Consider the following 60,948-nt stretch of genomic DNA (forward strand, 5'->3'; position numbering starts at 1 on the left):
GATCTCGGTAGCAGAACTGAGATCAATTCAATGTACTCAGCAGTACCGCGAATATTAGGATATTTTATGATTTTAATAGCGTTATCATACCATGGTTTCAGACGCATTGCTTTCGTATTGAACTCTGGTATAAAACAAAGGCTTTACGTTGGGTTTATTTGGGGGGATTTGATCGCATGTTTATAATCTCATTGTCTTTATATTCAATCAGAAAGCCTTCCACTACTCATGCCGGGTGGGATTAGAGTGCCATACTTTAGTCGATGCACTCTGCACACACTGCATGCTTTTAACAGGGATTTGGGCAGACTTTTTTGTTGTTGTTTGAAACAGAAAGACATTAAGTAAAATGTAAAATGTAATCCAATTGGTTACTGGGACCATGATACCGACGGGCTTACCCTGGCTACCTGTACGCACCTCCGCTCTGAGGCCTGTACTCAGAGGTGACAGCTGGCTCGTTGGCTGGTTGGTTGGCTGGCTGGTTGGCTGGCTGGCTGGACGGTTGGCTGGTTTGCTGGCTGGCTAGGTGGGTTCTGACGGCGTGTGGTGGTTTCAGGGCCGGCCATCCCGGTGGGCGTGGACGTCCAGGTGGAGAGTCTGGACACCATCTCAGAGGTGGACATGGTGAGGCTGCTGGAGCTCCATCCCCTGGAAGGAACACCTCTCTAGGAATAAAGTCATAGAACGACTTATTCACTGTCTAACCCCTACCTGCTCCTTAATGACCTGTCTCTGTACCGTCTAACCCCTACCTGCTCCTTAATGACCCGTCTCTGTACCGTCTAACCCCTACCTGCTCCTTAATGCCCTGTCTCTGTACTGTCTAACCCCTACCTGCTCCTTAATGACCTGTCTCTGTACTGTCTAACCCCTACCTGCTCCTTAATGACCTGTCTCTGTACTGTCTAACCCCTACCTGCTCCTTAATGACCTGTCTCTGTACTGTCTAACCCCTACCTGCTCCTTAATGACTTGTCTCTGTATGCACTGTCTAGCACACCTACTGCTCCTTAACAAACTGTCTAACTACCTGCTCTGTATTCACAGTCTAACCTCACTTGCTTGAATTTGAATTCCTTCAGGAGGCACCAAAGAGCCATCTTGAAGTGAGGTTAGACAGTGAAATTCCTCCCAGGCTGTGGGTGCATTTCTCACTGTGTGTGTGTGTGTGTGTGTGTGTGTGTGTGTGTGTCACAGGACTTCACCATGACTCTGTACCTGAGGCACTACTGGAAGGACAGACGTCTGTCCTTCCACAGCTCCACCAATCAGAGCATGACGTTTGACGGCCGGCTGGTGAAGAAGATCTGGGTGCCCGACCTGTTCTTCGTCCACTCCAAGCGCTCCTTCACCCACGACACCACCACCGACAACGTCATGCTGAGGGTGTTCCCCGACGGCAAGGTCCTCTACAGCCTCAGGTAGGAGTTAGCATGGTTAGCACGCTAGGAAGAGTCACCTGTTGGCACGCTAGGAAGAGTCACCTGTTGGCACGCTAGGAAGAGTCACCTGTTGGCACGCTAGGAAGAGTCACCTGTTGGCACGCTAGGAAGAGTCACCTGTTGGCACGCTAGGAAGAGTCACCTGTTGGCACGCTAGGAAGAGTCACCTGTTGGGGGTCATCCCTATGTTCCCCGGGTCCTATGTTCCCCGTTTTTTCCCAAAAAGGGTCCTATGTTCCCCGCAATTCCTTAACGGATCCTAATAATATTTAGAAAGGGCTTATTTTTTCCACCATAATTTCCATAATAGCCGAGTTGCTTGACATAAGCCTACGCCTTCGCTGATTTAATTCAGCATTTTGTTACGGTAGATGACAGTTCACGTGACGCGCATATCCAAATATGATGAGGAGAGATTAGGCTGTTAATTGTTGTATCTTGTACCTACCAATCATTACAGTAGGCTCTCAGCATGGCCAGCAGGCCTGCCGTCGCATGTTTGTTTTGCACTAAGCTACAGGCTAGGCCTATTTCCACCTTAGCTCAAGCAGCCCAAAAGTTAAATTTGCACAGCACTGCACACTTCAGCAGCTTTCTGGTTACTTTGCAGTTTATTTTTTGCTTTTTAAATCTAGGATTACACTCATGTTTGTATATTCCTACTCCCTAATCATATTGTTTTGCATCCAGGCTTAGCTTTTTCATTCTATTACCTCATCTGTTCTCCATTGTATTGTGCACCCTAGTGGAGTTTCAAACCAAATCTTGTTATACATGCACGCTGTATGAAATATATAAATATTGACATCTGTTTCAGATACAAATATAAATATATATAATAGGCTACATCTGTTAGCACGCTAGGAAGAGTCACCTGTTAGCACGCTAGGAAGGGTCACCTGTTAGCACGCTAGGAAGGGTCACCTGTTAGCACGCTAGGAAGGGTCACCTGTTAGCACGCTAGGAAGGGTCACCTGTTAGCACGCTAGGAAGGGTCACCTGTTAGCACGCTAGGAAGGGTCACCTGTTAGCACGCTAGGAAGGGTCACCTGTTAGCACGCTAGGAAGGGTCACCTGTTAGCACGCTAGGAAGGGTCACCTGTTAGCACGCTAGGAAGGGTCACCTGTGAGCCATTAGGAGTCACCTGTTAGCACGCTAGGAGTCACCTGTCACCAGGTGTGAAGCTGAACTGAACTTCGATGTTTGTGGGGGGAAAGCGACCTGGAGGGTTTTTGGGTGCGGGGGCGACAGCAGCAGTGATCCCCGACCCAAATGGAAAAGGCTCAGGCTGTGAAACATCCGGTCAGACGCTGTCTGCCTTCACAAGCTGTGATCCACAGGGTCAGGACTTTGGGACGTGGGGCAGCGACCCACTGCCTGCCAGGCTAATCCCTGATGGAGAGGGGGCCCACAGTAGGGGGCCCACAGCAGGGGGCCCACAGCAGGGGGCCCACCGGGGGCTGGTCAGCATCACCTCAATAACAGCAGAATGACAGCAGAGTTAAACACGGGAAGCACATTTCAAGTTCTTAAAGATGAACTGAACTGAAATTTTAAGTTTAGTTGATATAACAGATGTATTGTCTGCCTTCTCATTGGTACAATGACTAAAATGGCTGAACTTGTTAAAAGGGATAAAATTGTATGGTGAAAGTGTAGTTTTTGTAACATGGGCGCCGCCATGTTGGATTTCAATAATCAGCTACGTCACTGGCATGGTAAGCTACTCTGTGGCTAACTAGCAGCCATAGCAGGTAATGAGTCTGAGGCGAACTGAAATGGCTACGGAAACGCAAACAATGAGAATTCATCAAATTCATCATCTGTATTTCTTTCTCTCTTCCCCCTGCCTTGCCAACAAAATGATTCGTGATTTACTAGTGTTTAAACCAAGGCATGTAAAGTAAGCCTATAACAGATTGTCGCAGCATGTTGACTTTAGGCTACGATAGCCAGTGTTGAAATGAACACGTCAATGAGTAAAGTAATGAGTAGATGACGTCTGACATATTGTACCAAATACATTTTATTTAGCAGCTAGCGCTATAAATCCAAAGCATACTCAAATCCTTGGTATTCGGTTGAGGGGAAAAGATCCCTAATATAGGCGACAGCACAGGATGGGATCGGAATTCTGTTCCTCTTTCCCAAATACCCTCTCGCCCAAAGCGTGAACTGCCGGTATGCAGTCAACCTAAACAGTCTGAGAAAAGCATAAATATATAAGCCCAGTCGCCAGTGTTACATACCTGCTATTTATGGGGCGCTCCAGCGTCTCAGCTCGGACGTCCCTTAAGCCCAGTTCAGACCAAAGATTTGCGACGAGACGGGCCGAGACGTTCTAAGAACGGGGCAGTTCACACCGCTGCACCGGGCGGCGACGGTGGATGGTTTATAGCAACTGAGAACGCTCTGGCACAGCTGAGAGCCGCATCAGCATCACTTCCATCCTGCTAAAAAGTAATCTAACTTAGGTTTGCGATTAGTTTTATTTTGGTTGAGGAGTAGGCTAGAGTTGCTGTGTTTCGCCATTCTATACTACTTCAGCATTGTAGTAATTCGCTGGAGCTTAGTTTGTTTAGATCCCGCTAGTTGGATACATTGCATTCTTTCGTAGTGGCGACTTCTCTACTGCAAGGGAAGCTCGGCTTCACCTAAAATTTCGAAAATTAAATGGTCAGATATATAGGCCTACTGTTGTGTTAACATTTCATTGATTAAAAATGTCTCGAAGACGAGTCCGTTCAGAATCAGCTGCTTATCGCAGGTCGACTGACTCGATTTCCTTCTCATACACTTACGTGTTTAGTTTGCGCCCTTTTATAGTGCACCTGGGTGCAGGGGGAGGAGCTAAGATGGGGTTGCATTCGCAACCCCTACTGAGGTTCACTACATAGGCATGTCCCTCACAGGCTCAAACGCATAACCTGTTATGTGAAAATCACTATTTTCCGCCATTGGTAGTAGAAGACGTTCGCCTGTCTGCAGCTTCTGCCTACAGAACTTCTAATGACCCTGCTCCTACCATGCCAGTGACGTCACCGAAAATGGCGGCGTTCTAATACTAATAAACACATTTTTTGTGTTGCTTAAAAAAGCTATGTATCGATTTTTTTAAATATTTTTTTTTGTGTCATTTTTTTATAATGGTCATAACTAACAAGTTATCAATGTTGATTATTTCAGTTCAGTTCATCTTTAAAGAGTAATAAACAATCAAAGTTAAAGTGATCAAACAGAACAGAGTGATGGGAGCATCTGTGAAGACATAATGAATACTAAGTGGGGGGACTCTTACTCCTCTGCTGACGCGTAGCATAGCACAACATAGCGTAGCGCTGCTCACACACCAGCACTACTCAAATTAACCCTGAGGCAGCTCTCTGGGTCAGGGGCCAGCATCGTGCGGTTCGGCGCCCCAGACACGCCGGGGATTAGCGTTCAATTGAGCTGAGTCGGTGAAATAAACATGTTTCATACATGTAGCGTGTGAGGCCAGATCTCTGCTTAGCAACATGGAGTGGGGCTCCTGTCCCGTGATTGGAGGAGAGTGGTGGTGTGGGGGGGGGGGGGGGGGGGGGGGGGGTTAATCCGGAGAGGGGGGGGGGGGGGGGATGACGAGTGATGCTATGGCGGTTTGGAGACTTTTCTAGAAAAAACTGTGGTCTCCATCCCCCGCTGGCCTGGGGGAGGAGGGGGGAGGAGGAGGGGTGAGGAGGGGGTGGTTGTGTGGCGGTGATCACACGACTCATCCTGGAGCTGCTGAAGCACGCCTCAGCGGGGTCAGGAGTTAGTCTCCCCGATGCCCTTGAGTCGTGGAGAGGTGTGGGGACATACCGGGGGGATTAGTGATCAGAGGTCGCGGATTTCCACTGATTTGTTTGTGCAAAGCACCTGAGATCAGATTAACGGTATCATACTGTAGCAGCCGAACACAGGACCCTCAGATACCAGGAGTATACGTCAAGGAATACATAATCAAACCTACATTCAGACTGTGTGGAATAAATCCCACTGTGACAGCGGCAGCAGAAGACAGAACAGCTTAATATTAATAATAATAATATAATAATAATAATAATATGATAGTCCTGTCCAGATGGCACTGAGCTCCATTAACCTCTCATGCTAATCTGCACATGTGCAGGGCTGCAGCGGCCGTCAACTCGGTCTAATCCCACCAACAGTCCTAGAGGGGCGCCCGCAGGCCGTCAGAGGGCAGGGCTGTTGCCCTGGCAACCACCAACCGTAAAGTCATGTGACGTGAAGGCTTGTTCTGATGTGACCCCACCTCCACCTTCTTGTCTCTCTGCTCCTCCTCCTTCTTCTTCTTCTCCTCATATCCCTCTTCCTCCTCCTCCTCATCTCCCTCTTCCTCCTCATCCTGCTCCTCCTCCCCCTCATCTCCCTCCTCCCCTCCTCCCCCCCCCCCCCCCTCCTCCTCCTCCAGGGTTACAGTGACCTCCATGTGCAGTATGGACCTGAGCTGCTTCCCCCTCGACACCCAGACCTGCTCCCTGGAGATAGAGAGCTGTGAGTTCCTCCACCCAACACACCTCCACCTGCTCCTCCACCCAAAACACGTCCACCTCCACCTGCTCCTCCACCCAAAACACATCCAGCCAACACCCACCTCCATCTGCTCCTCCACCCAAAACACATCCACCTCCATCTGCTCCTCCACCCAAAACACCTCCACCTCCGTCTGCTCCTCCACCCAAAACACCTCCACCTCCATCTGCTCCTCCACCCAAAACACATCCACCTCCATCTGCTCCTCCACCCAAAACACCTCCACCTCCGTCTGCTCCTCCACCCAAAACACCTCCACCTCCATCTGCTCCTCCACCCAAAACACCTCCACCTCCGTCTGTTCCTCCACCCAACACACCTCCATCTACTCCTCCACCCAACACACCTCTAGTGCCCTAGTGTCTATGCCCCTCCCCCAGACGCCTACACGGACGATGACCTCATGCTGTACTGGAAGGAGGGCAACGAGTCTCTGAACACCGACGAGCGCATCTCCCTCTCCCAGTTCCTCATCCAGGAGTTCAGGACCTCCTCCAAGCTGGCCTTCTACAGCAGCACCGGTAAACAACAACAACACTAAACAACAACAACAACAACAACACTAAAGAACAACAAGCTGGCCTTCTACAGCAGCACCGGTAAACAACAACAACACTAAACAACAACAACAACAACAACACTAAAGAACAACAAGCTGGCCTTCTACAGCAGCACCGGTAAACAACAACAACAACACTAAACAACAACAACAACAACAACAACACTAAACAACAACAACACTAAACAACAACAAGCTGGCCTTCTATAGGTCAACAACAACACTACACAACACAACCCACTAAACAACAAAACTAAGCACCACCTTAACATGTTTCCAACTTGCGCGTGACGTTCCATTGTGAGAGTTGTTGACCTTGTGACCTTTGCCCACCTTCCTCCAGGCTGTTAACCTTTGCCCTCTAGGCTGTTGACCTTTGCCCATTGCCCCCAGGGTGTTGACCTTTGCCCTTTGCCCTCTGCCCCCAGGCTGGTACAACCGCCTCTACATCAACTTCACCCTGCGGCGCCACATCTTCTTCTTCCTGCTGCAGACCTACTTCCCCGCCACCCTGATGGTGATGCTCTCCTGGGTGTCCTTCTGGATCGACCGCCGCGCCGTGCCCGCCCGCGTGCCGCTAGGTTAGCACCGCTAGGCTAGCCCCGCTAGGCTATCACCGCTAGGTCAGCACCGCTAGGCTAGCACCGCTAGGTTAGCCTCGCTAGGTTAGCCCCACTAGTCTAGCACCATAGTTACCTCCTGTCTCCAGGTGTCACCATGGTAACCTCCTGTCTCCCAGGTGTCACCATGGTTACCTCCTGTCCCCCCAGGTGTCACCACGGTTACCTCCTGTCTCCAGGTGTCACCATGGTTACCTCCTGTCTCCAGGCGTCACCATGGTTACCTCCTGTCCCCCCCCCCCCCAGGTATCACCACGGTGCTCACCATGTCCACCATCATCACGGGGGTCAACGCCTCCATGCCGCGGGTCTCCTACATCAAGGCGGTGGACATCTACCTGTGGGTCAGCTTCGTCTTCGTCTTCCTCTCCGTCCTGGAGTACGCCGCCGTCAACTACCTGTCGACGCGGCAGGAGAGGCGGGAGCGGAGGGTCCGGGAGCAGGACGCCAGAGAGCGGGAGCTCAGGGAGCAGGTAGGGGGGGGGTGGGGTGGGGTGGGGTGGGGTGGCGTGGGGGCGGGGGTGGGGGGCGCTGTTCAGTCAGAGCGCTGCAGGCGTGGAGGTCCTCTCTGCGGTCAGTGGTTTAGACGTGAGGCGTGTGTTGGCGCTGCGCACGTTTGGGTTCCACGCACACGCCTCTGGCCGCGCACGTCTGGCCGTCGGACCTCCGTGCTCAGCCGCGAGACATTCTCGTCACAAAGTGAGGAAGTGCAAAAAAAAACGACAAAAAAATATGAAACAAAAATGTCCAGAATGTCAATTCAGTGTACAATATCTTGGACCAATAACGGTACTTTTATATTAGAAGCATACTAATGCAAAGCATACTAATGCATTCTATTGATTGTATTTCACATACTGACGTATGTTTCAGATTCTGTATAAAAATAGTTAAACCTCATCTTTGGTTTCCCACTTCCTGTTTCCCACTTCCTGTCCCCAGCTGCCCTGTACCTGCGAGGCGCCGCGGCCCGGCGGCCCGGCGGCGGACTACGGCGAGGCGGGCGGCCGCTTCGGGCTGATGGCGTCGCTGGGGAACGGCGTGAAGCCGCGGGAGACGGTTCTGCTGCAGCTCGCCATGGAGCGCGACCAGCTGACCGGTCAGGTGACCGACCAGGTGACCGGTCACGTGACCTCGGGCCTCGGCTACGAGAGCACCTGGGTCGACACGCACGCCATCGACTCGTACGCCCGGGTGCTGTTCCCCGGCTCCTACGTGCTCTTCAACATCGTCTACTGGTCCATCTACTCCTAACCCCGCCTACTGCGCCCCAGGACCGCTGAGACCTTCATCCACAGGGGCTCGCAGTGAACAGAGACATTAAGGAGCAGGTAGGGGTTAGACAGTACAGAGACAGGTCATTAAGGAGCAGGTAGGGGTTAGACAGTACAGAGACAGGTCATTAAGGAGCAGGTAGGGGTTAGACAGTACAGAGACAGGTCATTAAGGAGCAGGTAGGGGTTAGACAGTACAGAGACAGGTCATTAAGGAGCAGGTAGGGGTTAGACAGTACAGAGACAGGTCATTAAGGAGCAGGTAGGGGTTAGACAGTACAGAGACGGGTCATTAAGGAGCAGGTAGGGGTTAGACAGTACAGAGACAGGTCATTAAGGAGCAGGTAGGGGTTAGACAGTACAGAGACGGGTCATTAAGGAGCAGGTAGGGGTTAGACAGTACAGAGACAGGTCATTAAGGAGCAGGTAGGGGTTAGACAGTACAGAGACAGGTCATTAAGGAGCAGGTAGGGGTTAGACAGTACAGAGACGGGTCATTGAGGAGCAGGTAGGGGTTAGACAGTACAGAGACAGGTCATTAAGGAGCAGGTAGGGGTTAGACAGTACAGAGACAGGTAGGGGTTAGACAGTACAGAGACAGGTCATTGAGGAGCAGGTAGGGGTTAGACAGTACAGAGACAGGTCATTGAGGAGCAGGTAGGGGTTAGACAGTACAGAGACGGGTCATTAAGGAGCAGGTAGGGGTCAGGGGTCATCTTGCTCTAGGATGCCTACAGGAAGGCTGTGGAGATTGAGGGATCGAACCCAGGACCTTCAGGCCGGGACCAGCCCTGTTGCTGCTGCTTCAGTAAAACGTGTTCTGAACTGAAATACACCAGGAGACGAAGACGAGGTCAGGAGACGAAGACGAGGCCAGGAGACGAAGACGAGGTCAGGAGACGAAGACGAGGCCAGGAGACGAAGACGAGGTCAGGAGACGAAGACCACGTCAGCACGGAGGCGTGTCCTAGAACGAGGCCGTCAGGCTGGACCGATTCTGCAGGATCACAAACATTCACCTGAGGATGAAAAGTTCTAAAAGGGGAGAAAGTGGGACCATGCAAAATGGCTAGGCTGTTGAAAGACCTGTCGTTTGGGAGGTGGTGAAGGCAGAGCGGTGGAGGGGAGGTGGGTGAGAACATTTGATAATTATTTAAATATTAACATTGGTCTGGACTTTTTCCTTTCATCTTTCAAATCGAATAAAACATTTAGTTAATGTCAGACATCTTTTAATTCAATGAAATAAAAAGCATCCTACTGCCGTGTCGGAGCCAGGTTATGTCCATCTTCCATTTCCTTCTGGGTCGTTGTGAAGACGTTTCCTCTTCTTGTGTTTTGTGCCGGATTTAGAAATCAGAGCTCCATGACAATCACATCAAGGGGCACCTGGGAGACGTTTATGTTGAGTCATGTGTTTAGTCATCTAAATAATTATAATTCATCTGTGAGAAGAACGCTCCATGCAGCATACTGACCTTTCATCCTCCAGAAATAAAGGACCTCTGAAATAACTGTTGAATTATGAAATAAAAGTCCTCTGAAATAAATATAGGTAGAAAAACATCCTGTTTTAAATAAAAATCTATTAACTATTTACTGCTACTATAGTGACTTATTTATACATTTGTCTTATTTATTTCATAGGCATATTTCTTTATTTAGGTGAGTGCTGCATGCTGCAGTGCCAATTTTGTGTAGCCCACCTTCGTGAAATGTGTGATAAACAGGAAAAGGTCCTGCCACACTTACCTGACAACTGGAATGGGGTAATTTTTGGGATTACTGTTGAACTATGTGTTCACCCGGCTATGAACTGAGACTTGATAAATCATATTATCAATATATAACATATCTTGCCTTTTCTCTCTATAGTGTAACACTATATAGTACCATTGATACCCACTCTATATATATCTCTCTCTCTTCCCCCTTACCTCACTTGTGAGGTAAACCATTACCAGTCATCAGCCATCCTTGTATTTGGCCCTCATCGCACCTGAAGTCCCATCCCTATGACTGCCCTACCATCGCCTGTTGCTGTCCCCTTGACCGGATTCCTGGCCTGCGCTGCCTAGCGATCCACTACTGCCCTATGACAATTCCTAATCCCTATGACAATTCATCCCTACACTAGACTATTTTAACTTTCTGACACTAAATGGGATTCATGCATTATCATACTGGTTAGGTAACCATCCCACCTCTTTGTAACATACACCCCAGGTGGCTCTAAACACCATGTTCTATTCTCTACACCTAACTAACCTATTCATTTATCATGTATACAAACCTCACTGCCCTGTAACTGACCCTAGGCAGATGGGTCAGGCCCTCGAGTCGTGGATCTGCTTGAGGTTTCTTCCTATATGTATCTCCAATTCTAGGGAGTTTTTCCTCGCCCCTGTTACTCATGGGATCTCTCTGAATGTTCAATACTCTGTAAAGCGCCGTGAGACGTGTAATGTTTTGGCGCTCTATAAATAAAATTGAATTGAATGTTAACTTGTGTATAATTCCCAATTTTTATTGATATATTTGCACTTTTAATCTTGCTGAATTCTACAAGGCAAATATTAAGTTAAAACTTAGTTCCCCGGCCCCATTCGTCTTTGTAAGGAAATGTTCTATTTTGTCTAATTTTAGGCAAAGTATAAGACAATACTTTCTTAACAGTATAATTGGACAATCAGGTGACCGTATACCACAGCCTGTCGTGATCTATTGCTTAAATATATATATATATATATATATATGTGTATATGTATCGTGCGGATCCGGGCGCCATCTGGACCTGATGAGGCAGACTACGTAAATCGGAAATCCTTCCATAGCCTTAATATACAGGTACAGTATGTATAGGACCAGCTGGGAATATGCAGGATAGTTATTAGTATAAGACAAACACTCCACTTATAGATCAAACACATTGTTACATTACTTATGAGCACAGCCACTGCCAATTCACATCAATCCTATCATTTCTTTCAGATGGTGTGTGCAGAAAATTGCCTCATCACGAATATTGAGGCAAAGTGGCCTGGCTCTGTCCATGATGCCAGGATTTTCCGGGAATCAGACCTGTCAAGGAGGTTTACACAAGGTAGGAGTACATTTTTTATTTCGGCTTTAACTTTAAACCTTAAACTACCTTAAACAAGCTTTTAATGATCACTTCATGTTTTCTAGGACAGTTCAATGGGATTTTGTTGGGCGACAGGGACTATCCCTGTTTACCCCACCTTTTAACGCCCTACACCGACCCCACAATGCAGGCACAGAGGAGGTACAACTTTGCCCACTGCAAAACAAGGGTACAAATCGAGATGACCTTTGGCCTCCTGAAATCACGCTTTCAGTGCCTAAAGGGCCTCAGAGTGGCGCCGGACAGGGCATGTGACATTTGTGTGGCTTGTGCAGTTCTGCACAATATTGCGATCATTCGCCGTGAGAGGATGCCAGCCATTGCCCCGGACGACAACTGGGAGCAAATTGACCCTGCAGCCATTGAGACTGCGGCTGGGAGGGCAGTGAGATCTCTCCATCTCTTTTGCCCTCTGAAGAAGCAGTAAAGCTGCGAAACGTCAGGGCACCTTCTCTTTCACCAGACCTCCCAGGTGATCATTTTCATTGTTTTAATGGCACATTTGCCCATTTTTTTCTAAATTTATTAAACAACAACGTTTTTAAAAGCTGTGGGTAGGACTCTTACCAAGCTAGAGGCCCAGACCTTCACTGGGCCTCCCACCAAGTCCTCACCCCAACCCTCTGGAACAGAATGGGCACAGACCCACACAACCATTAAAGACTTTTAACCCACGCCAGAGCCCCTTCAACTCTCAAGCCAGACCTCAGGGACCGGCCTACCATCGCCGGATCCCACCACGGGACCTTCAACCCCACCAGCAGGGACCGGCCTACCATCGCCGGATCCCACCACGGGACCTCCACCCCTACCACCAACAACCATCACCCTGGGACTGGCCTACCATCGCCTCAACCCACCACGGGACCATCACCACCACTGACAACAGGTAAGAGCCTCCTCACAGCTTCACCTAACCACACAATCCTTTTTGAAATGTATTCACCCTGGAGGCCTATCTATTCCCATCACACCAATACCACACAGCCACACCACTACACACACAACAGACGCACACTACTTCCCAGGATTGGTCATACCTAGGATTGGAGGATTGGTCATACCTAGGACAGAAACCCACACTCATCATTGGCGACTCCAACCTTAATAGAATTCCCCCACATACACACGCACACATACAAATAGACAGTTACCCCGGGGCCACCATAGGACACATCCTACATATCCTTCAGAAAACACCAATACATACTCACGCACAAACAGTCATCCTCTCTATCGGCATCAACAACATGAACCATAACCCCAAACTCACATCCAACAAACAAATATCTGCACTTCACAAACAGGCACTCATCACATTCCCGAACGCCACCATCCACTTCCCCGTCATCAACCACTCACCGTCACTCACACTGAAACAACAACAGAACCCCCGCTCACTCAACAGTTACATAGTCACTTATCTCAACCCCCTGTTAGAAATCCCCCACGACACCTTCATCACTCAGCCTGACAACATACACTGGACACCAAACACAGCACAGCACATCCTCACCCATTGGTGCACACAGTTGAATTTCCACTAACACATAACCTCACACAGGACACTTCCACTACACCACCTTCCACCACCACACACAGACACGACATATCCACTCCCCCTTCCCCGCAACCTCCCATGGCAGATAGAATCAGACACATACAATACATACACACAGCCCCCTCCAACATCCTCAATCTATCCACATCCCTCAGCCTCACAACGGCACAGACCACACTTTTAGAAAAAGGCCTCACATTCATTCCCCGCCCCACCACACTAGACCGGGAGGAGCTTCGGAGGGACCTGTCCAAGTATCACAGACGACTCACATTACTCGACCACTTCCAATACACGCCATATACCAACTTCACCCCATTTACACAACCCTCTCACTGGCAACCACCATCTGCACACCGTCACCCACACATCACCCAACTTATCAAGTCAGACCTGGACTCATTCTATCACCTACAACCCACCCAAGACACCCCAGACAACATCACTGCACAACAGAGACAAGCAATTCACCAACTCAAATCACACCCACACATAGTCATAAAACCGGCCGACAAAGGATCCAAGATTGTAATATTCGACACCCATCAATACCTATTTGAAGCAAACCGACAACTCACCAACACATAACACTATCAACCCATTCCCTCCAACATCCAACCCACAACACAAATTAAACTCACACACATAATCAATTCACTTTACACCCAGAAATTCATCTCCGCGAAACAACGCAATTTTCTCTTCGGACCGGACAACCCCAGACCACGCAAATTCTACCTACTACCCAAAATACGCAAGGATCCAGATACTTGGACGGTTCCCTTCGAGGTCCCTCCCGGCAGACCAATAGTCTCAGACTGCAATAGCACCACCTACCACATCGCACACTACCTTGAACACCACCTCAACCCACTCTCCACCATCCACCCCAGTTACCTTAGGGACACCACTCACTTCCTCGACAAAATCAGGTCCATGGCGGTTCCCCCTCACACACACCTTTTCACCATAGATATAGACAGCCTATACACAAATATAGACCTCACTTTAGGTATAGATTCAATAAAGAAAACCCTCAACAATAACCCGGACCCACTCAGACCTGACACTCATCTCCTACAACTCCTACACATCTGCCTCACAACCAACAACTTCACCTTCGATGGGAAAGAATATTTACAAATCCAGGGAACCACCATGGGCCAAAGATTTGCACCTTCATACACCAATATCTACATGAGCGAGTGGGAGCGGGGAGCACTTCACAAATGCACACACAAACCACTCTTTTTTTTTTTACAGATTTCTTGATGACATTATAGGGGCATGGGCACACGACATCACACTCTTCCCACAATTTATCCACACACTCAACACCCACCACGACACAATTAAAGTAAAATACACAATAGACACAACACAAGTACATTTTCTGGACACCACAGTCACACTAGAACCCCACCCAGACCTCACACACAAAACACTCACCACCAGGGTCTACTTCAAACCCACGGACACACACTCACTCCTTCACAAACACAGTTATCACCCAAAACATACATTTAGAGGCATTATTAAATCACAAATCACCCGTTACCACAGAATCTGCACCCACCACACGAACCTCCACCACGCCATCAGCACACTCTTCACAGCACTCAGGGCACGTGGTTATTTAAAATTAAAACAGACACACTAGCACAACTCGCTCCTACTCGCTCCTCACCCTCCCCACACACAACTTCAAACACTACCCCCGACTCTACACCAGCTACCTCACCACTATCCTCCACCCTACATACCATACAAAACACACACACCACCAACCTACCTCTTGGCTGCCATCCTAACCCCAACCCCCTCCCTTTCCCCTTTCCCACATCCCACCCTTACCCCAACCCCTACTCTAACTCTAACCCCCTCCCTTTTTCCACATCCCACCCTAACCCAAACCCTAACCCCAACCTCTACCCCTTCCCCACACCTAACCTCCCCCCTTCCCCCACCCTAACCTCTCCCCTTCCCCTAACCCTAATCCCAACCCTAACCCTAACCCCCACCCTAACCTCTCCCCTTCCCCTAACCCTAATCTCAACCCTAACCCTAACCCCCACCCTAACCTCTCCCCTTCCCCTAACCCTAATCTCAACCCTAACCCTAACCCCCACCCTAACCTCTCCCCTTCCCCTAACCCCAACCTCCCCCCTTCCCCTAACCCCAACCCTAATCCCAACCCTAACCCCCACCCTAACCCTTCCCCTAACCCTAATCCCAACCCTAACCCCAACCCTAACCTCTCCCCTTCCCCTAACCCCCACCCTAACCCTAACCTCTCCCCTTCCCCTAACCCCAACCCTAACCCCCACCCTAACCCCAACCCTAACCTCTCCCCTTCCCCTAACCCCAACCCTAACCCCCACCCTAACCTCTCCCCTTCCCCTAACCCCCACCCTAACCCCAACCCTAACCCCTCCCCTTCCCCTAACCCCCACCCTAACCCTAACCTCTCCCCTTCCCCTAACCCCCACCCTAACCTCTCCCCTTCCCCTAACCCCAACCCTAACCCCCACCCTAACCCTAACCTCTCCCCTTCCCCTAACCCCCACCCTAACCCTAACCTCTCCCCTTCCCCTAACCCCCACCCTAACCCTAACCTCTCCCCTTCCCCTAACCCCAACCCTAACCCCCACCCTAACCCCAACCCTAACCTCTCCCCTTCCCCTAACCCCAACCCTAACCCCCACCCTAACCCCAACCCTAACCTCTCCCCTTCCCCTAACCCCCACCCTAACCCCAACCCTAACCCCTCCCCTTCCCCTAACCCCCACCCTAACCCTAACCTCTCCCCTTCCCCTAACCCCCACCCTAACCCCCACCCTAACCCTAACCTCTCCCCTTCCCCTAACCCCAACCCTAACCTCACCCCTTCCCCTAACCCCAACCCTAACCTCTCCCCTTCCCCTAACCCCAACCCTAACCCTAACCCCAACCCTAACCTCACCCCTAACCCTAACCTCAGGGGTGCCCAGAGATAGGCTCGTTCGGAGCCTAGCTCTGGGGAGACCGCAGGGGTGCACTGTAATGTTACAGTGGTGTAAGAATATTGACCAAGTTGACTTTTAACTGTTTAAGAATCATTAATGTTCTGCATGTCTTAACAGACTCAAAGAAAACAATATTACATATTAATTACAGGTTTATGTAAGCCAATGTTTAAATCACTGATGCATGACAACACTGATACAGGTTGGGACAGCTAACGTTAACTTACAGTTATGAAAGGCAGTATTGCCTTTCATTAGTGAAAGCAAATGAAAGCAAATAAAGAGTCTGTATCGGTACGGAGTTGTTGCGGTCTTGTCACAGCAGGTATAATAAACAGGTTCTGAAGTTCCTACTTACTTTAGATTCCTGCTTAAAATGGCACAGACTTGCCAATGATGCAAGCTTTGGCTGCTGTCAACATGCTTGAAATCTATAAATCTATAAATCTTGATGTTTCCTGTAGTAGATGTGCATTGGCAAAGAATAAAGAGGGCAGAGTTAGGGTCAAAACTTCCTTACACCCTTGGAAACACATTTTAGCTTGATACTAAACCCTCGTAGCAGCATGCCCAGGAATGTGGGGTGGGAGTGGATTCATTACTTAATGGGCATAGGTAGTTGTGGCAGGACACTCTAGTCATGTACGGGGGCACATGACAGTGGCTATTGGGACGGCTAACGCTGTCCAATCAAACGCACGTGAACTAATAAGACGGTCAATTTAAGACCTTCCATCTCTAACACTGAGCAGAATTTCTCCCACCACCACCAAGGCCCCCACCTGCTATGGTTCTGCTCTGTCTTGTATGTAACCTACACCAGAGCTGCCAACTCTCACGGTTTCACCATGTGACAGACGCTTTTGCCTGTTTCCACACGCTCAGACGCCACACATCCAATTTCTCACAGCAATAAAAGCCAAGACGCATTTGTTCCTTTCAATAACTCTGTCAGCCTGTAATCCCGTAGGCCTAAGCCCCCCCCCACCCGCAGACCCTGCTATAAGGTATGCATTACAAGATTTTACAGAATCTCACTCCGGCCAAAACCTGCCTACACGATGGGTTGAGATATCTGATGTACCCCATGGGGGATTGTATAGTGCTCCCTGTTGTCATGCTGGTGTGCTGTTGGTATTCTGTATCTGACGTCTGTAGGTCATGCTTTAAATCCTACAGCAGGGAGCACCAGAAAAGAGGGGAACCATACCGCCAAACTAATTTGTATTACTGAATCATGAAAGAAATGGTTAGAAGGTTCGATTATTCAAATAGGTTCATTCATTTGTCTAAACACATGAGTTTTCAGCCTGTGGCAGAAGATGGGCCAGGTTGGATTATTAGGCCTATGTTCATTTTTTTTGGTATAGTTATTTTTTTCTTTACTTCCCTTCTTTATATGTGTGAGATATTTGTTAGAGACGCTTGTTGGTTTTTGTCTTTACGAATGGCAATTTCCGTATTTTACCTCGGATAAGACGCTATGGGATAAGGATAAGCTCCTATTTTTAAGTGCCAGGACATACAACATACATGACTCAGGCTATTCAGGCTATCACGAATTACAAGGGGAACAAGCACACAGCTCAGACACCACCTTGCCGGATAAACTAAGTTTCTTCTACGCCCGGATTGATACCCACCAGCAGAACACCATGCCAGCATTACCATCAGGTGGCCTGGGGGAAAGCAGCCTCCAGGTAACACGGGCACAGGTCTTAAGATCTCTGCAGCAGGCCAACCCCCGCAAGGCAGCAGGGCCGGACGGTGTATCGCCGCAAGTTCTGAAAACCTGTGTAGCAGAGCTGGCTGAGGTGTACACCGACAACTTCAACCAGAAGGCCATGGACTCCATTATTCCCATAACAACTGACCCTCTCCAATTCGCCTACAGGAAAACAGATCAGTGGATGACACTGTAGCACTAGCCCTGCACTCGGCCGTAGAGCATCTGGACACCCCCAACACATATGTCCTTTAATACTGTACTTTAATATACTTTAATACTGTACTGCCCACTAAACTAGTGGCTAAACTGGCAGGCCTTGGGCTGCCCTCTTCCACCTACAGCTGGATACTCAACTTCCTGACAGAAAGACCACAGGTGGTTCGAGTTGGGAAGAGGGTATCCACAGCCCTAATAATCAGCATTGGGACCCCCCAGGGCTGCTGCCTCAGCCCAAGACTGTTCACACTATACACCAATGACTGTTTATCCTCTCACAAACTTTGCCATATTTACAAATTTGCAGATGACACATCAATCCTGGGACTCATCAAGGGCAGTGATGAGACGCACTACAGGCAGCTGGTGGACAGCACGCTCGCCTATGGAGAGGAAAACTGCCTTGTCCTGAACACTGACAAGACTAAGGAGCTAATTCTGGCCTTCCGGAAGAAAGCTCCCCCCCTACAAGCCCTGCATATCAATGGTGCTGTGTAGATATCAATGGTGCAGCGTGTTGACAGCTTCAAGTTCCTGGGCCTGCACATCACGAACTCCCTCAGCTGGTCCGAGGACAACACGGCCACTGGGAAAAAAGCTCAGCAGAGGCTTCACTTCATTAGCTCCCTGAAAAAAGCCGGCCTCAGCTGTGAACCGCTCACCCAGGCCTACAGAGGTCTGGTGGAGAGTGTCCTCACAGGGGGCGTTACTGTGTGGTACAGCAACACTACAGTAAAGGAGAAGAAGGCCCTTCAGAGGATTGTCAAAACTGCACAGAAAATTATAGGCACACAGCTCCACTCCATGGAGACCCTGTACACAAATCGCTGTAGGAACAAAATAAAATGTGGACCTTTTTACTCCATGGACTGTTGTATTATGTGAGTCAATGATTTTTAAAAAGAAGGACATATTATGTCCTTTTTAAAAATCATTGACTGAGTGAACCGTACAAGAATTCCAATGCCCCAATGCACCTGTACTTGGACAAATGGCAAAATAAACACTTGAACTTGATACAATAAGCGCAGTGGTGTAGTCTACGTGATACGCAGGTATACGCCGTATACCCATTAAGAAAGCTCCAGCATTTCCGTATGCCCACTTAGAAATGCGCAATGACACGCATCAATTTCGATAGTGGCGGAAATTCTGTTAATTTTATGAATGAAAGTATGACAGTTCTGTCACAGAACGTACATACTTTCATTCGTAAATTCAACCTGTGCGCTGTACCTCAGCTCTACTAATATATCATGAATCAACTCTCCTTACTACTGGCGTGCAGGTTTGAGTGACAAGTCTGATGGCCCTCCTTCGCCCCTAATTACTATTGGACAGGCTATTGTTTTTACTATATAGGCTACTATTGTTTTTAGCATTTATCTTCTACTGGGAGTACACCTGGATATGTAGCATTAGCAAGCACCTAGCGGTGGTCCCCACAGACAAACGCCCAATATATAGAACAATCATGTTTCCAATCAATCATTTTAGCGCACGTGGAACAAGAAATAAACGTTTACGCTTGACATTGTGTTTCTAGTTTAAATATTGACGTTGTGCTCTGCGACGTCCGCAATGGTTAGCTTTGTGATAGCCACGCTTGTGGCGGATTCCAAGTGTCATAGAGTGTCATTGATAATAACAATAACAATAATACGTCTTAGAACAGTTGCTGATATGTTTTATTTATCTTAATTTATTATTTAAGTATTTTTGTATGGGAAACATAGCCTACGTTTTTTTATTTAGTATTTTCGCATTTATTGTTTCTTATATAGGGTATTTTATTTTATTGAGTTGTAATTGTTTGACAAATTACCAACTCTTTTTCTTGTCTCTAAAACTTTATTGCACAGGACAGACTCAAGTATCCCGTCGTCGTCTCCTTCGCACATTAGTATCGCGCCAGGCTGGTGACATATACAGTAATACCGTGTTTATATAGCCAACAAGTATTTATTTATTGATTCTTTATAGTTTATTTGATGCTAGTGCCTAATGGTGATTTTAATTGGACTGTTTAATGTCCTAGAAACTGATGACAATATCGAGTGTTGAATAATCTCAATGACTTATGGTGGTTGTAGGCTACTGTATGCGACAGTGAGTGTGGTGGTGGTAGGACGGGTGTGGAAGAGGCTAGGAGGGAATCACAGTATACCCACTACAAAAAACTAGACTACACCACTGAATAAGCGCATTCATTAAGTACAACATACAATAAGTGAGTAAGAGGGGTGTTTTTAGGAGAGTAAGGGAGGAGAAGAGGCGGTGGTGAACTCTGTGTTCACTTTCTGTGAACTCTAAACAAGTGAGTCTTGAGTCTCTTGCGTAAGCTGGTGAGCGACTCTGCAGTCCTGACATTGGCAAGGAGCTTGTTCCACCTTTGCGGTGCCAAAACAAAGGGCAAACTGTTCCACCTTTGCGGTGCCAAAACAAAGGGCAAACTGTTAACTGGGAAAACAACTTGCTTTATCATGCCTCAACGTATCTCCACATCTCTCTATCTCTCTGCTGTCATCACTGCAGTGGGGCGTGGTTAGGGTCGGCTATAAGAGAAGACTTACAAGGGGATCTCTACAGTGGGGTCAGATCCATACTGACAATTCCATCAGCTCCTGGAAAACCGAGAAAGACCAGAGCGGAGCCACCAGGACAGGTAAGGATCCGGGGAGGTCTAACCGGGATTTTGATCTCTAGGTAATCGTGACGGCATTTCTCACTAGTTTCTGAATTTCAACAAACCAAACAATCAATCAATTCAAGGTCCCATGACATGCCACCAGGTGTGGTGTGATTAGCCGTTACAAGCCGTTTTGTAAATCTGTCTGTAATGACATCACAGTTCAGCAGAATATTCCGTAATGAAAATAATCATTAGTTGCAGAATGAAACAAAATAGTTCATAATGAACTCCACCTCAAGCAACTACAATAGTAAAATCCTGCATTTAATTTACTGTCATTTTTGCCTGTGTTTTTTGGCAGTGATACAGAGGCAGGGGCAGTCAACTCCAAACAGATTTTCAGAGTGCATCTCACTCATTAATAGATAATAGATGGCTGTCGCATTGGCTCTGAGGGGGTCTCGCCCGGGGTGTAATTCCATGTAGAACCCCCACTGCTTCAGTCTGTGAAATGTTCTCATTATACGTATAATGAGAACATTCCACAGCCTGTGCGTGCTGTGATGGACAACACCCCTTATCTGTGGTATAATGAGCACATTCCACAGCCTGTCGTGATCTATTGCTTAAATATACACCACCAGCGTTGGTTGGCCGTAAGTTTTCTCCCTTGGATTTTGTTCTTTGATTTCCTTTCACAGCTCGAAATGTCTGCATCTTTTGTCGCGTATTTGGAGGATGCATGAATATATTGATGAACATTTCTGTTTCAGGTTATTAGACATGGCGACTTCACTCTATCTCATCGGTGGACATGGAGGCAGTTCATTTGATTTCACAGGCCGTGACAATGGTGCCACCCTCAAGAAGATTGGAGTGGCCGTGGCCGGCTGGCAGATCAAAGCTGTGCGGGCAGAACTGACCGACGGGCGTGTGGAGACCTTTGGAGTTTCTAACACTTTCAATGAGTTTACGTTCAAACTAGGCGAGCGCATCACCAAGCTGTCCCTGTGGGGGAACGGTGCCGGGTCACGTCTGGGTGGCATCAGGTTCTGGACGAGTTCTGGACGCGAGTTCTTCGCGCACATGAATGACTGGCCGCTGAAGATCGAGTACTCTATCGATGTGGGGTCTGGAGTCTGCCTGGGGTTGGTGGGGAACGCTGGCTCAGACATCGACTGTATGGGATTCCTCTTCATCAGTCCCATCAAGTCGTCTGTGCTAACCGACATGACCTACCCCAGCCTGGCCATGTACACACCCCAGGTGAGTGCTGCTATGTGTGGAAGACCTGAGTCAGAATATGGTAGGATAAGTGGGCCAATACATTTCAATTAACAAGTGTTTCTTTATTAACTCCGAAAAGCAACTGAAATGGGATCATTTTCATGCATGAAAGCACCTGTTTTTGTAGTAGGTTGTGTCCAGGACAGAAATTGGCACGTATTTTTCCTCTTTCCTATCACTAACAAAAGCATGTGTTATCCCAATATTTCATAGGGCAGATTACTCTTATATATTAATCTATCAAATGTATTTTATAAAGCCCTTTATATCAGCAGTTGTCACAAGGTGCCTATTTTAAGAAGAATGAAGAAAGATTTGTTTTGATCAAATGCTTGTTGGCCCACTTTGCGTTCCATAAAGGACAACTTGATGAGTCTTGTCCACTGTATTAACATTATAATTTGATATGGGGTTGACAGTAATGTCTTTTGTTTAATAACATTAGGTCAATAAAATGGTGGCACCACTTAAATCTTTCAAATTTCTCCCCCGGGGGATTATTAAAGTATTAAAGTGTTAAAGTCTAAATGTTAGACTAAATAAATAAGTTTGATATTTTCTGTACTGGTTACAAAGTTGCCTAAACAATATGTATCTTTTGTTTTCTGTGTCTGTGTGTGGGGTACGTAGGTTAACAAAGAATATATCAAATCGGTGTCTTATCACAACAACACTACTGCGGATCAACAGCAGAAGTGTACGTACAGCAGATCTGTGAAAAAGTCCAACACCTGGAGCACCACCACTAAGATTGAGTCCACCGTCAGCATGTCTGTTACAGCCGGGATCCCGGATCTGGCGGAGGTGTCTGGTGGGTTTAGCTTGACCGTGGGAGCGGAGCAGTCCTCCTCAATGACCAATGAAGTGACCATAACAGAATCAGATGAGGTCAATGTGAAGGTCCCGGCAGGAAAGACCGTGAGCGTTGAGTTGTCAGTGGGACGAGCAGTCATCGACCTCGCCTACTCGGCCACAGTGAAAATCACATGCCTGAATGGCAGCGAGCTGGTCTTCCCATCCACCGGCAACTACAACGGTGTGGCTTACACTGCAGTGAGTGTAAAAACCACTGAGTCTGATAAAGTTATGAATGTTGAATAAGATGCATCAACATCTTACTGTGCACAGTTTTAATATTGATTGCATAACATTGGTTCATCACATTGAGTCATGTGAACTTGCAAAGTGAATGACTGTCACAGATAAATAAAATCATAAACCTGCTTGTGTTTCCATGTCCATCCTTAGAGCTTGTAAAACAAAATATGAAAATTAGTCTGTCTAGCTGATACCCATTATTTAATGTTTTAGTTTAGTAAATGATAATTTCAGTTCAAATATTCTATATGCTGATAATAATTTAGTTTTCCAGTCCAACAGCATGGAAAGATTTTATTGTATAGTTGGGCTGGAAATTGAATTTGTCTGTCTAGCTGATACTCATTATTTAACGTTTTAGTTTAGTAAATTATCATTTCAGTTCAAATATTCTATATGCTGTTAATAATTTAGTTTTCCAGTCCAACAGCATGGAAAGATTTTAGTGTATAGTTGGGCTGGAAATTGCCAACAGAACAGCTCAGCTATTCTATATTTTATCTCAAATATATTCAAACTTCATCACATTAGCTATTTGTTTAACTCTTCACTTTATTTTTTTCCAACCATTTTCCATTTTTTAAATGGTGTGCATATTTATGTGCATGTCGATGGGACAGAGGTCCTTTCACTCAAAATCGTTTTATTTTTAAGCAATCTTCAAGTGGGTGGGTTTCTTACATATGTCAGACGTGTGTTTTGATAGTAAAAAAAAAATATATATGTTAAGAAAATGAAAAAAAAGAAAAATATAATATATATATATATAATATATATATATATATATAATATATATATATATATATATATATATATATATATATCTTTTGACCATCATTACCACTAACACCAGAAACCAGTGATTTTGAGTGTGAAAGGACATCTGTCCCATCGACGTTCATTCATTCAGGTGTGTTTCCCGTGGAAAGATGGAGGCGGCATTGGCGCATACGTTCCACTTAACAGCCACCCTGGAAATCCAGAATTCTCGCTAGAGCACAATTTCAATTTGCTCAGCGAGTCACTCTGGGAATGAGTAATATGCTCATTCCCACATTACCCTGGATCTCACATTAACCAATCACATCAGTGTATCTGATATAGGCGGGCCAGAAGCGACCTAAACAGATGATGACAGCCATGAAGGAATCAGTCCAGAATCAGTCAGTAAACATTACAAGATGGCTACGGATGAACACTAGTTGTTTGAAACAGCTTTGGCCGCTAAAATAAAAGAGTTAGACTTGGCTTTTCCTCAACAGACAGAGGACGGCGTTCAAAGCTTTCCTATTTGCTCTTTTACCTACCTGATACGACAAGAGTCTAATCTATCGGTTAGCTCCGTAGGTAGCTTAGCGTATGGGGCTCTGGATACGTATTCTTCTGATTGGTCATAGTGTTATCCAATTGTGTGCAGTGATATGTTCAAATGCACGCTTGGTGCCGCCCCTTGAGTTGGGCCATTTTCATTACTCATTGCCAGACCCTACAGCTTTCTAGATGTGGGTCTGGATTTCCAGGCTACTAAACAGCCCAGCTCAGGCGATATCTAGTCTGTATTTATATCTAGGACTTTGCACTACAGCACTCACCACTAATTTTCTACAGGAAATGCATTTTCTAGTATTGGAAATAATATTGAAGTTTATAAATAATTTCTAATTTATATAATATCTAAAATGATTGTCTTAAGGCGCTTGTGTTAGAATTATTTTGTATTAAAACAATTCTGTATACATAAAATATCAAAGTAATATGCTGTATAGTACCAACCATGGCTAGAGGGAGTACTATAAAGAGTACAGCACAAACCATGAGCATAGGGAGTGCTAAATAGGGTGCAGTACCAGCCACGGTCACTGGGAGCACTATATAGGGTGCAGTACCAGCAACAGTCACAGGGAGCACTATATAGGGTGCAGTACCAGCCACGGTCACAGGGAGCACTATATAGGGTGCAGTACCAGCAACGGTCACAGGGAGCACTATATAGGGTGCAGTACCAGCAACAGTCACAGGGAGCACTATATAGGGTGCAGTACCAGCAACAGTCACAGGGAGCACTATATAGGGTGCAGTACCAGCAACGATCACAGGGAGCGCTGTAGGGAACATATAATGACCGCTGTCAAGGAAAGTGGATTTTTTTCACGACGTCAACGTCTTTGGCGGACTATTTCTCTGCTGCGAACACTACGAATGCTGGGAACAAATAAATTGTAAAAAGTTATTTTTTCGTTTTGGCAAGTAGCCGTGTAATAAGTGTGATAATGTATAGTTATCCCAGGGCGAAGCAAGACACCTCCGCTTCGCGTCGGGGTCCGGTTCGCCCTGTCGGGGCCTTATTTCCCGATAATGACCAGCGTTCTATACATTATCCCTTACTTAGCCTCCATATACATGTGTTCCACTCCAGTTCAGCCCAGACTCTGAACTTCAGAGCTCTCTGCCCACACATTCCAGAAGGAACACAGAGGAGAGCAGTACACGTCTTAAACTTTATGACATCAACAAAATTCCCTTAAGGTTAAAGTTTGTGCATAGGTGTACAAATCATGTTTTCCTAACTTGTAAAACTGCTTAGGCGATCTTCAGATGGGGCTTTCCATTCAAGAAATCAATTTGTTTTGTGAGGATTTATTTCCATTACCTTCTCTAAGTTACACTGTCTCGCCTGATCAGACAAGTCCCGGGGTTTCACACTTCAGGACCCCGCCCTTCTTACAGTCTCTTCCTCCTCCTACTCATTTCCTCCTCCTCCTCCAGTGGAAAGAGGAGCAGTGGGGGGGTGGCAGGGAGGCTGAACCGCAGCCCCCCCGCTCAGACCTATGTCCACCGGGACTCGAACCCCCCTCCGGGCAGCCACCGGATGAGGCAGTCTGTCTCCTTCCTTGAAGGGGACATATTATACCACCAGGTGTGAGTGTGATTAGCCGTTACTCTTCTGACATCACAGGTGGGCGTGTCCACCTAGACGTGTGACGGATGGATAAGCAACGTTTGCCACAGTCCACTGGGTAGGCTGGTAGACTGATCTATCCAGCACACATCCAAGTGGTGAAGAGTTTGCTTGGATGGGTCCCAGTGTAGTTTGAAAAATGCACCCCCTGCCGGCGACTTTCATTGGTTTATGCTGCAATTTTGTCCCGCCCACGGACGCTCTGCGTCATACGGATACGAATCACTTTTGCTACACTTGTACCACCTAGACGTGTTGCAAAAGTATCCCTAGAAAAACAACAGCTGAGACTCGTAGCAGCAGATTCGAGCAGTTGTATCGATGGACTTGTGCTCGCTCATTAAAATGCTCATTGAACATACTGATCTATATAATTTAATTTGTGAGGAAATATTTTACAGATTTGCAACTTCTGATGCATTAGTTCACATTTGGGTTTACGAATGCACAAATTGTGTGCATGTTCTCAGATTATGAAACATGGGTGTGTGAATGTGTTTTGCACCAACTGCACTGCAATGATTGTAGCAAAAGTGTCAATGACTTTGAAGTTGTGATAGGATTTGTGCACCTGTAACAAAGGATTTGTGAACTCGTAGCCCCTATTTTGTGTTAATCGTAGAACAAATATTTACGACTTCAAATTTACTGATACACATTTGTGACTTTAGTGTACACATGCTAAAGACTTAAAGACATGCTACAATAATACCTTCGTACACAAAAGCTCACCCCTTCGGGGAGCCTAACAACGTCAATATTTAACCTGGAAACACAATATAAAGGTTTAACGGTTACGGTATATTTTATCAAAAATAAATTAAAACTTGATAACTTTAGCTATTTGTTCAACTCTTTGTTTCCAACCATTTGATATTTTTAAAATTGTGTGCATGTTTACTCCATTTACTTTTGAACTCTGTTTCAATCTTTTCACTTGAATTAAGCTATTCAACATTACTTTACGTCTTAACCTGTTTGTCTACATGCTGCCATCAGGGGTGAGGGAGATCTACCCATCATGCATCAGGGTGCTCACGCCCACTTGTGATGTCCCAAGTGGGTAGGACAAGTTGCTGGTTCCATTCTCCTCCTGGCCTCCGTGTTTTAATCATTAAGCAAGACGCCCCCGCAGGAGTCCTGAGCACCAGTGTTTTTTACAGTACGGTCACCAGTCACCTACTACAGAGGCCCACTAGCGCTGGAAGGAAGACAACATGGAGAAGCCCACACATCCATTTATTTATCTTCTCACCGGACAGCGTCTACCCGGAGATGTTGCGCCACTGAGCTCAGAGTTCACTCAGGTCAAGTTGAACAAACTCAGGAATATTTTTATATTACATTCATATTTATATATATACACACACACACACACACGTAAAGATTTAAATTGTCATGAAAGCATTGGCACCTGAGCTCTGCAATCAAAACTGTAAATCATCCATCGGGGGTCAATTGTGCGATGTAGTCATTACTGGGTGTTGAGGTACAATCTTAGTTTTTAGCAGAGCTGGGTTGGTGTCGGTCCGGACTAACTCATTTCTCCAGGTTACCTGGAGGTCTGGAGGTCTACCTCATTTGTCCAGGTTCACACTGAAGGTCTGGAACCAGCGGAGGACCGGTGAGGGCGGTGGATGTGGTGAGGAAAGGAAGATGTAGAAACAGGATGGCTTTGAGGATCAGTTTAATCAGGACAGGAGTTCCACATCAACACAGAGAGGGGTACACTCTGTAGGAATGATGACCAGAAGACTCAACGGATGACAGCATAATAAATACCACTGGATTTATTATCACTGGAAATTACTAAGTGCAATGCTCCCCTTGTCTTATACTCCCTGAAGGGTTTTCTAGATAATTACTCTAGATATAGAATCTCTATGTTACGGGTACAGTATAGGGAAACCTTTCTGGAGAGTAAGAAAACGTCCAATTGAAAGGTGTCTCTAGACAGTTCGATACTTTAGGGGAAATCTTTCTCTAGAAAATAAGACACTATTAATCTCGATAGTTAAATTATTTGTATGAAAAGGTTTCTCTGAAGAGTGAAATACTTTGTTGGAAAAAGTATCTGGAGAAGGCAACGGATCAATGTTAACAGGACCGATCATTTCATAGCTCCTGACCATAAATAATTATTAAATAATTAAAACAGAGGCTTAAGAGCACTCTGGTAGGGCTATCACAGTGAAGAAATAACAGTATGACATATCTTAGCACTTATCTGAGCACTTGGGAAAAGGGCCGGCCTACCGCCCAGTCCAGAGGAGAAGGCCTACCTCCCAGACTAGAGGAGAAGGCCTACCGCCAAATCTAGAGGTCTAGAGGAGAAGGCCTACCGCCCAGTCTAGAGGAGAAGGCCTACCTCCCAGACTAGAGGAGAAGGCCTACCGCCAAATCTAGAGGTCTAGAGGAGAAGGCCTACCTCCCAGTCTAGAGGAGAAGGCCTACCTCCCAGACTAGAGGAGAAGGCCTACCTCCCAGTCTAGAGGAGAAGGCCTACCGCTCAGTCTAGAGGAGAAGGCCTACCGCCCAGTCTAGAGGAGAAGGCCTACCTCCCAGTCTAGAGGAGAAGGCCTACCGCCCAGTCTAGAGGAGAAGGCCTACCGCCCAGTCTAGCGGTCTAGAGGAGAAGGCCTACCGCCCAGTCTAGCGGTCTAGAGGAGAAGGCCTACCGCCCAGTCTAGAGGTCTACCGCCCAGTCTAGGCCGGTTGTTTGGGGACAGAAGGCCTACCGGTTGTTTGGGGACAGAAGGCCTACCGGTTGTTTGGGGAGTAGCATCACAGACGTACACTTCAAGTAATTTCAGGTATGTCAAATAAACAATCAATATAAATCATCAAAAATATTATAGATCTGTTTTCATACCAAATGAGGAACATCTTTAAAGGACGTCATAAAAAATATAAAAAAACTTCCAGGAACCATGGAAATGTTTTGATTGGCTGTGATTGCCGCTGCTAAATTATGGGATGTAGCAAGTCTGCATCACAAAAAAAAAAGGAACATCACAAACGAGCGACGGCAAATAAACAAAAGACAAAATCAAAGATGTCTTCTATCTACAGTACAGACTGTGCTACAGCCCACATCCGGCCAGCGTTTCACTAAAAGACATTTCATGGTCCTTGCATATAGAATTGTACAGCTACATTTCAACCCAGGAAATGTAGGCAGGCTTCATGTGAGGTTACGAAACATATACAAATATAATTAACAATATAATTTGTATAAGAGAAAATAATTATCAAAACTATGGGGGTGACATCACATTCTATATGCTTTGTATAAAGGGGGGGGGGGGGGGGGTATCAGAGCTCGAGTAGGGAGAGGGGGAGGAGAGAGGTGAGGTAGGCGGGGAGGGGAGAGAGATGAGAACGATGACATCACAAAGGCCCATGTCACATGACCTGACCAGCGGCCTCGTGATTGGCCATCAGTATAACACATAACGTATAAACACACTGACACATGGGAACGGCTGTGGTAACGGATTGGGCTGAAAATCTGGCCCAATCTGGCAACCCTGGTTGCAGCGCGCTGCCAGATTTGGCGGGAGATCTGTCTCCCAATCTGGCTCACCCTGAGCCAGTTCACAGGAGTTCACAGGACCTCAAATATAAAAACACTCAGGTCAAACAGCACAGGGGGTCCACCACGACATCCTCACTGCCCAGAGGACACTTACCAAGAACAACTAAAAACACATTCATAATGACATGTAATAACATCTGATTTAAAAAAAAACATGTTAACATGTTACCCTGCAAACACAAACACTGCCAACGACGACGTTTCCTAATAAAAGGCGGCGGACTAGTGGTTCCTCCCCGGAGTACGGCCCGGTGGGACCAGGATGAACCCGGCTCACCTCACCAGGTCCGGACCCTAACCCCTACCGTCTCTCTGTGGTCTGACCGGAGACCCACCAGACTATGAAGACACACTACACTACTGCACAGACGCTATTCAGAACCACAAGGGGGGGGGGGTCCTCCCCTCCACTCGGGACTAGGACCACTGAGTTGGTGCCACGAAGAAAATCCAGATGGTAGATTCAGAATCCTTGGGGGGGGGGGGACTTTTACATTGAAGCCGAGCAACAGGATGTGAGGCGCTGCTGTTCACCTGCGGGACTGTGCGTTTATTCACCATCTTCGCTGATCGGTTAAACACGTACTGCAAAGAGCAGATCTAGAGCCAGGACTTAAAGAGCAGCTCTAGAGCTAGGACTTAAAGAGCAGCTCTAGAGCTAGGACTTAAAGAGCAGCTCTAGAGCTAGGACTTAAAGAGCAGCTCTAGAGCTAGGACTTAAAGAGCAGATCGTTTGCCCCCTAAAGTCTAGATCGTTTTGGCTAGTGTGAGCACGCCATCCGTACTCAAGTACAGTTCAATCCCGTGGCCTCAGTACACTTCGGAGAGGTGTGCTCGGGCCACGGTACAGATGCTAATGAGCCGACACTCGCACGGATACGCAACCTGTATGTACAAGAGGTAACTGTACTCAGGTTCAGTTGGGATTGCCTAGTGTGAGCACAGGCCAGCGGCACAGTGGTGGGGGGGCAATCGTACTTGAGTACGGTACAGGGCAACTTTGCCTAGTGTGAGTGCGCCCCTAAAGAGCCTTGAGCCAAGGCTTAAAAGAGAAGATCTAGGAGTTAGAGCAGATCATAATGTAGAGCAGGTCATTGAGGTGTAGAGAGCTTACAGGTAACAGGTATGTGAAAGTAAGCTAGCTAAACTGTCTAATGTGAAAGACTGTGGATGTGTTTGGCTGGACAGGCTGCTGTGGCGCTGTGTTCATCCTCAACTACATCCTCTATTATCACTACGGCAAAGGTTAGCCCAGCTGTAGCTCCACCGCTAGCCTACACTACAGGAAGGATAGCCCATCTGTAGCTCCACTGCTAGCCTACACTACAGGGAAGGATAGCCCAGCTGTAGCTCCACCGCTAGCCTACACTACAGGAAGGATAGCCCAGCTGTAGCTCCACCGCTAGCCTACACTACAGGGAAGGATAGCCCAGCTGTAGCTCCACTGCTAGCCTACACTACAGGAAGGATAGCCCATCTGTAGCTCCACCGCTAGCCTACACTACAGGGAAGGATAGCCCAGCTGTAGCTCCACCGCTAGCCTACACTACAGGAAGGATAGCCCAGCTGTAGCTCCACCGCTAGCCTACACTACAGGAAGGATAGCCCAGCTGTAGCTCCACCGCTAGCCTACACTACAGGGAAGGATAGCCCATCTGTAGCTCCACCACTAGCCTACACTACAGGGAAGGATAGCCCAGCTGTAGCTCCAACACTACAGGTAATCTCCTTGACAAGCACATGAGCAGAAACACCAGCAGGAAGTGACATCACATCCTCAGGTTTCTTCCTGTGCTCCTATAGGCCGGAAGAGGTTCCAGGTACTCCTGCTGCAGACCCCACAGCGAATCTAAATTGGCGTGTTCACATAGGCTCTGTGGCGCAGCTGGACAGGGGACCCCATGGGCTCTGTGGCGCAGCTGGACAGGGGACCCCATGGGCTCTGTGGCGCAGCTGGACAGGGGACCCCATGGGCTCTGTGGCGCAGCTGGACAGGGGACCATGGAGGAACATGGACTTTGTGTCAGAGCTTCAGTCAAGTCTCACCCCCGTTCATCATCTTCTTCTTCTTCTTCTATCTTTTATAATATTATGTTCTCTTGGAGATAAAATGTGCTCTTCATCTTCTGTACAAAAATAACATGGACAAAACGCGCAGTCGAGAGTCGACCTGTTCAGTGGACGACATCCTGGCTTTGACCCCCGACCTCCGGGGCGGGGCCGGCGCCCTGCGGTCAGGTGACGCCGTCGTTTCCCCGACGACTTAGCATCTCGTGTGTGTTGTGTTGTTTTTTGGGTGTGTGTGTGTGTGTGTGTGTGTGTGTGTGTGTGTGTGTGTGTGTGTGTTAGAGGGCCGTCTCCTGGGCGGTGTGTGTGTGTGTGTGTGTGTGTGTGTGTGTTAGAGGGCCGTCTCCTGGGCGGTGTGTGTGTGTGTGTGTGTGTGTGTGTGTGTGTGTGTGTGTGTGTGTGTGTGTGTGTGTGTGTGTGTGTTAGAGGGCCGTCTCCTGGGCGGGGTGGGGGCCCAGGGTGGTGGAGGCCTGAGGAGGCGACCGGCCGGCCTCCACCAGCTTCGCCCCCGCCCCCCCGCGCCCCGCCCCCCCCTCCTCCTCCTCCTCCTCCCGGTTCTCCTTCTGGGCCGTCAGGTAGGGCTGGGCGTCCTTATGCTGAGGACACACCGCACGTTAGCCCTTAACCTTTACCTCAACCCTCAACCTAGGGACCCTTACCTTAACCCCTAAAACTAGGGACCCTTAACTTAACCCTCAACATGGGGACCCTTCCCCCCTTTACCTTTACCCTCACCCTAGAGCCCCTTACCGTAACCCTAACCCTAGAGCCCCTTACCGTAACCCTAGAGCCCCTTACCGTAACCCTAACCCTAGAGCCCCTTACCTTAACCCTCACCCCCTTACCGTAACCCTAACCCTAGAGCCCCTTACCTTAACCCTCACCCTTCCCCCCTTACCGTAACCCTAACCCTTCCCCCCCTTACCTTAACCCTAACCCTAGAGCCCCTTACCTTAACCCTCACCCTTCCCCCCCTTACCTTAACCCTCACCCTAGAGCCCCTTACCTTACCCCTCACCCTAGAGCCCCTTACCTTAACCCTCACCCTAGAGCCCCTTACCTTACCCCTCACCCTAGAGCCCCTTACCTTAACCCTCACCCTAGAGCCCCTTACCTTACCCCTCACCCTAGAGCCCCTTACCTTACCCCTCACCCTAGAGCCCCTTACCTTAACCCTCACCCTAGAGCCCCTTGCCTTACCCCTCACCCTAGAGCCCCTTACCTTAACCCTCACCCTAGAGCCCCTTACCTTAACCCTCACCCTAGAGCCCCTTACCTTAACCCTCACCCTAGAGCCCCTTACCTTAACCCTCACCCTAGAGCCCCTTACCTTACCCCTCACCCTAGAGCCCCTTACCTTAACCCTCACCCTTCCCCCCCTTACCTTAACCCTCACCCTAGAGCCCCTTACCTTACCCCTCACCCTAGAGCCCCTTACCTTAACCCTCACCCTAGAGCCCCTTACCTTACCCCTCACCCTAGAGCCCCTTACCTTAACCCTCACCCTAGAGCCCCTTACCTTACCCCTCACCCTAGAGCCCCTTACCTTACCCCTCACCCTAGAGCCCCTTACCTTAACCCTCACCCTAGAGCCCCTTGCCTTACCCCTCACCCTAGAGCCCCTTACCTTAACCCTCACCCTAGAGCCCCTTACCTTAACCCTCACCCTAGAGCCCCTTACCTTAACCCTCACCCTAGAGCCCCTTACCTTAACCCTCACCCTAGAGCCCCTTACCTTACCCCTCACCCTAGAGCCCCTTACCTTAACCCTCACCCTTCCCCCCCTTACCTTAACCCTCACCCTTCCCCCCCTTACCTTAACCCTCACCCTAGAGCCCCTTACCTTAACCCTCACCCTAGAGCCCCTTACCTTAACCCTCACCCTAGAGCCCCTTACCTTAACCCTCACCCTGTTACGATGGTGTTGACCTTCAGCCCCGTAGACTAAAGAAGGTGCAGAGGCTGCTCAGACCGGTCCCCTATCTATATGTGATGTAGACGGGGGTTGTGGGGTACCAGACCCGGGTTGTGGGGTACCTTCTGGCCCAGGGGGGTGACGCAGCACAGCTTCTCTCTGTAGCGCTCGGGCAGGAAGAACAGCAGGGTGCCCATCACCGGGAACACCGTGCCGGGGGTCAGGTCCTTCTCCTTCATGGGCCCTGACACACACACACACACACACACACACACACACACACACACACACACACACACACACACACACACACACACACACACACACACACACACACACACACACACACACACACACACACACACACACACACACACACATGTGTGTATCTCTATTATTCCAGGTAGAGAGGTGTGTGTGTGTGTGTGTGGATCTATATCATTCCCGACAGGTGTGTACCTGTGAGCAGGCTGACCAGCAGCCCCACCAGCACCACCGTAGCGGAGTTGTGGGCGCTGTACCACATGTAGGACAGATTGTAGATGGCCTCCACCCCGCTGGGCCTGAACGAACACACACACACACACACACACACACACATTAGTCCGGCCCACTCCTACATACACACCTTGATATACATATACACCTTTCGACATATATACACCTTTATTATCTAAGTGTTGCGTACATGCGCACGTTTCGTACTAAAGGAGGCGTCGTCACCTAGTCTTGTTCGTCATGACGCCGACCAGCGACGTCAAGGCAACCGTCGTCATGTTGCCCAGGGGGGGCGTGGCCGTCGTGTTGGGGGCGGTGTCTGGCAGACGCATCACAAAGCTGCCTATCCCGATCCAGAAGGCCATGGCCAGACCTGAGAACAGGCCCACGAGAGCCCCCTAGAGAGAGAGAGAGAGAGAGAGAGAGAGAGAGCGAGAGCGAGAGCGAGAGAGAGAGAGAGACTATGAAACACTGAGGAACTCTAGTAAATTTAAAATAGCCTTAAAGTCTGCCACAAGCCATGTGTCAAAATAGCTTCCTGAGTAGAACCAGCAGGTCTCCCAGTTACCTAGACCTACTGATGGTCCACTGAGGTCCACCATCAGTAGGTCTGTGGAGCAGGTCTGGGGGGGGCAGAGCCTCCAGACAGGAGGACCTCCAGAGAGGAGGACCTCCGGACAGGGCTTACCGTGGAGTTGGCCCAGGGGAAGAACATGCCGAGGCAGAAGAGGCCGAGCAGGGGTCCTCCCACCATGCCGAAGATGCTGAAGGCCGCCTGCAGACAGGGGAACATTCACTCACTCATCCTGTAGTCCAGTGGTGCTTAAAGACAGGTCCCTCTCAGGCCCCAAAATCTCAGAGCCCAAAATAAACACCAGAACATCTGAGCACACTGGGATGGCAGCGGGCTCAATGGTTTCAAGGGGTTCTAAACTGTATTTTAACAGAACCTTTTAACACGTCAAAAGATCCTTCCACTCACCTGGAGAACCGAACCCATGAGGGAGGCGACGTAGGCCATGGCCAGACACACCAGACCGTAGGCCAGTGCTGGAGACATAGAGCACCGTCAGTACCAGACACCAGGGGGCAGTGCCCTGCTATACACTACATAGACACCAGGGGGCGGTACCCTGCTATACACTACATAGACACCAGGGGGCAGTGCCATGCTATACACTACATAGACACTGGGGGGCAGAGCAACATAAACACTGACCTAGAGCCTTAGAGAGCAGCGTAGCTTTGGCTTCAGTCATAGTGGGGAAATAGGGCTTGATAAGGTCCTCCATGGTTACTGTTGCTAGGGAGTTGAAGGCCGAAGAGATTGTGCTGGGGGGGGGGGAAGAGAGAGAGCGAAGCGAGAAGAAACAAAGAAAGATATAATATACTGTGTATACAAACAAAAACATATAATACACATATACAATGAAACGCCTACGTGTTAACTAACTACTACTCCTATAATACCAGCTGTACAATCTATAGTGTAGCATAATAAACTGTTACCTGAGCGCTCCACTGAAGAGGCAGGCCACGAAGAGACCGGGCAGACCGGGCAGGTCTCTGAAGACGTCCATCACGAAGTAGAGCACCATCTACAGGCAGGAGGGGCACAGCGCATCTCAATCACCCGGCGGCTCTTCACATTAAGAGCGCAGCCCCCAGTGTCTCTTCGCATTAAGAGCGCAGACCCCAGGCTGTTTCCCAATGTGAAGGAAGCACGCTCAACGGCCGCCCTTCTAAGGATACTACGTCATAGAACGCCGACAAGCCCTGTTCCAATGTTGAGAACACTTGGAAATTCGCGCCCTTTTCGCGTCCGTTGTTTTTGAGGATTCTGAGATTTTTCAAGGATGCATCGGCCGGATCCTCAACGAGCCAAAATCCCCACAATCCCTTGCGTTCACACGCTGCGTGGGGTATTTAAAACATTGCTTTACACCAGTGAAGTTATTTGAACGTTTTCAGAAATATTTTGTGCCGTATTGCTTTTTATAGATTAATCATGTAAATGAAAATGTAATGAATAAATGTAATGAAGAGGCTGTATTTTGCATGGATTGGTTTGTACATAGCTGGTGTTTAAACAAGGCAGCACTCTAGCCAGCACTCTTACCTCATCTCCATAGGAAGCGACTCGCAAGGAAGTGTTCTAGCAAGGCTGCAGTCTTCACATTGGGAAACAGCCACAGTGTCTCTCTATACATTGAGAGCTGACGCTGACCTGGTCTTCACATTAAGAGCGTGCTGAGGCACTGACCTGGTCTTCACATTAACAGCGTGCTGAGGCACTGACCTGATCCTTGGCCTTGACGTAGCCCTTGTCCAGAGGGCTGTCCTCTCCATAGCGGGCGAACATCACCAGCCCCATGAGACAGCCCAGACACAGAACGATCTGCTGGCACGGGAACACCACGTAGCAGGACCTGGAGAACACACAGAACACGGAGAACCTTATTCAACCACCTCCAGGAGAACCTTATTCAACCACCAGAAGAACCTAGGCAAGGCAACTTTATTTATATAGCACTTTTCATACACAAGGCTGACTCAAAGTGCTTCACATATAAACATTGTCATACAATGAAATAAAATAATAGATAAGTAAAAAGTAAAATAGATAGAAAATAAAGGCAAAGTAAAAAAAAAACATTTTAGAAAGGCAAAGTAAAAAAAAAAGCATTTTAGAAAGTGAGAAAATAAAGGCAAAGTTAGTAATAAAATAAAAAATAGATAGAAGCATTGTAGATTTAAGATTTAGCAGAAAGCTAAAGCAAACAAAAGTCTTCAGTCTTGTTTTAAAAGCTGTCAGAGTTGGGGCAAGTCTTAAATCCTCAGGGAGTTTATTCCAGCTATTTGTTGCATAGTAACTAAATCCTGCTTCCCCATGTTTCGTGTTGACTCTGGGGATAATTAACAGATTGGTCTCAGAGGATCTTAGTGGTCTAGAAGGCTTATGTAGTGGAAGCATATCAGTTAAATGGCCCTAAACCATGTAGGGATTTATAGGTTAGCAACATGATTTTAAAATCAATTCTCTGACATACAGGGAGCCAATGTAACGATTTAAGAATTGGTGTAATATGTTCACATTTTTTGGTCTTTGTTAGAACTCTAGCAGCAGCATTCTGAACAAGCTGTAGTTGCCTTAGAGTTTTTTTTGGGAGACCTGTAAGGAGACCATTGCAGTAATCAAGCTTGCTAGTGATAAAGGCATGTAAAAGTTTTTGTAAGTCTTCGGTAGACATGTCTTGTCTAAGTCTTGCTACGTTTTTAAGGTGATAATATGCATATTTTGTAACTGATACGAATCCATGATAACCCCTAGATTTCTGGCTTTGATTGAGCTTTTCAGGGACAGAGAGTGAAGGTGTTGGGTTACTGGCACAACAGATCTATGGGCTGATAGTCATTTGGTGATAGAGATACATAGATTTGCGTGTCATCAGCATAGCAGTGATGGTCAATATTGTTATTTTGCATGATTTGCCCTAGTGGGAGCATGTAGATGTTGAATAGAGAGGGTCCTAAGAGCGAACCTTGTGGGACTCCACATGCCACATTTGTTGATTCTGAAACAAAGTCGCCAATGGAAACAAAGAAGTTCCTATTTTGTAGGTAGGACCTAAACCAATTTAAGACTGTGCCTGAAAGCCCCACCCAGTTTTCTAATCTGTCCAAAAGTATTGTATGGTCTACGGTGTCGAATGCAGCACTGAGGTCTAGTAGCATTAGTATTGAGATTTTGCCAGAGTCTGTGTTAAGACAGATGTTGTTTACAACTTTAATAAGGGCGGTCTCGGTGCTGTGAAGGGGTTGAAATCCGGATTGGAAGGTGTCATAGCAACCAGTTGATGCCAGGAAGTCACTAAGTTGCTGGAGGACAACTTTCTCAATGATTTTACTTATGAAGGGTAGATTTGATATTGGTCTGTAGTTGTTAATAATAGAGGCATCTAGGCCCCGCTTTTTTAAAAGGGGTTTGATAACTGCAGTATTTAAGGCTTTTGGGAAATTGCCTGATTGGAGAGAGTTGTTAACTATTTGCAATAAGTCTATTGCTAGGGAGTCAAAAACATTCTTAAAGAGGTTGGTAGGTAAAGTATCAAGGCAACAGGTGGATGGCTTTAGTTGTGTCACAGTTTCCACAAGAGTTTTAGAGTCTATGACATTAAAGCATGTCACGTTACTTTTTCCTGAACAGGGTTGTAGTCCAACATTTTTGTTTAAAGTGGAGACATTGATGGCGCGTCTGATGCCTTGGCGCGTTGATGGCGCGTCTGATGCCTCAACAGAACATGGGTTGAGAGGTGGTAGCAAGGAGATGGCTTTTTTAAAAAGTACATTACAATGTTCATTGATGTACCGTTTTTTGACAGTAATAATCAGGACTACTATCAGTGCAGGTAACATGGGACAGGTAACCCAAGCGCCCTCCGCTTGGGTGTTATCAGACTGTGGCCATGACGTGGGGATGGTATCATTGACACAGATGCAAGTTTGATGCCAACATTTCTCAGTTTCTTAAATTCATCTGAAGAATCATAAAGGGAGGAGACAGTGGAACTGGAGTTGTTGTTGTGGCTATGGGAGAGATGAGGCTGGAGGTCATCGTCGATGGGGGAGTGCAGAGGAGGGGGGTGGCCGTTCCTCGCCAAGCCAGCATCAGCAATGGGGGAAGGCATGGTGTCAATGGTGTCGGGCGGGCTGTTGTCTCTCTTCAAGGTCTGTGGTCTGTCTGCTATCTGTGTGTCAGATAGTGGCACAGTAGATGTGTGGGGGAGGCTGTAGTCTCGCTTCTTCTCATGGCATGACCATGGCAGGGTAGATTTGTGGGAGAGCAAGAAGAGAAGATTGTCCCTTAACAGTTTTGAGCCTAACCTGTTTGGGTGTAGGCCATCTGCTCTGAAAAGATATTTGCGCCCCCAGAACAAGTTGAAATTATCAATAAACCCCCTTCCTCTTTCATTGCAGACTCTTGAAAGCCATGTATTCAGTGCAAGTAGACGACTGAATCTGTTTATTCCCCTGTCAACTGCTGGTATGGGTCCACTGATGAATGACCTAATGTGTAATTTGTCCAGTGTGTCCAATAGTTCAGTGAAATCCCTCTTCAGAAGTTCTGACTGTTCTCTTCGAATATCATTAAGTCCTGCATGCACAATAACCTGTGAGATTTTGGGGTTTTCCTATATAACCATCACATCTGGGAAGTAGCATGTTTTGATCTTCTTACCGGTTATATCCTTTATGATTGAGTCTCCTACAATCAGAGTGTCTGGTTCATCTGCTTTCTGTGGGATGGGCCCTTGTTGGCTTGAGGTGGCGGTGGCAGACGCATGCACAGCTCGACTCCGTGGCGACTGGTTCTTGTTCCGTCTCTGTCCGCACCGTCCGTCCGGACGCATCTCAGGGCTCAGGGGTGCATGGGTGGCAGATGCATGCGCAGCTGGCCTCTCTGGCGACAGGGTCATGGTCGGTCTCTGTCCACACCATTCGTCTGGACGCATCTCGGGGCTTAGGGGTGCATGGGTGGCAGGCGCGTTCGTGGACTCTTGGAGTGGCAGCAACCGGTTCTTCAGCGGCACGGTTAACTTCAGCGATTGGCTAGTCTGGCTGATACATGTTACTTTAGCTTTGGGAAGCTTAGCATTTGGAGTTGAGTGAACTTGTTGATTCACTTTGGAATGTTGTTTGGGCTTAGCACCGACTCTGTGCCAGTGAGAGGCAGCTGGAACTGTCTCTCTCTTGTCCAGCCTCGGGAAGGATACAGTGTAGCTTTGATCATCTTGTTGTGTATTTGTCTGAGCTGTGAGTCCTTTGCATTTTTCTAATGCTGCTAGCCTCGTTTCAAATAAAGCCACTGTCTGTTGCAGTTTGGTGCAGTCTGTACATTTCCCAGTCTCCGTGCCTGAGACATACGAGTAGAGGCATGTTGGCGATAGGAAAGTCCAAGGCTTTTGCTGCAGTCTGATCCGGTAGTCAAAGTGCCAAAATGTATTGTTGAATCGAGCAATGGAGGTTGACGGAAACAAACTATATATTCTTAAGTATTATGATCATGAAATAAAATAAAATAAAGTAGGCCTGAACGAAGAATTAAGTAGTTTCTGCCACTGCCTAGCGGAGCTTCGGGAAACACGACCTCTCTCTCTGGTGCCTCTTATCTAGAGAACCTTCTTCAACCACCTCCAGGCCTCTCTGCTGCCTCTTACCTAGAGAACCTTCTTCAACCACCTCCTGGAGAACCTTATTCAACCATCTCCAGGAGAACCTAGAGAACCTTATTCAACCACCTCCAGGAGATTAGTGTAGGGTAGAGTGATCTTGGTGTAGGGTAGGGTGATGTAGGATAGGGGTAGGGTGGTGTAGGGTAGGATGAAGGCATTGTAAGGTAGGTGGGTAAGGTGACGCAGAGGTCGGTGGAGTAGGATGGTGTACTGTAGGCTGGAGTAGGTAGGTGTAGGATAGGGTGGTTTAGAGTGGGGTATGGTGGTGTAGGCCGGAGTAGGTAGGTGTAGGGTGGAGTGGTGTAGGCCTGAGTAGGGTGGGGTGGTGTAGGGTAGGATAAAGCTTTATGTAGCTAGGTGGGTACGGTAGGCCTTACATCACAGCCTCCCGCTCAGTCCTGGCGCTCAGGTAGCGTTGGACCTGGGCCTGGTTGACTCCGTACAGCGCCAGCATCAGGAAGACCCCGCCCACGCCCAGCGTCCAGAAGGTGTGTCTCTCCAGGGGGTCGGGGTTCAGGCTGCAGCACACAGTCATCCAGGAACATGATTCACATATAGAAGAAGGTATTCACATATAGCCACAGCAGCAGCCGTTTGTATGTAGCAATACACCGTAGTGGAAGCATTAGCAGCATTAGCAGCAGCAGCAGCATTAGCTATATTACGAGCCGCGTGGTGGCGTCCTTACTCCAGGGAGGCGATGCGGCTGCCGTTCATGGCCTTCCTCCAAACCTCGGAGATGCCCCCGGCCTGGCTGGTCCCCACCACGATGACCGCCAGCTGGCCCGCAAACATCACCACCGTCTGGAACACGTCCGTCCAGATCACCGCCTTCAGACCTCCCTGCACCGCAAACATCACGCTTCAAGTTAGTCAAGAGTCCGGCACCAGCTAAAGGCTAAGGGCTCATTGCTTGTTGGCCGGAAACAGAAAGGGGGGCTGTTTACGTATGGTTTTGGTTTGGTTTGGTCTTTTCGCTTGGTTCTAGTCCTACTGTTGAGACGGAGAACCGAGCGTAAAGACTACAACCAAACAACCCCCCTTTCCGTTTCTGGCCAACGAGCAATGAGTCTTCCAATAGAACACAACAGAAACTGTTTCGCTACGATACTTGATTTGGAACATCAACGAACACCACTAACCACTTGGTGAGTTGCACATTTCTGAAAACCAACGTTTAGGGTTGTTTTAAGGACAGGTTTGTGAATGCCCGTCGCCAGCCATTCTGAAGCAGGCAGGGGTGATTCTAAATGAGCCAAATACCAGAGACAGGACCAATAGTCAAAATTTCGGTGTCAACCACTCTACTTCATCCTAGACAACCCAGAAAGGGGCCTCAATGTGCTAAATACCAGAATTGTCCTTTAAGGGAAAACGTCAGGCCCAGGGTAAAGGACATAGTGGATATTTCAGTCCCTTACCAGTGCAGTGTACAGTGTGCACACGAGGCCCATAGCCAACACCGCCCCCCAGAGGTCAAACCCAGTTACTGCAACACAAAACAAAACAAATGTTAGAGAAGACCCCAGTTGTTCGGCATGTTAAGGTACAATTCTTCAGGTTCTCCTGGCGGTCGTACCTGCGTTGAGGGCCAGCGCGGGGGCGTACAGCACCACCCCCATGTAGATCACCTGGACGGGACGACACATCAACATGGACCTCTGCACACAGCACTCAGTATGGGGACTCAGTCATTAGCGTTGTGCGTTAGTTACCATCTGAAAGATGAAGGTGACCGTCCCACAGATCCGGACCGCCTTGTTGAAGCGCAGCTCCAGATACTAAGCAGAGAGACACAACTCAACACTGACCCACAACTCAACACTGAACCACAACACAACACTGACCCACAACTCAACACTCAACCACAAGGCTGGGTAGAGCTAAATGGGAAGGACTTACTGTGTAATGCTAACTGGTAAGGGCTAACTGGGTAATGCTAACTGGTAAGGACTAACTGGGTAATGCTTACTGGGTAGGGCTAACTGGGTAGGACTCACTGGGAAGGACTAACTGGCTGATGCTATCTGGGTAGGGCTAACTGGACATTGCTGACTAGGTGGTGCTAAAGTCCCCCGTCTAGATGCTAGTCAATACCAGTAAGCAATGCTAGCTAGGAGTTAGCTGGCGGCTAGCCAGCCGCGGGGTACCTCGTAGGCGCTGGACAGGCGCAGGCGGTAGAAGACGGGGATGAAGACGTGGGCAGGGATGAGCAGCCCCAGGAAGTAGGAGCAGCCCAGGAACCAGTACTGCGTGCCGAAGGTGTACACCTCGGACGGCGCGCCCAGGATGGCCACGGCCGACTGGAAGGTGGCCAGCAGCGACAGAGACACCGGCAGGCAGCTCATGGAGCGGTCGGCCAGCAGGAACTCCTGGGGACAGAGCCAACGTCAGATCACCGCCGGGAGCTGGACTGGGAGCCTCTGTACACCACAGCCTCCCCTTGTACTGGGAGCTGTGTGTGGAGGCATCAGAGCTGAGCAGTGCTGCCGTCTCACCTGTGTGGTCCGCTGCCGGCCCCCGGAGAAGGCGTAGAAGAGGCCGATGCCCGCGGACGCCACCAGCAGCAACGCAAAGATCACATAGTCCACCGTGCTGAAGTGCATCTGGACTATGTCTCCCATGATGCAGCTGGAGAGGGCGGGAGCGTGTGGAAGCTGGGGGCGGCGGCTCAGTACAGCCAAGTTAGCTCCTCCCCATAAACTCCCTGAGGGAGAGAGAGACAGAATGAGATCATTACAATCTTCCATTGTTGACAATAATGATTTCCGGGCAGAGCGGGAGATCTCGTGTATTTGAGCGGGCTTGAGAGGGTGTGATCGGACCCAGCCCAGACCGGAGGGGAGCTGGTGAGATCGCAGCGGCTTTGAGAGGCTGGCCTTATTACCCATCATAGTAGACTGGTTTAGGCTGCATTAGATCTAACTACTAACCTATTGGTTAGTAGTACTGCTAGTTTAAACTTTATAGAACAACTGGACTTGTTTTGTGAAATCTCAGTATATTGTTTACATGTTCCTGTAGTAGAGCGTGTCAGAGGGTGAGACAGACAGAGATGCAGATAGAGACACACAGAGACATAGACAGACAGACAGACAGACAGACAGACAGACAGACAGACAGACAGAAGAGTGACAGACAGAAGAGTGACAGGAGAGACAGACAGAAAAATAATGAAAGAAAACAAAGAAAGGGACAAAGAGAGCCAGAGAGGGACGTAGAGCGGGTCTTACCTGTTCTGTGGAGGTGACTCACTGCCCAGTCGGTTCCTTTTTAAAGTCCTCAGGGTCAGTCCGGGTCGAGGTCTCCGCTCACAGCCTCCCTGGGAGACCAGGAGAAGAGTCAATCATCTCCGCTCTCACACCGCAGGAGAGCACAGCACGGCCCAGAATGCTCCGAGAACAAGAGACCGTCCTTCTCCCCATCACCTCACCCTTCTCTCCTAGCTTCCTTCCTTCCCTCCCTCCCTCCCTCCTCGCCAAACACCTCGTCTCCCTCTTGAGTTAGACGTCGAGGAGGATCACGCAGGACCCCTCCCGAGCGAGCGTGGAACTCGAGTGACCTTCAACTGCCCGGGACACCAGAGGTCAGGACGCTCCCTCTACAGCACCCCCCTGACAACATGTTGTGCAGCCGCCTGACATACTATACAGCACCGGCATGTTGAGGGGCCCAGCGGGCGATGTAGCCCAGCATGCTAGGTAGACAAACAAGGGAAACGTTGTTGCAAGAGGCGATCACTGCGGAAGGCAAATTGTGTGAGCCGCACGTTGCAGTCAATACGCCACATGTATTCAGGCTCACAATGTTATGCTGGGTAATGAGATCCATGTTGTGAAACAGGTCTACCTGTCCACCGTGGCAGCTCGGGGGGAGGGCTGTGTTGTTAGTACCCCCCGCAGTGAGACCCCGTACTGTGGGTACTGATACTGTTGTCCCACCATCGGCCAGGTGTCCCACCATCCTGGCGTTCCTTTCAGCTCTGCGTGGTCAAACAGAGTATGAACTGCTGGTTTATGCCGAGTTGGGACAAACACGGTTGATTCCTGCATCCCAATACAAGATCCCCACGACCTAGTTAACCATACTGACCGCTAGACTAGGCTAACCAGTTAACCATACCAGACACTAGACTAGGCTAACCAGTTAACCATACAAATGGCTATGCTGACATCTCACCAGTTAGCCATACCAACCACTAGGATAGGCTTACCAGTTAACCACACTAATCTCTAGGCTATTGTCTCACCAGCCGTTCTAACCACTAGGCTAGGTTAACATCTCAACAATTACCCAAACTATCCCCTACACAACCTGATTGCAGGTCTTCCGCACAAAGTCCATGAGCTGTAAATGACTCTGAATAGCACAAAAGTCATGAGTGTTTCATGTGTTGCATGGTCCTCCCGTGTAAAGGTTGAACTACATGTACTGCTGACAGAGACTCTATCTCTGTTCCATCTTGGAGTTCTGCTCCAGGTTCAGTTACATCATCTAGGTCACTGAGCGGACACTTTAATCAAGAGTGACTTACAAGTCAGGCATCACACAAATCATGTAACCTGGCTCCAAAGAGTTAAGCTTTGAGAAACAAGTTTAAAAACAACAACACCAGAGAACAGAGCAGCGGTAGGTATAATAACAGATTTGAGCTTTTACATTCAGGGCATTTAGCAGACAATTTTATCCAAAGCGACTTACAACGGTTCATACACACATTCACAAACCGACAGCCACGCAGGGCGACAGCCAGCTCGTCAGGAGGAGCAGTCAGGGTGAGGCGTCTCGCTCAGGGACACCACAACGCTCAGCTAGGAGGAGCCGGGGATCAAACTAACAACCTTTCGGTTACAGATCATCTACTGCTCTACCTCCTGAGCTACTGCCGCCCGAGTAGTAGTACCAACCAAGTTGCAGTAGATCACTATCCTTCACACGGAGTGGACCTGTCTCCAGGCCTCCTCTAGACCTCCTCCAGGCCTGTCTCCAGGCTGCCCTTTACAACAGAGCCGCCTGCTGGGTCGACCCCACGCACCACAGGCTGACCTGGTTCTCCTTGGCAACCGCTGGTTTCTACCCCACCACTGGTTCACTCTGAGCCTTTCACAACGAACAGAGAAGGTAAAACAATCACCCACCGACAAGGTATAGTTCCCTGATCGTTCTCTCTGAAGTTCACGGTGAAATGCACTCAATCTAAAATAATAATTTCTGACCAACCGCTGAGAGCGTGTGAGAAGCAGCGACTGACACAGACCGAGCCACGTGAAATATCTAACCGCACGCTGGTCAGAGCGTCGGGCGAGTGGCTGAAGTCCACACCGAGGTACGCTTCATGTACCTGAGGTCCAGCTCGCTCGGAGAAGAGAGAACAAACTCACTAAAAACAAACAAAAGGAGGTTCACATGTTTCAAAGGATAAGAACAGAGACTCACCGACCGGGACGCAGGGTGGGTCGACTGGCTGTGATGTCACGATCATTAAAACACTGGCCACAGCACAGAGAGGTTTAAAAAACTGTCAGGGAAGCCTTCGTTCCCAAGGCAACGCCCAGGCAGGGACAGTGATTGGCCCTCGGTTTATCTAGTAGGGGTGGCTAGGCTGCTAGCGTTAACCGTTAGCCCTCTGTCTGAGGGTGTAGCTGTGGCTGATTGAAGAGATAGTCAGAAGAATAGAAAAGGGAGGGTTTACATGTGACAAGGTTTACAGCTGTGGCAGATAACACTGGAGATACAACCATCCCCACAGCTGTAGCTAGCATCACAGCTAACATCCCCACAGCTGTAGCCAGCATCACCACAGCTGTTTCTAGCATCACAGCTAGCATCTCCACAGCTGTTACTAGCATCACCACAGCTGTAGCTAGCATCACAGCTAGCATCGCCACAGCTGCTACAAGCATCACAGCTAGCATCATCACAGCTGTAGCTAGATGGATAGAATTGAGGTAAGCTACCAGAGCTGTAGCCAGCCACCACTACAATCTCTCTGACACACGTGTGACATGATCATCTAGTGCTCAATGACCCCTGGCCTGTCAATACAATCTCTGTTAACAGAGAAACAACAGATAGACCCCCAAAATATCAACTGATATCAAGGACAAGGACTAATCAAGGACACACACACACACACACACACACACACACACACACACACACACACACACACACACACACACACACACACACACACACACACACACACACACACACACACACACACACACACACACACACACACACACACACACACACACACACTATGCATCAGACCAATCATGATCACTCCAGCCGTTCTGCTCCTAAACATGCTGGTAAGTTCTGGTTAGCTTCTCTAACCAGGATACAGGACTAGTCAGCATAGCCTCCTATGCTGAGATAGAGAAGAGATGAGCAGAATCGTGACGATACGACCGATCAGGAGGACATATCCATCGTTTCACAGCTGAAAAACCCAAGAAGATCAGTCTCAAGGTCTCCACATAAAACCAAGACACATTCAGTCCAGTCCTCCATCCATGAGAACAGGGCCTGACGATGGGATAGGAACAACGTCAATCATGTGTCAACACCGAGATGTTAAACCATAATACTGAATGATTGGCAGCCTTATCTTTACTGATTACAGGGAACACACATTCCACCACACCGCCCAATAGAAGTTGAATCTTGGTTTCCAAATACACCTGCTGCTCTCTGGAACAGTTCAGATGTGAACAGATGACAGTTTGTTGAACAATACCTACAAAACATAAAGGATAAGGCGATTGTCAAGTAGCCGTTCGCCTCATGGCTGGAGGCCTCCCCATGAATAAAAGGATGTTTGCAGTCAGTTTGTGCCTCAGTGGTTCAAACAGGACATCAGGGTCCATCAGCACAGAGCCTCTCCTGGAGACCTCTCATCTCTAGTGTCTCTCTCAGACACCATGGAGATGACGGTCTAAATAATGAAACATCGATGGGGTTGTTTAAGACACTTCATTCATTCATTCAACTCTAAAGACGGATACATGAGAATCCACGCCAAACGAGTGAGTAACCACGTGAGTAACCCGGTAACGTGAGTAACGTGGATCGTTAATGATGTTTACGATCCACGTTAGTTTGTTAGTTTCCAATGTTCTGTTGGTTTCCAATGTTCTGATCCTGACAGGTCCACAGTACCACTGGAGCGGCCGACATTAAAACACATTCAATCATTAAACACACGGCTGGGCCCCGCAGATCGAGACCCGAGGGCTTCCGGTCACAGAGCCCCGTGTCAGTATGGGTTCAGATCCCAGCCCACCGTGTCAGTGTGGGTTCAGGTCCCCCCGTGTCAGTGTGGGTTCAGGTCCCACCGTGTCAGTGTGGGTTCAGGTCCCACAGTGTCAGTGTGGGTTTAGGTCCCACCGTGTCAGTGTGGGTTCAGATCCCAGCCCACCGTGTCAGTATGGGTTCAGGTCCCACCGTGTCAGTGTGGGTTCAGGTCCCAGCCCACCGTGTCAGTGTGGGTTCAGGTCCCACCGTGTCAGTGTGGGTTCAGGTCCCACCGTGTCAGTGTGGGTTCAGATCCCAGCCCACCGTGTCAGTGTGGGTTCAGGTCCCACCGTGTCAGTGTGGGTTCAGGTCCCACAACAGCTGATTTAATTCATTCATTCCGAGCCGACTGAGGGCTAGCCCGGCGGCTAGCCGCTAGCTCCACCGGAGCAGCACTAGACCTTTAACGCATTAGACCTTTGGCATGACCCCGGCATCACGGGACCGGTGGTCTCCCATGTGTCGCTAACCGAGGCTAACCTGTTCCCGGACCCCGCGGGTCCTCTCCCGTTAACCGATGCATGTCCGCTGGTCCGCCTCCACGTGCCGTTTCACGGTTTAATCACCGGCGTGTCGGTATTATCTGATTGAACCACTAACCGTCAAACCAGCAGGGGGTTTAGGGTATTACCGGTTGAAGTCGCCGTCATCCTCCGTAGATCCGACATCTCCAGCGTCTCGGTCAGTAGCGGTGCGACTGGAGCAGCGCGAGGGGCGACGGACCGACAGACCGCCCCCTCGCTGCCTCGGACCGGCACATGCTGCGGCGGGGGAGGAGCAGCCCTCAGCCAATCACAGCCCTCCATGAGCGGGACCAGCCAATCACAGCCCTCCGTGAGCAGAACCTGACCGACGGAGTGGACCTGGGCCCGGTGACACCGCTCACACCAAACCGTTGTGTGCATTATATTAATGAAGTGATTACAGCGCAGTGACGTCCTGGTGTCACTAGAACGGGTTTCGTGAGGGACTAGAGAGGAGAACGCTCCCAGCTCAGTACTTTGAGATGACGATATATTTATTGAGTATTTTTGAGACACCCAGCGCCAGCTCCCCACCCCCCACCTCCCCCCCAGGTGACTCACTCCTCTGACGGAGCGGGCACGCAGAGACCAGCAGCCAATCAGGATGAGCCCATGGAGATACAGGACGCTGGGGACGATGTTGCGTCACACAGCGCCCGTAGTAAGCTCAACAGGTGTTCACCGCAGATCTAACGGATCCGATCCATCTCCAAGAGATAGATCTAAGGACCCAGTGACTCCAGCCTCCAGCTGTCGGCCAGTCGGCAGAAGGACCACCCGGTGATTTACATGCAAAGACTTGAACACCACTCGATATACAGAACATGTTTATTGAAATATAAAGAGATCACTGTACAACATGGGCTCCGTCCACGTCTAAAGAACGAGCGGGAACGCCCTCCTGTTCATCGCTGAACACAAGGACGACCCCGCTCCACTCAGACCTGAGCCCCGCATCGTGGTGCTCCTGCGGCCCCCTGGTGGGTCCCCTGGGGGGGGGGGGGGGGGGCTGGAGGCTCCCGGTCCGTCCTCAACCTGCTGGAGGCTCCAGACTCAAACTGTTTAAATCCACCGCCCCACGACGACCCGTCCAGCGCCGCGGTACCACGGCTGCCGGGGAAACCCTTGAGCCAGAGAGCGCATGAGGCCCCTCTTCCTCCTCCTCAGGAGAACACACAGTATGTACAGAAAACACAGTCTGGGGTCCCTGTGCCCGCGGGCCCTCAGTTGAGCTGGCGGACGATCTTGTTGACCTCGGCGCCCCTGAAGCCGGGGGACCCCAGGTCCTTCATGACCCCGCCCTTGTCGCGGGCGGCGTGGCGCGCCACGGACAGGCTGAAGGGTCGCAGGAAGCCGTTGGCCTTCCGGAAGTTCTTCCCCACGGAGTAGACCTCGTGGATCAGGTCCTCCAGGCAGATGATGCCGTGCTCGCCTGGAGAGACCGGAGACAGTGGGTGAGGACGGGGTGATGAACAGGTACTAATACACAGACCACGCTGGGTACCAGGTAATACAGGTACTAATACACAGACCACGCTGGGTACCAGGTAATACAGGTACTAATACACAGACCACACTGGGTACCAGGTAATACATGTACTAATACACAGAACACACTGGGTACCAGGTAATACAGGTACTAATACACAGAACACACTGGGTACCAGGTATTACAGGTACTAATACACAGACCACGCTGGGTACCAGGTAATACAGGTACTAATACACAGAACACACTGGGTACCAGCCAGGTATTACAGGTACTAATACACAGAACACACAGGGTGAGGACACGGTGATACAGGTACTAATACACAGAACACACTGGGTACCAGGTATTACAGGTACTAATACACAGAACACACTGGGTACCAGGTAATACAGATACAAATACACAATGAACACGGACATAGATCCATACTACTCAAATAATACTGGACAGTAGTAGCTCAGGAGGTAGAGCGGGATGACTCGTAACCAGAAGGTAGTTCTGCTAGTTTGATCCCCGGCTCCTCCTAGCTGAGAGTCGAGGTGTCCCTGAGTGAGATGCCCTCACCCTGACTGCTCCTGACCAGCTGGCTATCGCCGTGGCTGACTCCGCCGTCAGTGTGTGAATGTGTGCATGAATGGCTGAATGTTAGGCGATATTGTAAAGTGCTTTGAGTGGCCACTGCATAAATGCAGTCCATTCACCAATTACTTCTAAATAATACACAGACACAAGTACATGATGAGCACAGATCCATACTACTAAACTATTACACTAAATACAGATTTATACAAATACATCTTGCTAAATAAAACACAAATAGAATAAATCCCCTTTTTTCCGTCCATGAGATAAACAGATAGGTACACCTTCCCATACTGGTGTAGTGGTACTAACGGCGTCCATCATTCCAGTGAGCAGCAGTCAGAGGAGCCCCAGACGTACCCAGGTGCTGCTCGATCAGGTTATTGTCCGTCAGCGCCACCCTGCGGTTCTTGATCTTGGTCTGTCCTCGCTTCAGGATCAGCTCACGGACCGACTTCAGGTTGGGGAACCTGTGGGAGGACGAGGGGTGAGTGAGGTGGGAGGACGAGGGGTGAGTGAGGTGGGAGGACGAGGGGTGAGTGAGGAGGGAGGGTGAGGGGTGAGTGAGGTGGGAGGACGAGGGGTGAGTGAGGAGGGAGGGTGAGGGGTGAGTGAGGAGGGAGGGTGAGGGGTGAGTGAGGAGGGAGGGTGAGGGGTGAGTGAGGAGGGAGGGTGAGGGGTGAGTGAGGAGGGAGGGTGAGGGGTGAGTGAGGAGGGAGGACGAGGGGTGAGTGAGGTGGGAGGGTGAGGGGTGAGTGAGGAGGGAGGACGAGGGGGGGGGGGGTGAGGTGGGGCTAACGGCAGACCTACTACTGACCCCAGGCTACAGCTAGCAGCATGCTAGCCTGTATACCCCTACTACTGACCCCAGGCTACAGCTAGCAGCATGCTAGCCTGTATACCCCCTACTACTGACCCCAGGCTACAGCTAGCAGCATGCTAGCCTGTATACCCCTACTACTGACCCCAGGCTACAGCTAGCAGCATGCTAGCCTGTATACCCCTACTACTGACCCCAGGCTACAGCTAGCAGCATGCTAGCCTGTATACCCCCTACTACTGACCCCAGGCTACAGCTAGCAGCATGCTAGCCTGTATACCCCCTACTACTGACCCCAGGCTACAGCTAGCAGCATGTTAGCATGTGCACCAGGACTACAGCTAGCAGCATGTTAGTGCGTGCACCAGGCGACTCACCCCCAGGCTACGTAGGGCTCCACCACCTTCATCATGGCCAGGGAGCTCTTGTTGATTTTGATGAAGACTCCGCTGAAGAGCTTCCTGAGTCGGAACATCTGGATGACGTGGCGGACCTTGGGGCTGACGCCTTTGATCCTGAGGAGGCGAGAGGAGCGTGAGATGGAGGCCGTGGGGAACAACACCTCAGTGGAGGGTCGGGGGGGGGGGTTACCAAACATGTCCATGTCTCATACAGCTTCGAAGAGGTTGATTTTGTACATAGTTTTATTAATGTTTGCATGTCACTTTTATGAAGTGGGCTGTGGCTGGATGTGTTGGGGAATGCCACCCCGAGGAGGCGAGAGGAGCGTGAGATGGAGGCCGTGGGGAACAACACCTCAGGTCTGTGGTACGCAGGGTTTCAGACCAACAAAGGCTGAGCAGAGGAAGGTGTCAATAGTTCAGGGCAGTGCCATGCAATTTAAAGGGTGGCACTGTTGTTACGAATCGAAACAATTATGGGATTAAATATTTTATAATTAGGTGCATTATGACTGGAACCGGTTCTACGGCGGCTGAAGCCAAGACCTGAGGACTGCTCAGAGCAGAAGAAATGTTTGGTAAACAAACACCACAGAAAAACATTTGGATCTCAGCATCTCTGGGAAAGACTAGCTCTGTGATTGACTGAACATCATGATGAGAATAGTGGTCCAAAATGAGTCAGGTGGTCTAAAGCCAAGTAGTTTCTTACAGCAGCGTCAACTAGAAACTGATTCTTACATTTCACACAATGATAAAGAGACGGATGATGTTATCATTTCCAACTAATTACTCAAATGGTGGCTACTGGTGTCATAGGCCTACAGCCCCTAATGTTAGGCCTACATCAACTGATTCAGCTTATAAAGGCTTTGAACCATAGACAAGAGAAGATAATAAGTATTATTATATAATATGGTTCTTTTGAGATATCTAAAACTAAAACTTGTCCCAGTCCTTTTGGACTGTTCCAGGCCTATAGACGCAGTGAAAGCCTGGTGGGATAGGTCTAGTTTAGGACCATACAGTCATTTACTTCGCTTCAACTCAGTCAGCGTTAAGCTGCTCGTTTCACATAAGCTTCACGGTCGGGAAAGTGTTCAGCATCATTCCTATAATATCTAAGAATGAGTAGAAGTCCATTGTTGTTGGTTTGATGGCCCAGTTGAAGCAGTTTCTGTTCGACTGGTGTTGTCTAGACCAGTGCATGGCTCTACTCACTCTTTGATGCGCACGGCGAAGGCCAGCTTGTTCTTGGGGGGCAGGGCGGTGGGCGGGCGCTGCTTGGAGCGCCGGATGCGGGTCTCGTCCCGGCTGGCTCGGTGGCCTTCCCTCAGGATGTCCTCCAGCCTCTTGAAACGGAGCGGCTTACCCTTGGAGACCTGGAGGAACCAGCACAGGTCAACGTCACCCATGGGTGCAGCGTTCAGAGCCGGGACATTAAGGAGAAGGCGGGGGTTAGGAGGCATCGTGCTCAAGGAGGCCGACAGGCGGACTGCAGACAAAGGGGTTTGAGCCCAGAACCTTTGGGCTGGGAGTCAAACGTCTTGCATTGGTTTCTCTGCCGACTCCAACCTCTAACTCCTCTACACTTGGTTCTATGAACATCCTTACTGTACCGACAGATAAATAGTGTGAACTTCTTCTGACAACTGTACTAGACCAGGTAGCAATGTGTGGTGCCCCCAACTTTTGGTTTTTAGCCGGAGTGAGACTTTTATAATGCTTACATTATAACAGCGTGGGGGGGGAGGGGAGTTGGATTGCGGGCGGGAGTTGGATTGCGGGCGGACAGGATTGTTGTGTTGGACCACCCGCAGTGGAATCGCCTTCATCATTATCAGAACGACGCTACGCTGTGCGTACCGAACACCATCTCCTGATACTCAAATGAGTAACTCACTAAAAAGGTGTGTGTGTATGTGCACCCCTGCTTATAATGGTAGCCTACATGTAAAGGTTTGTTTGTTTATTTTTAATACTGCCCATAAAAAAAAAATCTGATCTTCAACTCTTTTGGCATGATGATTAAGTAGTCTTTTGTGAGGGTATAGAACAATTACTCTTAATTATAGAAATCAAAAACAATCAGAGCCGAATAAGTTGTGTATAATAGGCCTCAATGATTTAGTTGTTTGCGCTTTCCATGGCAAAACCTTGTGATGTCATGATATATGTTTATTCATGGGATGATGGATCTATATCCGTTTTGGGGAAAGTTGGTCTTTCACTGGTGTTGTATTGATGGATGTGTTCCTGCCAGTAGTCTTTCACTTGGGACATACAGTACAGACAGCTCAACCCCTAAAAGCTTGGAACTTAACCCGATGGTTGTCAGTTGACAACCGTTTATATTTGGTTTAATTCCATAAAGATTTATAATTTAGGTTTAGTTATTTAGTCTGTAGAACTATTTATTGTTCATACCTTACACGTAAGATAGTGTTGATTAAATGAGAGTCCTCTCTAGAGCCGTTTGTTCATTCTAGGCCAGTGGTTCTCAAACTTTTTATACCGCGTACCACCTCAGAAAATATTTGTCTCCCCAAGTACCATCATTAGGAACAATGTTATCAAATCTAACAAACTACAGTAGTGTAGGCCTGCGGCCCTATTCTGCTACACACAGTTCACGCCGGAGGCACATTTAGTCTTAAAATATATATTATTTATTGTCAACTGTGGTCAGCTGTACAAAGTGGTAGCACTAGAACAGACAGAGACACACACGCACACAAGAACATTAAGAATAACAACTGTGAACCAACAACCTGTTTGAAAATGTAAGGCTAAATACAAATAATATTGAAAGTTGGCCAGTCCGCTGATAACTGAACTTCCATAAGCCTCATGAGACGGGCGCACCTGGCTCTGCAAACAGTCCTGCGATGTCTACATATACGTAGTATACATACATTGAGGTCAGCTTCAGTCTCAGGTGTGGCTCAGCATCAATCCTGCTTCTGTATTTTGTTTTTATGATGGAAAGTGAAGACAAGACTTTCTCGCACTGATGTGAAAAATATTACGGGAAAGGCAAAACTTATTTAAAACATTTTTAATGATCTCTTGGTTAACGTATTTCCATTCGTCCTAGTATTTTGATGTATGTATGTATGTATGTGGTTTTCCAGTTGTATGAGCTGTCAGCTCAGGATGTCTGAGGAGCCAACAGTTTGGTTTAGTGTAGAGCTCAAAGCACAAACAACCGACCAAACGACACATGAAGACAAACTAAAAGTCGGGTTTGCAGTGAAAAACAAAACATCTACTTGGTATCCAGTACACCGGAGAAAGTACGTTAAGAGTTTCAGAAATGTACCCTGTGCATAACAGTAATAGCGTCACCTTCATCACAGTTTAATGCGGTGATCAGCACGGTTCTCGTACCTTTCTCTTGTCTAGCAGGGCGAGCTTGGCCTGCGTGGCCTTGATGGCCTGGTACGCCTTCCTTTTCTTCAGCAGATGCTCCGGGACCAGCTGGATCACCTTCTTCCTGCAGACCAGTTTAAAAAAACATCAACAGAGACCTACTGGACAGTTACACAACCAGGCGGTCTGCTGGGATATTGGAATAAGTTCAGATGCTGGAGAACACATGCTTTAGATTCTACATATATCACAGCTTCTAGTTCTACACTCAGCTCCTGGTTCTACACTCAGCTCCTGGTTCTACACTCAGCTTCTGGTTCTACACTCAGCTTCTGGTTCTACACTCAGCTTCTGGTTCTACACTCAGCTTCTGGTTCTACACTCAGCTCCTGGTTCTACACTCAGCTCCTGGTTCTACACTCAGCTCCTGGTTCTACACTCAGCTCCTGGTTCTACAGCTCCTCTCGTGACGCGGTAAACACGAGTATCACCGACACTTACGGTACCGGACTCGGCAGGACAAAAAACAGATACTACTCCTTCAGTATGGCCAGGGTATTAGAGGCGCTCCGTTGTGTTTTCCTCTGAATTTAAGCCGTGTGTCGGGGTCTCCTGTGAGACCAGAGGCTGCTCTGGCCCGAAGGAATCCCGGCAGCAACATGTGAGCTTTAAACCCTGAAATCTCCCCCGACAGGACCCCATCCCGTCCCGGATCCAGAGCCCGACGGGTCGTGTGGACCGCCGAGGAGACGGTGCGGGATTCCGAGCCGGGAAAACACAGGATGGATGTAGATATTATCGTTACGATGTGAAGACGAATACTTACTCAGGTTCGGCCATCGTGGATGTTGACGCGCGTAATACGGCGGCGCGTCGCACGACAATGACGACACCACGGAGCTCCGGGCACGCCCCCTGAGCTCCGGGCACGCCCCCTGAGCGCTGACGTAGACCTCTGGGGCCTCATTACAGAAACTTCCTAACTCTGAAATCCTATCCTATCTTAAGATAGGAAGGCGTTTAGGGGTTTTGGTATTATGTTTCCTAACGTAACTTAGGAAGAAATCCTTTATCTTAAGATAGGAATTTAGGCAAGGCAAGGCAACTTTATTTATATAACGCTTTTCATACACAAGGCAGACTCAAAGGGCTTCACATATAAACATTGTCATACAATGAAATAATATAATAGGTAAGTAAAAAGTAAAATAAATAGAAAATAAAGGCAAAGTTTAAAAAAAAAAACATTTTAGAAAGGCAAAGTTTAAAAAAAATGCATTTTAGAAAGTAAGAAAATAAAGGCAAAGTTAGTAATAAAATAAAAAATAGATAGAAGCATTGTAGATTTAAGATTTAGCAGAAAGCTAAAGCAAACAAAAGTCTTCAGTCTTGTTTTAAAAGCTGTCAGAGTTGGGGCAAGTCTTAAATCCTCTGCCGACTCCAACCTCTAACTCCTCTACACTTGGTTCTATGAACATCCTTACTGTACCGACAGATAAATAGTGTGAACTTCTTCTGACAACTGTACTTATTGTAGTCGTAGTTTATTCCAGCTATTTGTTGCATAGTAACTAAATCCTGCATCCCCATGTTTCGTGTTGACTCTGGGGATAATTAACAGATTGGTCTCAGAGGATCTTAGTGGCCTAGAAGGCTTATGTAGTGGAAGCATATCAGATAAATATTTTGGCCCTAAACCATGTAGGGATTTATAGGTTAGCAACATGATTTAAAAATCAATTCTCTGACATAAAGGGAGCCAGTGTAACGATTTAAGAATTGGTGTAAAATGTTCAAATTGTTTGGTCTTTGTTAGAACTCTAGCAGCAGCATTCTGAACAAGCTGTAGTTTTAGGAGACCTGTAAGGAGACAATTGATGCTAGTTTGGTGTAAGTAACACCAAACTAAGTTCTAGTTGAATTCCAACAAGGTCCACAGTCCACACAGAGAGGCAGAGAGACAGAAGACATGGAAGGAGGGAGAGAGAGAGACTGGAAGAGTTTTTGGAAAGGATCATGCCATTTAAGAGAAGTTCTCTGAAAAGCTCTTTGAGGTATCTTTTTGCCATCTTTCTCTCTTGTTCAAATGTTGGGAATCACATAAAATGCACATTTGATGTTCTTGTTCATTTTGACCCTGGCTGTAATTTTAGGTTAAGTAGGCCTATTGAGTAGGCCTAAGTAAATTAAACCAAATAACGGAGTATCCGCATTAATTGCGTTAAAAAAACAACAGTAGGCTAATAAAACAAACGTAACGTTATTTTAAAATGACAGCAGCACTAGTTTGAGGCATTTATTTGCGCTCTCAGACCTTAACCAGGACTTTATTTTCTTCTTCCCAAACGCGCGTCTTTCACTCAAAAGAAACATTTTACGTGCAGCTAAAAGACGCAAAGGAGCGGCGACAGAGAAAGATGCGCGGAGGACGTTGTTGACCAGCCTGCACTGCAGTCAATGAAGGAGGTCCAAATAGATGGATAGATAGATAGATCTAATGTGTTTCCTGTATAGAGCATGTTTCCTGTATATACAGCATGTTTCCTGTATATTCTGTGGTCTAGTAGGCTAGTGAATGATCAACAGTGAATGGACGGAAAAAAGTTTATTAGGGGTCCTACGAACCGTAGGAACCCTATTGTATTCGTTAGTATTATTATTTTTATCCTGACTTTTTGGCTCCAAAAGTTATAAAAATTGGCAGGCTTGTAGAACTCGTAAAGTTAATAAGGGAATCAAAAGATGGGCAAAAATAACACATAGGTGGCACTATAAAATGGCCTTGAAGTTCAGGAATTCAACAGGCTGCCATTACCACTAGGAAGGTGCAATTTGCATGAAACTTGTCATGAACAACTTTCACATTGCAACCCATATGGTCAGACCATTGGGATATAGTGCAGTGACCACAACTTGACCAAACACCCAGACAACCAACTCCTTTGGTGCCGAAAGTGGGAAAGCTGCAAACTTGGCACACATGTACCAGGTCACTGTGGGACTATAGGGTGATTAAATCATAGCAATAAGGCAAAAGACGGCATAGATATGCATTTTAAAGTGAAATACATGCATATGTATACAGCTCTACAACACGTTTAAACAGCTGTAACATTGCATCCAAAACACGTAGGTTGAATGTGGCTATTAAGAGGAGATTCCATAGTATACCCATGCCAAATTTGAAGACTATATCTGAAAAAACAACCAAAAAACATTTGTTTGAAGTTCTCCCTTCTGAACCATGGCCTCTCTACAATGCTGGCTGGGCCTTAAAGGGGTACACACGTTATTTCACAAACATCCGTTTGACAGTGCATTTTGACACAGTAGGCTTTAGAAACATGGTTGGTGATTGTTTTGATATGTTAACTGCCGGTAAACCAGTTTTTAGGGCATACCAATGCATATTACCATACCAACCAAGCTCACCATACCTCCACATAGGAAAGACTTATATTTCTCAGAATATACTCCAATCTGCCCTTGGCAGTCTACGGTCATACTGTCGGTCATACTGTCATACTGTCGTTCATACAGTCATACGGTCATACTGTCGTTCATACAGTCATACTGTCGGTTATACAGTCATACTGTTGGTCATACTGTCATACGGTCATACAGTCATACTGTCATACTGTTGGTCATACTGTCATACTGTCGGTCATACGGTCATGTGAGATTGTGAAAATCCCTTCTCACTGTCTCTCCCCTCACATCATATTTAATGTGGTATTTGGACTTCTGGAGCACTAGGGGGCAGAAGGTTAACCCAGCCTTGGCCAGGGAAGTTCCCCTTGTTATTGGTATGGCCCAATCAGTCCACCTGGGACTGATTGGCTTATTTAATGCCGCTTTTCCACCGCCAGTACCAGCTCGACTCGACTCGCCACGCCTTTTTTGCGTTTCCATTGGCAAAAAAAGTACCCGGTACCTAGTACCGGGTACTTTTTTTTAGTACTACCTCCAGCCGCTCACAGGTCATAATGTCGGTCATACTGTCATACTGTTGGTCATACTATCATACTGTCGGTCATACTGTCAGTCATACGGTCATACTGTTGGTCATACGGTCATACTGTCGGTCATACAGTCATACTGTCGGTCATACAGTCATACTGTCATACTGTCGGTCATACGGTCATACTGTCGTTCATACGGTCATACTGTCGGTCATACAGTCATACTGTCATACTGTCGTTCATACGGTCATACTGTCATACTGTCGTTCATACGGTCATACTGTCGGTCATACAGTCATACTGTCATACTGTCGGTCATACGGTCATACTGTCATACTGTCGGTCATACGGTCATACTGTCGGTCATACGGTCATACAGTAGGACCCCTTCATGGTTGCTTGCAACTATATTTATTATTATTTTTTCAAAGATGGGCTATTTGGCGTGATATCTCTTGCGTGTGCGTGAGAGCGTGAGATTGATGCTGAAAGCGTGAGTGTCACGCCATATGCGTGAGAGTTGGAAATCCTAATGGCACCAAAAATCCAAAAACCCAGTTGAAACTAGATGAGATGAAAACGGTTGCAGTTGAAAACGTGACGCAGCTTTTACTTCTCCGCCACCTACAGAGTTTGTTATGTACGATCATTCAAAAACCCCATGTTATTTCCCATAGACATTTGACCGAGGGAACCGGGAGGCTCGGAGGCGGGACTTATTCTTCAGAGGTCTCATTCAGAAATGTATTTTTTATTTTTTAACTGAATTAACAGAAAAAATGAATCAACTACAACTGAATCAATTACAGACTGGTGAGTGAGGCGGTTCTTCAGGAGAGCCTCCTCACCCTCTACTGTGTGGACCAACAAACAGTGAATGACTAACTCTCAAAGAACAAAACCTCTGACCACAGAGAGCCTCCCAGCTGTTGTTCCGTGCGAGCAGGTGCGCCACTCTGACGTTCCCCAGCAGAGTCGGGACACGGAGGTCTTGAAATATGGTATCGGTAAGGGATGTTTTAGTGAGGCCGTGGTTCTACCACTCAGAGCAGTATGGTTCTATAACACAGCCCCTCACTGTTCATTAAGTATGGTTCTTTAACACAGACCCTAACCGTTCATTAAGTATGGTTCTATAACACAGACCGTTCATTAAGTATGGTTCTATAACACAGACCGTTCATTAAGTATGGTTCTATAACACAGAGCCTAACCGTTCATTAAGTATGGTTCTATAACACAGACCGTTCATTAAGTATGGTTCTATAACACAGACCGTTCATTAAGTATGGTTCTATAACACAGAGCCTAACCGTTCATTAAGTATGGTTGTTTAACACAGACCGTTCATTAAGTATGGTTCTTTAACACAGACCCTAACCGTTCATTAAGTATGGTTCTTTAACACAGACCGTTCATTAAGTATGGTTCTTTAACACAGACCCTAACCATTCATTAAGTATGGTTCTTTAACACAGACCGTTCATTAAGTATGGTTCTTTAACACAGACCCTAACCGTTCATTAAGTATGGTTCTTTAACACAGACCGTTCATTAAGTATGGTTCTTTAACACAGACCCTAACCGTTCATTAAGTATGGTTCTTTAACACAGACCGTTCATTAAGTATGGTTCTATAACACAGACCGTTCATTAAGTATGGTTCTATAACACAGAGCCTAACCGTTCATTAAGTATGGTTGTTTAACACAGACCGTTCATTAAGTATGGTTCTTTAACACAGACCCTAACCGTTCATTAAGTATGGTTCTTTAACACAGACCGTTCATTAAGTATGGTTCTTTAACACAGACCCTAACCGTTCATTAAGTATGGTTCTTTAACACAGACCGTTCATTAAGTATGGTTCTTTAACACAGACCCTAACCGTTCATTAAGTATGGTTCTTTAACACAGACCGTTCATTAAGTATGGTTCTTTAACACAGACCCTAACCGTTCATTAAGTATGGTTCTTTAACACAGACCGTTCATTAAGTATGGTTCTTTAACACAGACCCTAACCGTTCATTAAGTATGGTAGAGGTTAGAGGCTTTCAGAGCAGAGGCTGAGAGATCC

General features: G+C 48.0%; 4 protein-coding genes across 5 annotated transcripts in view; 2 read left to right on the plus strand and 2 right to left on the minus strand.

Moving 5' to 3' along the window:
- LOC311364215 (gamma-aminobutyric acid receptor subunit rho-1-like) overlaps positions 1 to 8,451 on the plus strand; it is a gene marked incomplete at its 3' end in the record, with an annotated part of 10,154 nt that extends 1,703 nt beyond the window's left edge. Inside the window, exons 2-8 of the mRNA XM_084484223.1 lie at positions 560 to 627; positions 1,201 to 1,424; positions 5,897 to 5,979; positions 6,399 to 6,539; positions 7,006 to 7,158; positions 7,444 to 7,670; positions 8,140 to 8,451. Of these exons, the coding sequence (XP_084340349.1) occupies positions 560 to 627; positions 1,201 to 1,424; positions 5,897 to 5,979; positions 6,399 to 6,539; positions 7,006 to 7,158; positions 7,444 to 7,670; positions 8,140 to 8,451 (1,208 nt within the window). The remainder of the gene's footprint in view (positions 1 to 559; positions 628 to 1,200; positions 1,425 to 5,896; positions 5,980 to 6,398; positions 6,540 to 7,005; positions 7,159 to 7,443; positions 7,671 to 8,139) is intronic.
- A 13,091-nt stretch (positions 8,452 to 21,542) lies between these two features.
- LOC311363623 (aerolysin-like protein) lies at positions 21,543 to 23,147 on the plus strand (the record flags this gene model as incomplete). Its single annotated transcript, XM_084483577.1, has 2 exons — positions 21,543 to 22,025; positions 22,677 to 23,147. The coding sequence occupies 2 exons, from the start codon at positions 21,543 to 21,545 to the stop codon at positions 23,145 to 23,147; spliced, it is 954 nt and encodes a 317-aa protein (XP_084339703.1).
- Positions 23,148 to 27,785: 4,638 nt separating this feature from the next.
- On the minus strand, positions 27,786 to 48,440 carry slc5a6a (solute carrier family 5 member 6a). 2 transcript variants are annotated; one of them, XM_084483990.1, is made up of 18 exons: positions 48,348 to 48,440; positions 43,648 to 43,736; positions 42,913 to 43,121; positions 42,565 to 42,786; positions 42,130 to 42,195; positions 41,994 to 42,045; positions 41,836 to 41,903; positions 41,103 to 41,257; positions 40,792 to 40,932; positions 36,481 to 36,610; positions 35,691 to 35,779; positions 35,401 to 35,513; positions 35,164 to 35,231; positions 34,870 to 34,956; positions 34,407 to 34,579; positions 34,143 to 34,246; positions 33,806 to 33,927; positions 27,786 to 32,364 (listed from the first exon to the last, which is right to left on the minus strand). In XM_084483990.1, the coding sequence occupies exons 3-18, from the start codon at positions 43,036 to 43,038 to the stop codon at positions 32,191 to 32,193; spliced, it is 1,890 nt and encodes a 629-aa protein (XP_084340116.1). In that variant the 5' UTR covers positions 43,039 to 43,121; positions 43,648 to 43,736; positions 48,348 to 48,440; the 3' UTR covers positions 27,786 to 32,190. The 2 variants fall into 2 exon arrangements, with proteins under 2 accessions (XP_084340116.1, XP_084340117.1); XM_084483991.1 differs by having other exon boundaries at positions 48,317 to 48,374.
- Positions 48,441 to 49,321: 881 nt separating this feature from the next.
- rpl7l1 (ribosomal protein L7-like 1) lies at positions 49,322 to 55,774 on the minus strand. Its single transcript, XM_084483851.1, has 6 exons — positions 55,734 to 55,774; positions 54,926 to 55,031; positions 52,757 to 52,917; positions 51,512 to 51,649; positions 50,675 to 50,784; positions 49,322 to 49,672 (listed from the first exon to the last, which is right to left on the minus strand). The coding sequence occupies exons 1-6, from the start codon at positions 55,745 to 55,747 to the stop codon at positions 49,464 to 49,466; spliced, it is 738 nt and encodes a 245-aa protein (XP_084339977.1). The 5' UTR covers positions 55,748 to 55,774; the 3' UTR covers positions 49,322 to 49,463.
- Positions 55,775 to 60,948: the final 5,174 nt, after the last annotated feature.

The sequence above is a fragment of the Micromesistius poutassou genome (genome assembly GCF_964030765.1).
Source record: "Micromesistius poutassou genome assembly, chromosome: 19".
Taxonomy (NCBI): Eukaryota; Metazoa; Chordata; class Actinopteri; order Gadiformes; family Gadidae; genus Micromesistius; species Micromesistius poutassou.

What these genes read in the sequence shown, in the direction of transcription:
- slc5a6a (XM_084483990.1), bottom strand. Translation starts at nt 43,038, where the DNA reads ATGGGAGACATAGTCCAGATGCACTTCAGCACGGTGGACTATGTGATC. An exon ending in AGCCGCATCGCCTCCCTGGA is followed by an intron (nt 40,933 to 41,102) that starts GTAAGGACGCCA and finishes TGTGTGCTGCAG; the next exon opens with CCTGAACCCCGACCCCCTGG. An exon ending in TCATGGGTTCGGTTCTCCAG is followed by an intron (nt 34,957 to 35,163) that starts GTGAGTGGAAGG and finishes CCCTGTCTGCAG; the next exon opens with GCGGCCTTCAGCATCTTCGG.
- rpl7l1 (XM_084483851.1), bottom strand. An exon ending in CCCTGCTAGACAAGAGAAAG is followed by an intron (nt 52,918 to 54,925) that starts GTACGAGAACCG and finishes TGGTTCCTCCAG; the next exon opens with GTCTCCAAGGGTAAGCCGCT. An exon ending in CCTGATCGAGCAGCACCTGG is followed by an intron (nt 49,673 to 50,674) that starts GTACGTCTGGGG and finishes CGGTCTCTCCAG; the next exon opens with GCGAGCACGGCATCATCTGC.